Raw genomic sequence first — 72,089 nt, 5'->3', positions numbered from 1 at the left:
TTCTGGTATCCATTTTACACACTATATTCTCCATTATAAGCCTGCCTTTAGCTGCAGAGCACTTGGCTTTCTAAAGAAATACCAGGATTTAGTAGACCTACAAATTACAGATCAACCTGCAAAAGAACTGCACTACGCCTGGCACAAATCACCAGAGGCCAAGCTCATCTTGCTTTGCTTCTGAGCCTTCGTCCATTCCCTAGGTTATCTTTTAAAGCAAACAGCAGGATTGAGGTTGGTCCTTTTCACAGGATGCACCCTGCCTGCCAGTGCGATGCCAGGCACGTGGCAACCAGTACCAACAGACTCAAAGAGCTTTAGTCCCAGACAATGAAAACCCTCTGGCGTCTTGTCTGAATGATTTCCATTCCGTCGAATCATCAGTATGCTCAAATAAGACGATAAAATGTTTTAAATGTATAGTGGTCCCAGTGGGTATCCCAAGGGACATACCCCCTCACCTCTGCAATGCAATCTTTCCAGTGATTACTTACAGGTCTGATGTACGCACATCGAGGGTTATACCCCAAAATGAAATAAGATCACTGAAGGGTGAACTGTAAATGCCAAAGTATAATGTAATGAAATGTAAATGCTGAAAATCAGGAATAAGAAGTCAGAGTGAACTGGCTGGAAAAAGAAAAAATAAATTCCACTACTACAAACAATTCTTCTGTACTCAATTTAAATTAGTTGTTAATTCTGCAAATTCAATCAAAAATATCAAAATTTAGTTGTTGCTTGACATCTGTTGGTTTGTACTATGAATCTTCTGCTAATAAACAATTTAATTCATATTCAATTTTATAACTTCAATCTTTGAGGGAAATTAATTTTATATTTATATTAGAAGTGCAGTGGGAACAGCCTGAGGCTGTACATCCTGGTACTGACCAGCAGATACGAGTCTCTGCACACTGTCCCAATCTTGAAGCAAATTCTCTTTAACAGATCATTTTGAAGGAAGCATAAATGCATCCAAAGGGCAAACTCTTTTTTATTTTTTTCCTTATATTTCTGAACTTAATTCCAAAGCTTAAATGTATGTTCATGTAACAGAAATACATGCATTGTTATAGGGTTCATGGTTCAAATCTGACATACAGCTACAATTATTTCTGAGAAAACAGTTTACACGATTATGTCATGGTATGTAAATTGTTTTCAGCATATTTTCTACAATTGTTATATATTCCTGACAGTATGTTTCCAAGAAACAAGTGGGAAAACAACCCAAACACTGATAAAACTTAGCTATCCCCAGGCTGAGTCCCAGGAACAGAGGAATTGATGCTATTTGTAGAGTCCTGACATTATAGAAAATAATGGGAGTGAGACTGCAGTAAAGACTGCACTGACAGATACAGAGTTAAATCAGTCAATATTATTGTACATAGGTTGAAAAGTCACATTTATAATCCAGCAGAGCCTTCCTTACAAGGACATACTATTGGAGAGTATTCTACCTTGAGCAGGCATGCTGAGTAACAGGAAGATTAAAATATAAATGAAATAAAGAACAGACCTGTCTAGAAATAATATTCACAGCATGGTGACTGAGCCTGATATTTTCCTCTAATAATTTTCTTCTAATCCCAGTAGGGCAATATCCTTATAAAGGCTGCAGACTGAAAACGCAGATTGCATTCTGACTTGACATCTAGCACAACATCAGCTGACCAGCAGAACAAGGATGCACTGAACCAAAATTATGTTAATGGCAGAGAATGGTGGTTGTGACATACTCTTGGCATTTCACTGTCTGATATAACGCATCATTATCATTAGGTGATTTGTGTAGAAGCTGTCTGTGTTTCAGTGCTCCATCAATGAGCCTATGGAGCCTAGCAATGATTAAACTGTGGGTGGTTGTCTGAGCCTTGGAGGCAATGAGGTTACAGCTCATATTGATTACCAAAACTGGAGCTGTTGGCACCTGACGTCAACCATAAGCAGCTTTGAGTAAAATCAATTAGTACAGTGCTGATCAGAAAGATCAAGAAAGAATCCTGAAGTCATAAACGTGGTGAGCAGCCGAGCTGAGATCCAGCAGCTAAAAGCTTCCCTTACCTGCACTGCTCTGTCTGTGCCATAACGCATCACAGTTTAGCACTGGACTGCACAGGAGTGGTCACCCCTCTGACACATCAACTATTGCAGGCTTCTCAAGCTGTGTGAAAGTTATTCCTAGTCTGAATAATCACACCAAATTGTTTTAATAGACATATTTGTGCTTATAACTCTATGCAACTCTATGGCTAATGTAGTGCTGCATACAGAGACAAAATAGTGCCCATTAGAATTGCAATGCTTTCATTAACTGAAATGATAGAACATAGAATAGTGCACTTTTTCATAGTTATTCAGGAGTAAGCATTCCTACAGGAGTTAACATTTATTCATTAAAAATTAGACGAGTTGATGCTTAGACGTATCACAGACACAGTATTTTTTACAAAACTGATAGCAGTCATAAGCAATGCCAGCTGCTGGCTTCTGCCAAACATCATGGTCACATGCAGAGCCTTAAGCTGACCATGTCAGTTTACTGTAAACCAAACGCACCCCACAGGCCTCACCTCATGAAAGCATTTGGGCTGCAAAGCTGCTGTATCTTATCAGGACAGGATCTCTGGATTCTTTGGCACTGTGGCTGAAGGGGACCATTTTAAATATATATAAAAAATATAAAAATATATATAATGTTAGCTCAGATACTTGGAATGAAAATTGTCAGAAAAATTTCATCTGTCTGCATATTTCTGTACTAATTAGAATTGCTTTGAACGATTTAGATTTTTCTCATACAGCTTGCAAAACATTGTTTGACAAAACTACTTTACATTTATAGAGAAAGGCAATGACCTATAAATATAATGCCCTAGAAGTCTAGCAGTCTTGAATTTTCCATCCCACTGCTGGTAGCATTCCAGACGAGGCACATGTCATGCTTTTCATACAAACATATAAATCAGTTACAAACTTTAAAACATTCATTGCCTGACAGAACAGGCATCTTGAATTTATTTTATTTCCATACTTTGCCTGTGGAGTCGATACTCCCTGAAATTACAGACACATGCATTCACACGCACTCATACAGAACACAGCAGCGCAGTCCCTGACCACCCTGCAGCTGCAGGCTGTGCACTGCCAGAGCTCAGCTGCAGACCTACAGAGCTCACACAGCCTCAACTGGGACAGCTCAGCATTCCATCGCACCTCTTGCTCTAAGCACACCAGCTAACTATCTCACCTATCTTAACTATCCTCCTACCTTATATTTTAACTATCCTCTTATCTTAGAGAATATCTTAGAGGATATTTGAAAAGACATGATAGAGTCAGCTATTCCAGCTGAATTAGTAGCTTTCATACTTGCAGATGAGCAGCAAGGTGCCATCAGCACTCCATTCGTTTCCCAGATAACTCTTTTCTTCCCCTGGGACCAGAAGCTTGAGCAATGCCTGGTGTAAAAAAATATTAGCTTGCTCTTCCTCTGTATCTGTAATGAAGTAAAGACAATGTTCTCAGTTCTGTTCTTCCTTGTACACACTTAGTTCACAGAAGAAACAACATTTTCTAAACTGTAAAGCCGAAACATTTCTTTGGGCATGCTGTCAAGTCATCTATTTGAACTACTGTTAGCCATTGTTGGAAGCTGCACAATACGCCAGTTGTTTCCATTCGATAGTTTACTGTGTTCAATAAGAATGAACAAAGGAAGTAAAGATCCAATTGTGTTTCAACTCACACAGTTAAATGGAATAAATTATTTCTGTTTTCAGTTTTCTCTTTGCACTTTTTATACTACAGAATTATTCACCTCAAAGTTTTCTATCAAAGTACACACCACCAAAATCACAGTTGGAATAAATCTGTGCTGCTGTATTTATACCGGTGGAATTTAGTTTATTTGTACAGTTGGTAATTTGCTCACAGTTACTGTGCCTAGACAATGGTATCCATCATAACTCGATGTCATTAAAACATTCTAGAACAGTGCCCAGGCACATTAAAAAAAATATAAGACACCTTGACATTAGGTTGCTTTTTTTGTTTTGTTTTGTTTTTCCCCCAGTAGAAACACACATATTTCAACTGAGAAGTAACTTTTTGCTTCTGGGGTGTACTGTGGTATTTTGTAACAAAGCTGCATCAAGCTACAAATTCACTACTTCCACTGGTTTACTTTTTGAATTCTACACAGACCTATATTTCAGCTTCATTTTTTCAACCACTTTCCCTTTCATTTGGGTTAAATGGGACTCATCTCACCTAGCTCTTATCACCTGCAAGTGGAACAAGCTGGGATAGCCATGCCTGGTTTCCTTTGTAATCAGTGCAAACAGACTGATAAATGTTAAGGGTGACTCATCTAATCTTAAAATGGTTGAACACAGCAGGAGATAAATTGCCTTTTGGAAGTGCTTATCTTTTCCATTGCTTGTTAAGGAGGTAACAGGATCCAGTAATTTCCTTAGATTGGATACCTAATGTCTAGGTAGTTAAGAGCAGAAGAAATTCTTCATTAGCAACGAGAGCACAGTTTGAAAGCAATCGATCTCTGAGACAGCAGAGATGCCAGTCTGAACTGGAAACTCGTCCTTGGTGGGGAGACTTGCCATGCGGTGCTCTGCAGACTCCAGCAGACCCAGGAACAGCTCACATAACTCAGCACCAGCAATGTGCTGCTGCAACTTCTAGTGGGCCACAAAGGGATAGGGGCAGAGGGAAGGAAAGTGTGAAAGTTTGTGCTAGGATAGGTTTCACTGAACTGTGTAAATCTAGCTTATAGGGTCCTGGGGGAATTTGATTATTTTTTCTGTAAGAACAGAATTCTACAATGCAAGCTCACATCAGCTGCATGTCAATATGAGAAACTTCAAGTCATGTATCTCCTTTTGGTACTTCCAGTGTTAAAATGCAGACGTGAGCAGTTATATTATTTCCTATTTCTTACTTTATAACCTATCACATCCACTTCTGTGTCTTCCACCAAATTTCTCGGGTTAACAGTATCTGTTGGATCCAGGCGTTTCAGTGTATTACTGCCCACAACAGTCACTACTGTTTATTTGCAGTAAGTTACTGCATCTGCAGTAGGAGAAATTAATGTACTTCAGCTTCTCTGCTGCCATAGCCAACCTCCTTTGATCAGAAGGACACTAGGGAACAACAGGGAGAAAAATGGACTGGAGGCAAATTTTTCACCACAGCTCTGCCAGTTGTGTTTGCAATTAATTGAATTAATGGCACTATTTTACAGAGGAGGAATTCAAATATACTATGAGAAACTCAGGCTATAAACTAATGGAAAGGACAATCCAACTTCTTGCAAATAACAGCAGAAATTGACAAAGATGTCATGTTGATTAGCTACAGTTTGGGTGAGTGAGAAGGACAGAAGAGATGGGAGGAATCTGGGGCTCACTCAACACTCGTAAACCCTTCAACATTCTCATCTATCTCCTCCTCCCACCCTGCCAAGAAGACCCTCTTATCCTGGGACATGAGACATGGCCAGTGACTGAATCAGAGCCAGGTTACAAATCCTAAGGAAGTTGGCATAAAACTGCTCAAGTTCATAAATTAAAGCGATCTGATCAAAAAGGGAAAAGTCACTAAAGGAAAATCTCATGTCTATGTAGTGAAAGATGTGAAGCTGCCAAAATACAACTGGAAAGTACCTTACCCATCTTCACATAGTTTCTGCTGTTCCATATCAAATGATCCACTGTGGGAAGGAGCTGTATAAATATATAGGAACATTGAAAAAAAGCAGATTATACTTTTGTTACACTCTGTTCTAATTGACAGCAGAACAACAATAGCCATTTCTCCAGGATTTTGTAACTTTTTGAGAAACAGAACTAATGAGACTCTCCAGAATCAATATTGGCACTTACCAGTAGCCCATTTGTGGCATGTATCCCTTATCATGGTAACTGCATCAAGTGCTTCTGTTAATAAACCCCATGTCACTTGCCCTGTTATGTATTATTGAATGATCTTTCTCCAACATATAATTGCTTTCCAAAATCAGCAGGTGATTTGTAATATTGTTTGATTGTATCCCTAGGAGCTGGCTTGTCACACCAGCCTAGATTTTGCTGTTTTCAATAGCATAGGAGGAAACAAACTGGGTAAACGGAGAGGTTAAGTGTTCCTACAATGCGCAGGCAGTAAACCTAGAGGGATTTCGTGGTGAACTGATGCCCAGAGAATGCAATAACATAAATGACCAATTCAAACCCATAAAAGCAGCTGTAGGTTAGTAAAAGGTCTCATGATTGTCTGTCTGTCTCATTTTGAGCAGTAAATGTTGTCCTGATATTTTCTTTCTGATTAATTCAGTAACTTTATCAGTTTTTAGCAACATTTGATTTCTACGTCCTTTTTAAAGTTTCAATATAAATCAGAAGCTTTTTGTCAGATTTGGTTGTCGCTCCTCATTCCTGCTTTTCATCTGTCTGTTTATTTATTGAATTTATTCCACCTACCCTCCAGCTATTTGCTATATATTGTCTCCATAGCGATCCCTCTTTTCTCTCCAGTACAGAAGCAAAAGAAGATGCTTGATAATTACGATTTTAGATGCAAGGTGCCATTTGAATGCTTTCAGGAGTGCAAACAGCAGGGGATATGGCATTTCTGACACTTTAGGATAACATCACTGCGTGATTTCTTTTTTCCATATTCATATTTCATCAACCATTTGCAAATTCTCATTTTACTTGGTTCAATTTAACATTGGTTATGCTCACTTTTAATAAACATGAACTTTAAAAACTCAATAATACTGTATTTCTCTCTTCAGGCTGCTTTCCTTGTGCAGTTTTGCATTTACACTGTAAGTCTTTAGAAGACTTTATGAATTACCCTTCCTAAACGTGAGAGGGAAAATCACTTGCTTAAACTCCCAAGATAACAGATGAAAAGGACTTTTCCTACTCAAAACATATGCCATGTCTTTTCTATCATTTTAGTTTTTTTACAAACCCAGTCTTGTGAAGATAAGAGTCTCACTTAGAAATTTTCTTTCAAGAACCAACAACAGTATGTATCTTTTTTCCTCCAATGATTCACAACTAACCTCACATTTAGGAAAAAAAAAAAACAACTTCTTTTTCATGTTTGTGTGGTAAGAACATCAACCAATAGGTTCTGCTTCCATGTTCAAACAGGCTTTGTATAGTGACAAAAATGGCACACTACATTTAGAGCTTATTATAACAGAGAAGACTGAGTATTGTACACATGTACAACTGCTGCTAGAGAGCAGATGAAATACAGTGATGACATTATGCCACTGTGAAGTCTTTTTTGTAGAGTGAATTAAGTGTGGATAACTCTTTAAAACACAGTGAGTTTTAGGCTGTGCCTTCAATAGCTTGTAGTCTGGAATGAGCCTTAACAAAACACTACGTGTAGAAACATGGCAGCAGGAGCAGACAGGTTTATACATAATAGCCCTGAGGAGTGACTAAGTATGGGAGAAGTTTGATAGAAAACATAATTACTTAAATAAGGAAAAAGCAAGCTATGCCCCAATTCCCACCCAAAAACCAAAAAAAAAAAAAACCAAACCAAACCCAAACAAAAACCAACCAGTAGTATAACATTTTACAACAAAAAAAAAAAAACACAGGTGAAAATTGATTAGAGACCATGACTCAGAATTAAATTCAGTCTGCATCGTATGATCTACTTTTGAAATGCACAACAAAGTGTTCTATTACTATACACTATAGTTATTTCTCAGGTTCTATAAAGTTTCATACACTCAAACTATAGGAAAAGTATATTTGTAAGCCCACACTTTTTTTCATGCTCTGAGGTAGTCAGTTATCAGATACATCTGTTCAGGTTGCAGAAAGCTAAGATAAGAACTGGGAGAACTAAGACCTGCCTGCTATAAGTGGAGGTCAGGTTTGACACCATCTAAAGAACCTGAAGGTGCAAAAGTCCATGGGACCCAATGAGATCCATCCATTCTGAGGGATGGTGGACGAAGCTGCCAAGCCGCTATCCATCGTATTTGGAAGGTCATGGCAGTCTGATGAAGTTCTCACTGACTGGAAAAGGGGAAACATAACTGCCATTTTCAAGAAAGAAAAAAAATAAGATCCAGGGAACTACAGGGTAGTCAGTCTCACCTCTGTGCCTGGCAAGATCATGGAGCAGATCCTCCTGAAGGCCCTACTGGGGCACAGAGAAAATAAGGATGAGGCGATGAAGGGGGACTACAAGAAAGCTGGGGCAGGACTTTTTATAATGACAGGTAGCAAAAGGACAAGTGGAAGTGGCTTTAAACTGGAAGAGGGCAGATTTCAACTAGATATTAGGAGTAAATTCTTTTCTACGAGGGTGATGAGACTCTGGAACAGGTTGCCCGTAGGTTGTGGATGCAATTTTCCTGAAGGCATTCAAGGCCAGGCTGGATGGGGCTTTGAGAAACCTGGTGTAGATCAAGGTGTCCCTGCCTACATCAACTAGACGATCAAATGACCTTACAGGTCTCTTCCTACCCAAACCATTCCATGATTCTACAAACTTCACTGAAATTCTTTAAGTACTCATTATAAACTGTGAGATCAAGATAAAGGTTTAAATAAGAACTTTCCATCCTGTCAGAAAGTACTGATGTTTGGAGGAAATCTTACTTTCTCTACATACATTTTTCAGTTTATTTTCCTGCAAGTTCTTCCAAAATTTAAGGGATTAGTATCTTATGATTCAAAAGGTCTTTATTAACCAGTGAGTGTATTAAGCAAATTTAAAGAAGGAACAGTTCATTTGTCAGGCTCTTGCGTGTTCATCGTTCTGTCAAAGAGCCACGGTTGCTTTATGCTTTCTTTGCATCTTTTTGGCAATGAACCAAGTCAATAATACTTTCAGAATTTACACATTTCCTATTATAGAGGACCAGAATTCTTCAATGATACAAAGAGATAGCAAGCTTCTTCAGTTAAGGATCAGATATCAGAGTTCTGCAAAAAGATGGAGCTCGTTTACTTCTGTTCTCTCCCAAGCAGCGTGTCCACACAAGCACCATAAGGGGGGTAATAAACTTGGTAGAGGAGAATGTTTGGAAAGAAACTACTTCTGATAAAAAGACTCAACTACAGTTCATCTTTTCTGTTATTTAACAGTAAGAAAGGCTCCATGGTAGGGTTAAAGCTTAAATCTCTTACGAATTAACTGTGTTAAGAGATGGAAATATTTTTGGGAACACTCAGATTGAGGATATAAATCTTGGCAAAAAAAAAGTAGTAACCAAAACTAGCTATCCTCAAAGCAGAACAGACTGTGTGACTGCCTTTTTTCTTTTTATTATTCAAGCATTAAAAAAAACCCTTTTATGATAAAATTCTCCACTGTAATTCATAGAATCATAGAATCACAAGGTTGGAAACGACCTATAAGATCATCTAGTCCAACTGTCTCCCCATCACCATTGCCACCACAAGCACTAAACCATATCACGCAGCACGTCGTCCAGACGCCTCTTGAACACTGCCAGGGACGGTGACTCCACCACCTCCCTGGGCAGCCATTCCAGTGCCTGACCACTCTCTGAGAGAAAAAGTTCTTCCTTATGTCCAACCTAAAACTCCTCTGATACAACTTGCGGCCATTACCCCGTGTCCTGCTTGCTGCCTGGGAGAAGAGGCCAAATCCCTCTTCACCACAACCTCCCTTCAAGGAAGTTATAGAGTGCAGTGAGGTCTCCCCTGAGCCTCCTCTTCTCCAGACTGAACAATCCCAGCTCCCTCAGCCGCTCCTCATAAGACTTGTGCTCCAGACCCTTCACCAGTTTCGTTGCCCTTCTCTGGACACGCTCCAGGACCTCTACATCTTTCCTGTAGTGAGGAGCCCAAAACTGAACACAGCACTCAAGGTGCGGCCTCACCAGTGCTGAGTAGAGGGGGATGATCACCTCCCTGCTCCTGCTGGCCACACCATTTCTAATGCAGGCCAGGATGCCGTTGGCCCTCTTGGCCACCTGGGCACACTGTCGGCTCATGTTCAGCCGAGCATCAGCCAACACCCCCAGGTCCTTCTCTTCTTCACACTCATCCAGCCACTCATCCCCAGGCCTGTAGTGCTGCATGGGGTTGTTGTGCCCAAAGTGAGGCACAAAGAAAGGCCGCCCTACCCTCAGGCAGATCAACACCACCTCCCAGATTGGTGTCATCTGCAAACTTACTTTCAGTCTATACATATTAAATACAGGAACCTGAGGGCAAATATGGAAATCCTATTTTAACATAAATTATAATCCACTTCTTAATATCACTACTATGAAGTATTTGTATCGATAAAAATATTGAGGAAAAAAAATCAGAATGAGTAACAAAATACTGTCTTCGATCACACAAAATTAGGATACTAATATTTGCAATGGTGATTTGTATAAAAGTTTACTTATTGATGTATATGAACACAATTGTCTACAACATTTTGTAATATCTATTGGGAAACAGAAAGGGTCAATTATTCTCAAAAAAAGGACACCAGAAAAGGATCATTAATTTCATTAACATTGTTGCATACAGGTTGGAAATGAAAGAAAGAATATAAAGCAGTTGCTGACAACATCGACCATAAATTATTCTTCAATGGAACATGTTTCTCTTTGGGTTACAGTGAAAAAATGATAGTAGAGATAGCAAGCCTGTGATATAGCTCCCCTGCAGCATATTAAAAATATGTTTGTAAAGCCTTTGGCTTTGGCAGTATAAATTCAGTTCAGTGAAATGCCACAATTCCATGTAGTTTAAGACTTTATTACCATTTGGAGTAAAGAAAATGCACTCTGCAGCAATGTTACTGATGCATGTGTATTTTATTTTTTCAGATATATTCTTCATTTTTTTTTCCAGTGAAATTATTGTTTTGGCCTAAGGAATTGCAAATAAGCATTAACATAAAACACTATGCAATGATTTTTGCAGTGGAAAGAACAAGAAAAACATAGGTGGCAGAATGCCAGTAAAAAAGCTGAATTACTTGGATTAGTGAATTCGGTACCCAAAATATTCCAGTTATTTTAAAGGCATAGTAAAATAAATATTTTTATAAATAATAAAAAATACACATATTATATACAGAAAAATGCCACATACATGTATATGCTAGATGTATATCCCAGTATTTCTGCTATTTCATAAAACATCTACAATGCACAGCAGATGTATTCAAACAGGCATCAAAGTTCAAAGAACTCCCACATTCATACTTACGCTTTTCCCAATCTCCTGATTAGCATTTAGTGTTCAAATTGAAATAAAGATTTCTAAATTTGAATTTAATTACATGGAGAAATAATTGGCATTCTGAAGATGAAAACTTTGTCTGTTTTTTGTTTGCTTGTTTGTTTCAGTTTTTAGATAAATGTGATTCTCATTTTGTGCAGTGATGAACATTTTCGTGTTGGCTGATCATGACCCATCTGCATTATATAACTGTCAAAAGCCTGCCTTGGCCTTGGATCATGTTGAAAGCAACTATTGTATAGAGGGTCACTTGTCATTTTTATGTAACTGTCCAGAAAATGCCTTACTGCACATTTAAATGACTCTACGATACAAAATTTCTCCCAGCATTCAATGAGGCTTTTGTATTGCTCTGAAAAGACCCTATTAAAAAGCAGAAATGTATGAATAGAGAGAATACCCCACTGCCTGCTTCAACCCACTATAAGCTGTTACATTCTTGTGAATAAACAACACATATATATATACATATATATATGCACACACACATATAAAGAGGAAGTTAAAATGAAAAGGTTCAGTATGAAAAATATTTATATTCAAGCAGTCTATGCTGGTGTGATCATAGCACAATTCTTATTCCAGAGACTTGTACAATATCTTTATTGTTCTTCATCCCTGAAATCTAGGTTTTTGGGTGTCTTACAGCGGCCTTAAATGGAGCATAATAAGCTATGTATGTTGTAACTATTTTGTAGGGTGAACATTAGTAGAAGCAGATACACAGATGCAGAGCTTTCAAGCTGTGCCGACGTGCCATAGGAGCTGGAGACTCAGCTCTGCAATCCAAGCATGGCACTGCCCATAAGCCCTCATTGAAGCAAGGCAGCACGAAGTTCTCCTTTCATGGCTCTTTGACGAGATCACATCAAGAGCATTTACAGTCTAATTACAAGAGATTTGTTACAGTTCATTTCCAAATTTCTTTATGATGGATATGCTGACATGAAGGGATTATAAAAAATGGAGTATCTAGTTTGATTTTCCATACAAAACTTGTCATCCGAGACAAATAAGATCCAAGTCTTCTCAGGGCGTGGTATGCGAGGATTGCTCTTAATCCCACTGTGCAATGCCTTCTGAAGAGGCTGTCCAAGGTGAAGTGAGTCAACTCCAGCCAGCCCCTTCTGTTGGCTCTCACATTCCTTACCATTTTTATTAGAGAATTCTCCCCAGTCATTTTTATGACTCTTTTTACATTTGACTAGTTTTACACTGATGGTAGATTTCCAATTTCCTTTTATGGTAGTTCCACACTAGCTCTAAATAGTATTTCAATTTTAGCCTAATCAAAACTTGAAGAAAGAAATAAATATCTGTTAATGAACTTATTATTTGCTTACCTACATAAATATCACATACATGTAATTATATATAATAAGTACATAATCTTTTTCCTCAGCGTTACATTACATATTTTCATTCATTTCTGAATACAGCCATTTCTGGAGTCATTACATACTACAACACAATAAATAACACTCTATTCTTAAGCATAGAGTTTTGTGTATGGCTGAAATAAAACACATCTTCTCAGCAGTGGTGCAGCATTATAATTGTTCTAGGTTATTCTGTACAAATGCGCTAGACCCGTAATTAGTGAATAATTTGCCAGCCCATGTGTCATGCTGATGATGACTGGAACATTTCCCTGATGAGGAAAAGTTGAGATACCTGGGACTGCTCAGCTCAGCTCAGAGGACAGTGAGCAAGGATCTTATCAAGGCTTACAAATATCTAATAGGCAGCAGTCAAGTAGATGAGGCCAGGCTCTTTTCTACGCTGCCCAGCAACAGAACAAGGGGTAACGGGCACAAACTGGAACACAGGAATTTCTGTCAAAACACGAAGATAAACTTCTTTGAGGGTTGCTGAGCACTGGAAAAGGCTGCCCAGGAAGGCTGTGGAGTCTTCACTGGAAATATTCAAAACCCACTTGAATGCTTTCCTGTGTAACTTATTGTAGGGAACATGCATTAGCGGGGTGGGGTTGGACTAGATGTCTTCAGAGGTCACCTACAACCCCTACAATTCTATGCCCAAGCATTATCAGCTATGGTATGATATTTACTTCAAAGATATAGAACAGCACGTGAACAGAACAGAAATTAGTCCTGTATTCTGTAGAACATTTCCACAACAGTTAGTTAGAATCTGTACATCATATTTACATAAATATCATGAATGACAAAATTACACACCCATATAAAGAAAAAAAACCGTACATCTAAAAAAATCTGTCATCTCACTCATCTTTAATATCTTAATCTTATCTTAAATATCACAGATAAAGCATATTGCTGCAATTTCAATTTTAATGTCATGAAATACTCAGTCAAAAACTATACAGATTTTCCCTATTTTTTTTTTTCCAGAAAATAAAATTCAGAAAAATGTTGCTTTGAATTAATTTTACTCCTAATTGTTAGTTCATGAGAAAGTGATTGTGCACCTGTTTTGTTATTTTGCCCAGGATGTTTTCAGGCTAATTGGCCCACTGCGGTACAGGCTATCTTGGCAGCTCTCATTCATTGTAAACATCAGGTTTATTTCTTGCAGTATTTCCATGCGTATGAACACAATGCCACTTTCTAAATACAGTAATATCAGATCCAGTTCCGTAGGAAAAGAAACCTGTAGAAATGAACTACATATGCATTAATTCAACATGGCTCGGAATCTCACATGAAGTATAAAAACAAAATACAGATGAAATGTACACCTATTCAATCAAAAACAAGTGCTGTGATGGGACTTAGTCTTTTTGTTTCAATATTAAAGATAGGCACGTAAAACTGAAAGAGAAGGTCTCCTTATACTGAATGAAACCTACCAAATAGGTTAGTTCAGAATCTAAAACTGTAAGAATATATTAAGTTAGTTTGGTTGTTTTTATTTTGGTGTATGCATGTCTAAAAACTACAGTTTGTGGGTTCCAAACCACTTCGCACACCATGTATGGTTTTAGTCCAAGACAACTCTGGTGGAAAGCTGCCCATTGCTGGTAGGTCTATTTTGGAAGCACAGATAGAAGGCTACAGCTCAGATCAGCATTGGGAGGCAAGGCACCAGTGTGTTTAAAAGGTGGAAACTTGAATGGAGTGGTGGAGAACCTTTCACAGCTATTTTTCGGGACAGTCATTCATATCTATTTGCAAACGAGCTGTTAGCAAGCGTAAATGTTTCTCAACTGAAGCCATGGGCTGTGAGCCCTGCAAACCTCAGTTTTCCCATGATAACAAGCACTGTAAATCAAAGCAAGTGCCTGTAGTACTGCTCTACCCCACCCATGGGAAGCGCAGCTGCTTAGTCACAGCAAACAGCACATTAGCAGGAAGGCAAGTAAGCCTTAGCCCCGATTGACACAACCTTTTCAGTGCCTTCTGTCTTGCAGATGACGACCCATTTAGCACGATGGGACATGCCTGCTTGTGCCTCAGTTCCCCATCGCTGGTGAGGATTCGCCCTCTTCCAGCTGCAACTCATTATTCGCCTTGGCTTGGTAGCTTGTCTCCTCTGGCTCTCACATTTTGCTCTCTTTACAGTGACCTACATCTTCTGAACATAATTCTGGTTTGCAATCTGACTCCCTTGTCTCTAGTTCCATTTTCTGCTTCTTTAACCAGCTAGGTGCCTTGTGGACTAGTCTGCACTGCTGACCTGGTTTATCTGACCTCAAACTGACTCTGTGTCAAAAGCGCAGATCTTAAGGGCAACAGTCATTCTGCTATACAGCGTTAGCTTCTGCAGCAACAGTCTTTCCTGCTTAAATTCCTGATAGCTCTTTCTCATCTAAAAACATTTCCTGTTTTTTTTTTTTTTTTTTTTTTTTTCCCCTTGGACACTTTTATCATTATACAGTTTTCTTAAACTGGGTTCCTCACATTCTTTCAGCAATGGCTCACAACTCAGTTTTATAGTTCTTCAATTAGGAAAATAGCTGGATATTCCAAATGCCTCTCAGGAGAGACGCTGAAAACAGCATCTACTTTCTTGGGAATAAAGCCTAGATCCTGGCCAAAACTCAGCATGGTGAGATAAATTGCATGGAATAGCTTGCCAGATTATTCTGACAGGTGATCTCATGACACAGAGAATACTAGGAAAGAGAAGAGATATTTTTGTTAAGTAAGGTTTTTACTTATACATTTTTTTTACCACTTTTCAGTTAACCAAAAAGTTAACTACAGCATTTTACACGTACAACAGCATTCTTCTGAGTACAGTTGATTCTGAATTATTAGTAATGCTGGCAGAGCTTAGCTAATATATATTAAGTTCACAGCTAGACACAGTATTTTTAAAACAAAATATTACTGAAAATATTTTCTATTTTACAAATAGAATTTATGCCTGTTTCATCATTGTACTTTTATATTTGTGTTACTTGATTTTATCATGTTAACACAATTGATTCCACAAATTTTATTCTTGAAAATAAGGAAAAAAATCTGTCAGAATTATTTACTTATTTTGTGGAATTTAAATGATGGAAAAAAACAATGGATGAACAGAGGCAAAATTTAGCTTTCAAATGGAAGATTACATTCAAAATATAATTCATAATACCAGACACCATTAGATATAATGCATTATTCAGCTAAACATAATGGTATTCAATTCACAATGATAGTTAAAAATTAATAACTTTGTAACCATTCATTTTTTGCGTTCTGCGGAAATTAAAAAAAATGAACTAGTTATTTTTAAAGAAGTAGCAGTCCATTATTTCTAAAAGCTTTAAGGACATTAAACATGTAAACAAAGAAGAGAATTAATAGTGCAACTCAGACAACTTGGACTAAAATGATATTTATATAAAAGTGGAGTAACTGCCAAGGCAAACAAAGGAACACTGAAATGTAACCCACTGCCAGGTGAGTCTGCTTGCTCCTGTTCAGAAGGTGAAGGAAGAAGAATTAGAAACCATTAGTTCCACTAACACAGCAAATACCTCATTTGCTCTGAGCAATAATGAATTTCCTTTGAATCAACAAAATGCCACCTATTTTACCAGTGCATCAGAGAATATCCTGCATATTCATTTGCATCTCTGTGATGATAACCTGCTTTTTATTTCTTTAGGCCATTAAAGAAAAACAGAAATGAGAAAATTACTGAGATCAAAATTTTAAAGAGATGGAAATTAACTCATGTTCTGATTTTGAGTCCTAAATCAGAGAATATCTTTTCTCCAAAGACATGCAGAAGAAGATTTTAAACAAAAAGTTATAAGGGCTTTCTTCATTTATGCAACAAAACCAGTGTTTTCACACTAAAAAAAAATATAATGAGTGTCAGTATAATCTGTTTAGATAAGCAAGTCTTAATTTTGCAAAATGTCAGGCACTTTGGCTGTAGATCAAGCATAAACTTAGATACATGCATAAGTTCAAGCATTTGAGTTCCAACTGAGAAATTCTGGCTGTACTGATGAACAGTACGATAAGCTAAAGATAACATTTCCATTGACTCCATGGAGCCAACATCTGAACCATGAACTTTGTTGTTAGCAAAAAAAAACCAAAACTGTTTAATCCTAAAGTTTGTTGGTAGAGGCAATAATTTTTACTTAGATCAACTGGTGCAGCTGAAAAAAAACCCAAAGCTTTATGGCACACAGTTTTTCAGAAGGAGCAGAGTTCAAAGCTAAGCACAAGCTAAGAGTAAAAGTAAACAGAGATAGAAATACAATTCTGGATTGAATCTGGGATCTTGTACAAGACAATTAGGAATATTCTGAAGATTAAGCATACACGTAAGCATGAAATCATGGCAAACATCTTCCTTCTGACATGTCTGATATTGCTGCACATTGAAAAATAACCAAAGGAGATGGACGGCTCTAAGACTTTGCTCCTTTTCCATCGTTAGCAATCAAGAGAATCTTATAGAGTCACAGCAATAAAACGTCAGGCTGTGGCCTGTCATAGAATGTCATTGTGCCTGCAGAGAAGGACAAACCCACTTTGATACATGTTCCGAAGTTAAAATTTTACATTTTGATCAATACTCACAAGCAATATTCTTACGTGGAAAGACTACCGCCATAACCACCAGTACAAAGTTTGAAAAATAAAAAGGAACACTTAGTAAAAAATTATGTTTTATTTACATGCTAATGTCATGTACATTTAATGTGAAAGAAGTAAAATCATATTTATTTGATAAGCTGGTCATAAGCCACTCCGTTCAATCAGTAAGTTTTACAAGGTATTTATTTAAAATCACCAGTTAATGTCAAAGGCACTGAATCGCCACAAGTCATGAGTCCTGTTTTTCATTTTGGTGTTTATATGCTTCGTCAACAAAATAGCTGCTGAATTTATTGTATATTTCTAACTAGAAACCAAAATCTTGCAATAATATTTTATAGAATCTATTTATCAGAATAAGTGATGTAATAGGTAATTTTCAAATGCAGGGAAAGGAAATGGATTATTGAAGCTACCTACCTGCTCACAAGAGCTGCCTCTTGTAGCACCTATAAAGACATTACACACTGCAGTCAAAAAGCTGTTCTATTTTCTTGAACTCAGCACTTGTACAAGAAAGAAATGGAATATCTACATAGTTGTTTCACTCACTGTATTCCCACAAATCTTGAATAAATATATTTATCTTAAAGTTCTTAAAAACACAACAACCCTTTATAACTTAAGAATAATCTTTATAGGGATCAGTATTTTTGCATTAACACTAAAGTTTACTTCCTACAATTCAAAGTCAAAGTCATCACTCCAAAATAAAAGATTTACAAAACCTTCACACAAATAGAGCGTAATATAATCTATAATTGTTGCTGACATGGCAACTACATGTGAACGTACACATTTCTATTTAAGGCATGGATCTAATTCTTACTCATGGACAACACTGTTAATAAACAAAACGATGGTTCAAAGTGCTGTTTCACAATTAACGTGAAAGAATTTAAAGTTTTTTCTATCTACATGGAACAAAGAATAAACACAAATCCCAAAGGGACACGCATTTTGTACTGTTAGCTGATTTTTTTCCTGTTGTAATTTGTGTATAATTTGTTTCTGCTATGTGTATACTAAAGGAACAGAATTCTAAAGCACTAGAGTTCTTGTGCAGGCATCAGAACTATGGAAATAAATGTGTATCTTTGTATGTGCGTGTCGTTCTTTTACAAGCTATTATAGTATTTATTAATAACACTCAATTGTTCAGCGAGTTATTTTATTTATTTATAGCACGAATTCCTTATCACGATTAGTTAATTTGCAGCTCAGAGTTTGAATGGACCGTGGTTTATGCAGTTTTTTTTTTTGCCAGAAATACTGAGAATTAATTCAAACAAGATAATCTTCCTAGACTATGCAGATCAAAACAACAAGAACAAAAAGAAATCCATCTTACTAAACATTTTCTCCTGGCTCTAACACATTTAAAAACATATTAAAGGACCTATCTGAAGTACCTCGAATGTTCAAATCGCCAGCTTTTGGGTAACTCACACAAGTTATTGGAAGCCTGAGGTTTTGGATAGGTTAACTAAACTTGAATTAAGTGCCAAATACTCCTCTGCCCATTGATGAGTCTTCTTGTAAAACACATGTAGACCACTTTCAAACACCTCTGGATTACACTGCATGCCTACACAAAGCTGATTCTCCTCTCGGGTTAGTGTAATTAGCATTGACTTTATTAAAATTAACAGAAGACTTACTCTGTATTTCAGGGCAGCAGTGAGTTTGAGGTCACATGTAGTATCTGCTAACCTACATGGCATACATTTCCTCTCCCTTCTAGCAGCACCGCCCTCGCACAATATACATATTTGAATTTCCTTGCAATCTCCCAGGGCATTGACTATAATTATTTGCATCCATTGCCTCCATATTAACAGCAGCTTCTGTATTAGTATGCTGGCAAATTGCAGATTAATCAGTTGAGTTAATAATCACTTAATCATTATTCAGCCCTGGCTTTACAAAATTTAAAAAAATTTCTTCATTGTTCCAAAAAAAATTTCATTTTGAATTAAAGTGTCCAAAATCTTAGTAAGGTCATTCACAGAGGTATTGCACATTGCAACGGAAGGCTGTCCTTTCACTAGTAACATTGAGCAGGGACGTTATCATTGCTAATTAATATCTAAAGTCTCCACAACCTACTATAGATTTGTATTTGCAGCTTACCTTTCATGTCTACTTGACAGTTTACTCATCTTTCTAAATTTCAAATAGTGCAATGTAATTTCCTACCATTGATAATGATTTGCAGCCACATGGGATCACAGCACCACAGAGGATGCCCCTTTAGTAACCTAGAAAAAAAGGAGGGTAGTAGAACTGTTAAAAAAAAAAAAAAAAAAAAAAAGTCAAGAAACTGTCTAAAAACAAAACTTTAATATACATACTTTAAAAGTGGAATAGTACTTTGGAAGAAGGTATCTTGCACTGGAATTCAGTAACATTTTGTTTTCTTAGCACAAAAATTAATTAAATGAATTTTATTTGTGGGATTTTTTTTTTCCTCTCCATTAATCCACCTTGAATTGGTCTTTTCCCTTTTACAAAGATGATAACAATTCAAACTTGTCCATTTTCCTCTGCTTTCATAACAACTGTGTATTTGGTTTCTCAGATGTCATTTTCCATACATTATCTGATTAAAAACAAAAGAGCGCAGTGAACGAATAAGAAATTCTATCAAGTTCACGCAGTAGCAGCTGAAGATAATCTTACTAAAATTGAACCTAAGAGCAGGTGATGGGGACTCAGATGGAGGCCATAACAATCCACTGCTATTTGTCACTAAAGCAAGCAAAACAACAAAATTTCTCCTCTCTCAGAAATGCAGCTGCAAAACACACACATTCTGTCAGATGAAGGGACAAAGCTGCGTAGTTCTAACTTCAGGGATGAAATACGTATTTCATGTAACTGCACTGCTGAACAGCAATTCCAACCAACATACCAGAGTAAATAGTTTCCTGACATTTTGGAATAAAACTGATAGATGGTGTATTGCTCAAATACAGACAATATTTAAATATTTATTTATTTATTACACTATAGTAGAGTATTTCAGATTAAAAGAAAATACTTCAGTACACCAGAAGTGAACCTCTGCCATCACATAAAGATCTCTGCTAGCTCCAAGTGTAGATTCAGACCTCCACTGCTCTACAATTTAACATTATGTAAGGCGTTATTTGTGGAAAGCACTGCATGGACAAACTTTTTTCTCAGTATTGGCAAGAATAATTAGCACAATAATTATTCAACCTTTCTAGGCTCTGTAAAAGAGTATATATCATTCTAGGGCCCTGAAAGCTTCTACTGATGCAAAGCAACTCTGCAATACAATCGAGTATCAATTGAGGAATTACTTAGTATGTAGAAGTAAACAAATGAGATTGATTAACACAGCTGAAAAGATCTTTTTTTCAAAGAATACTGTATGAAGAAATACAATCAAAGAATCATAGAACATCCTGGGTTGCAAACGACCTCATCTAGTTTCAACGTCCCTGCAGTGGGTAGAGTCACCAACCACCAGAGCAGGCTGCCCAGAACCACATCCAGCCTGGCCCTGAATCCAGGCATGCGGCATCCACAACCTCCTTGGGCAAACCTATTCCAGTGTGTCACCACCTCTGTGTGAAAAAATTCCTCCTAGTATCTAAACTAAATCTGCCTTGTATTAGTTTAAAACCATGCCAAACAGTTTTAAACAAATAGTACTGTTAAATCATATGTAAACTGTAATGAGTATTTCTTTTGCTCCTCTGAAATTAAAAATCCACAAAAATGGCTGCAAAGAAAAAAAGTTATGTTCTTCTTCAAAAGGGTGATAAAAATGTGGGGCCTACTTCATCCTGTATGAGTACGGATATGGATGCAGTGACAACATTAAATAAGAAGAACAGATTCATGACAGACACTCGTAGTCAAAAGTACAAAAATATGTGCACTGAGTACATATAAAGTTGGATGTCCCACTTGTAGTATCTCACTCCATATAACACCTAACTCTTCCACTGTTACATATTTCCATATACCAAAGTCTCTGTTTACTGCTTTCTTATTCCTTAATCTGTACATTTTCACTTGCCGGTACCTAAACCACACACTGTTTACTTTAGAAATCATTCTTTATCCCTTATTCCTAAATCAGGAAACTATCCCGAAACTTATTAATTTTCCTGCCCCAGCTTCATTTTTTTTTCTGACTGTGCCTGACTGTTCAGTAGCATGCAGGAACTTTTCAGGAGGACACAGAACTTTGGCAGAGAAGTAACTAATATCTCTCAGCTGCTCAGATGCTTCTTCTGGGGGTAGCACAATGAAGAACAGCCAGACAAGATGTTTCAGAGGTCTTACAAAGTCGTGCGAGCTAATGTTTCTCAGTTTCTTTAAGAGATGTTGCATAAATGCTTTTAATAAGGAGTCATAATATTTAATTCACAGTTTAACTGTATTTGATTTTACGTCATTACTTATGGTTTATTCTGTGCTAGCTTTCAAAGACCTATATAAAGAAGAAAATAATAAAATCATAGAACGGCTTAACTCAGAGGGGACCTTAACGACGACCTTGTTCCAATCCCCTGCTTGGACAGGTTTGCCACCCATCAGATCAGGCTGCCCTGGGCCCCATCCACCCTGGACTTGAAAGCTTCCAGGCAAGTGGCATCCACAACTTCACTGGGCAGCTGAGCCAGCACCTTACCACACTGAGTAAATCATTTCTTCCTAACATCTACCCTGAATTTCTCCCTTTTAAAACCTTTCCCTTTTGTTATATCACTATCAGAGTTAAAAAAAAAAAAAAAAAAAAAAGTAATAATTTCGCCCATTTGTAGGCTCCCCTTCCCAATGGAATGCCACAACTAGGTCACCCCAGTGCTAAAGTTTCCCGACTGAACAAGCCCAGCTCCCTCAAACTTTCTTCACAGAAGAGGTTCATGCAGCCACTTTTCAAGCCTGTCCTGGTCTCTCTGTATGGTCCCCTTCTTTCACAAACCCTAAAGGCTCATTGGAGAAGACAAACCTGAATTTAATACGCTTGCCTTGTAGGCTCTTGCACGTGACATTCTGACTGAAAAAATATCCTAAAAGTCAGAAAGTTTTGTCTCATACAGATTCTACGGCGCTGAACTGGGTTTACGCAGTGACGTTTTGCGGCGGGGCAGCACAGAGCAGCTGCAGGGATCGCTCCTGTGCCCTACCCCCGGGCAGCCTCCCCACATCGCATCAGAGCCAGCCGCCTCCAAGGGCCCCGCCGCTGCACACAGCCGCCCATCCACCAGCACGCAGCTCCGGGAACGGGACTCGAACGGCTCTCAGCAGTAAGGCAGGAGGAGGCAACGCAAGGCGGATGGAGATGTTCACGGCCACGAGCTACCGAGGCCATGCCTAAGGAAGTCGAACACCCCACCACAGGCGACTCTCAGTCTCCGGAGTAACCCTATAGGCATTAGAACAGCCTCTCCGAGGCGCTCCCTCCTCAAAACAGCGAAACCTCTCGCGCAAAGCCATTTAAATTCGAGCCCTTATCGCCCCTCGCCCGCAGCAAGGTGTGCGGGGCTGGGCGCTGACGTCACGCACACGCAGGACGGACCGAGGTTCGCGCCCGCGTTCCGTTCTCTACCTCCAGCCGCTCGATGCTGCACGCAGGCGCGCTCGCGCCCGCCCCGCCCTCCCCCGCGTGCACGCGCCCGCCCCCTTCCTCTCCCTCCCACGGCGCTGTGGGCTGTGCGCGCCGCCGAGAGCTCCGGAGGGGCGGGGGCGGCGATAGCAGGCTCGAGGAAGGGGAGCGCGGAGCGATCGCTTCCGCCGGCAGCGTGTCCCCGGGGACGGATCGAGGGAAGCCTCTCTCTCCCTTCGCTGTGGTGTTTTTTACGATTTTGGTGTTTTTTTTTTTTTTTTTTTTTTGCTCCGCTCTCCCTTTACTTGCGCGTGAGGTAAACGTGGTGCGCGCTGCCTGCGCTTCAGGTGGGGAAGGAGGGAGAAAGAAAGCGGGCAGGCTCTGCTTCCCCCCGCTCCTCAGCGTCTCTCCGGAGCCCTCCGCGCCCCGCTTCTCCCCGCGGCGAGGTACGCGGCCCCTGCCGAGATGGGCTGCACGCTGAGCGCCGAGGACAAGGCGGCGGTGGAGAGGAGCAAGATGATCGACAGGAACCTGCGGGAGGACGGCGAGAAGGCGGCCAGGGAGGTGAAGCTGCTCCTGCTCGGTAAGGGCGGCCCCTGGCCGGGCCGAGCTCCGGAGCTGTGAGAGCCGAACGGAGGGCGGGGGACCGCGGTCCTCCCCAGGGAGCGGCGGCGGCGGGGCGCGGAAAGGGCGCGCGTGGCTCCTCGGAAGCGTTGGGGGCGAAGGGGGGAGCGCAGGTGGGCGCGGCGGGGCTGCAGGCCGGGCCGGGGAGCGGTTCCGAGAGGCTGGGGCTTTGTTTAGAAAAGGCGCCTGCTCCGCGTGAAGGGGGTGAGATCTTGAACTTCTGATGTGGGTTCTGGGTACTTCGGTTCCGAGGAAGAGCTTAAGGGAATTTCAGGTTGGGAGATGTTTGTTTCGTGTGGAACGTCCCCTTCTGAAGCGTCGGTGTAAGAGTGAAGTGGAAGAAGCGTCAAAGGAACACGAGGCACCGTCTGACTTCTTGCATTGTTTTGTTTTGGAAGTTGGTTACGTTGCTGAACTTGTACAACGTAAGGTCAAACCTTGACGGGTTACAAAGTGTGTAATAGGGCGGATCACTGGAATAGGGCGATGAGGAGCTGCACAGAGAAGCTGTGGATACCCAACCTCAGGAGGTGGTCAGGGCGGGTTTGGATGGGGCCCGGGTATCGATCTGGTGAGCATCAGCCCTGTGCACGGCAGGGGGTTGGCACTGGATGGCCTTTGAGGTCCCTTCCAGCCCAAGCAATTTCACAGTTCTGTGCCATCAGGTCTTCCAGATTTTGCTCACAAGTTCCTGGAGCTAGCAGCTTTGCGTATTTTAAGTGATATGTTTGTGTATAAAGATAAATGAAGTAAAATTACTGCTAAAAATCACTATGAAAGGAGAAGCAATATTTAAATAGAAATGCCTTTGTGCAGATCTAAAACTGTTGTGTGTGTTGTGGGCAGCTGAATCCTGCAAGACGTATTGTATTGATGTTATGGGGAGTTTTGTGTTATGCTTTATAGCTTAACTGCACTGGATCCTTTTAACCCATATTTTTAAAAAATAAATACATACAAAAAAAATTTGGAGTTTCAATTTTCCTTGTGCAGCTACAGAGTTCCAAGCATGGTTTCTGGTTTTTGAAATACTACCCAATTTTCTCTCCTCCATAAATTTGTTTTCCTTGAGTGGAGCATTCTGTTTAGTACAAATCTTGCTGTAGTAGAACTCAGTAACTTCTGTCTGTTGCAAACTTGTAAAATAGCTCCAAACAGGTACAGGGAACTGAAGCACTTCCCTCTGTGTTTATATGAAGAAACAAAGCAAGCTAGTATGGTAAAGCAAACTTCTAAAAAATGTATGTACAGATTTAAAATTCTGCATATGAGGGGAAGAAAGCTTTTCTCTTCTCTTTGCTTTCCAGAAAGTGTTAGGCTGTTGGTTGGTACTGTGCTTAGTCCTGTGCAACTTTGTAAGCCTGGAGTCTGTTGCGTGGGAAGGTTAGCCTCTGATCAGCACTGCAGAAAATGTCCTTTTTCAAGAGATGCAGAGTACTGGTTTGTGTATGCTCTGACAAGGCACTAGAAATAATTTTTCAGAGTTTTGCTGTTCTGTACTGAACTTTAAATAGACATAGGTAGTCGTTACGCTATTCTGTAAATGTGGATAATGTCTTCTATAAAATTTGCATTAAACTTGAGAATGAGCTGTTTTCGGTGGCTTAATATTCTTGTGTACAAATTTATATGCTGGTAGCTTTATACTTGAATTCTTTCTGATACAGATAAGCTTTTGAGGAATTTGTTTTCTGCTGTAGTCTACTGAAATCTCAGGAAATGAAGTTAATGCTCAAATACATGCATTTCCTCACCTTACGACTCAGTGTAGTATTTCCCTTCAACTATTAAAAAGTGAAAATGAGCAGATGAAGAATTTCTAGGGCCAGAGCTCAGAGTAAGGCTTTATGTATACATCTATGGATACATTTATGTATTTCAGATCCTAACGGAAGCTTTTCTGTTCAATTTCCTGTGTTAGCTGTCCTAAATGTTATATGAATGCTTTATCTGATGGAAAAACTATTTTAAGTTACTTCCACTAGTCATTTTCTTCTTGCCACTCATTTTCCCAATTGCTTTTTCTGCCCATATGTTGTAGTTTGTCATCAACTCACTTGTATTCCTGCATCTATTTATGGGCTTGTTCTACTAAAAAGATGCTGAAATAAAAGGAAAAGAACAAGTTGTGGTCTGCTGACAGGAAGATATGCCATGTGAGAGGCATCTGAAATACCTTGCTTATGTAGAAACAGTGTGTAGCTCTGTGCTGAGTACTCAGTAAGGCAGTTGTACTTCAGGATCTGTAAAAACTATTTCTGTATGGTGATTAGAGAATCCTAGCGAAACTTGAATTACTTAGTGTGTTAACTGGAGGATAGGTTTATAAAATTAGTCTGTTTCTGGCTTACAATGGAATTAAAATAAAAAGCTTTTCTGAAGGTTTTTCTAAGCCAGGAAGTATCATTGATTAGAGGGAGCTGTGATACTGCTGTGCGTAAACCATGACTTTGTGAATAGTATCACTGATCTGTGGCAGATTCGTGTTTTGTTCTGTATCTAGGAAGAAGCAGTCATATTCAAGCTGTTCTAAATGCTGTTGGTTTGAGTTGTCTAACTTTTTGAAAGCATACTATCTGTAAATTGGTGCTGCATTTTGTACAGGTTTGACTGTAGATCATGCTTCTGTTCTTGGAATGAAAGTATTGGATTTGGACCAATATCTGTGAAAAATATTTTAACCTTGTAATTCACTTCAATGTTATATGCTAACAGCAGTAGAACCTTCTCTGGAAAACTTGAAAACCATCTTTGTTATTAGAAATAAGCTGAACTTCAGCACATAGCTTAATGAGCCAGCTGGAAAATGTTTGTGTATGGAGCTTGGTGATTTTTTTTTTTTTTTTTTTTTAGTTGTAAATTATTAAATAAGCTGCTTTCATTTAAATGGCTTTTATCCATATGTCTCCTGTTTGTGATGAAGGGTTTTTTTGAGTTTCCATGAAGTGTAAGTGCAGTCCAGTATGATGTCCAGTGCTGAAAAATTTAACATTCCAAGTACTTTTCCTTAAGCCCTTAAAGTTTGTGTCACTGGTATTTCTTAAACCTGTTTCATGATTACTTGAGGTAATGCTTGTTTCTTTCTCAAAGATAGGCTCATGTATCTATAGGGTAAACTATATTTCTGAAAAACTGCGTATCTTCTATCTTGACTGCCTTCCAAGAGAGGGAAGCAAAGGAACCAAGTTTTTCTCTTCTGTGGTGATTTTTTTTTTTTTTAATTTCTGTGTTTGGAGTAGGGGGAGGATGTGAAAGAAATACTGTGATGCTTGCAGAATGAGTGTAATTCTACTCATTTTGGGAGGTGGTGGCTCTTTGTAACTGGTCTGTGTGCTGCATTAATATACATGTGATCCAGATCAGGTGTGGATTTGCAAGTACGTTTCAGTTGAGTTAGCCAAAGCGCATAAGACTGAATTCAATGCCAACAGCAGGAGAACAGACAGTACCTCATTTAGTAGAAAGCCTTCTGGTATGAGGTTAACTCATTGAGTTTTATGAATACATTCAAACTGGCAGCATGAGTTTACAGGATTAACACATTTGTCTTGTGGATCATCACATTTTTTATCTAATACAATAAATTAAGTGCTGATGTTCTCAGTATCACTGGAGAAGGCAATATTCCTATTCTTTAGGAGAGGGTTCTGGGATCCACGAGGCCACTGATTATGTGTGACAACTGAAGTTGTCTTCTTTCTGGATAGTCAGGCTTCCAGGGCCTTTGTAGTCAGGACCAGCAGAGCTTCTACATCCCTTATCAGATTTTTATGGTTCACACTCAAACACTGTTGCCATGTTCGTAAAAAACCTATTTTTCAGTTTAAGGCAGAGAATTCCTTTTTTTTTTTTTTTTTTTTTTTAATTGTAGTTCTCCCTGCTGCTGAAGGCACTAACTAAAATTATATTCAGTTCTAAATTTTCCTTTCTCAAACATTTTTTTCAAACTGCTGTTCTTTTGTTCCAGACCTTCGTATTTCTGCTCAATTGACTCCCACTGCATACTCATCTTTCCCGCAGTGTCATCTTCACAGTCCTTGGCAATACACGCTTTCCTCCAGACCTGACTGCATAATGGACTGAAAAAAAAAATATATATATGTATGTGTGCATTATGTACCATTAATTTTCTTGCCTTTCCTCCAGTGTTTTCTTTCTCCGTACTCAGATAGATGTCTCAGTTACTGGAGCTCTCAAAGCCTTTTTCTCACGAACATATATTGCACCTTTCAGGAATTCTTACATTTTCTTTCTAAGTTATGCCAACCTCTGTTGTAGTGGTCCAAAATATCCCTGGAAACATTTCCTGCCTGACCTTCAGTCACAACTATCTGTAGAATTTAAGTTCAAATTTAGTTTAAGAATTTGTTACAATATAACTTAGAAGTGTTTAATTTTACTTTTGGTTTATTATAGAATATTCCATTTGCAAGTGACCTACAAGGATCAACTCCAATTGCCCAACTATTTCAATGGCATCCACAAGATAAAATATATTAAGGGCATTATCCAAATGCTTCTTGAACACTGTTGGGTCTGAGGCAACAATCACCTTGCTAGGAAGCCTGTTCTGGTATTTGACCACTGTCACAGTAAATTTTTTTTTCCTCATGTCCAGTCTGAATCTCCCTGTGTGCAATTTTGTGCAGTTTACTGGGGAGAAAAGAATTGCTGAGGACGAGAAAAAGAGGAGCCAGTTGCACAGAACAATGTCATTGTTGCTTCTCCTTTTCTCCAAGCTGGGCAACCCAAGCATCCTCAGCCTCTCATCATGGGGCTTGCCTTCCACCCCATTTAACCGGCTTTGTTGCCCTCTGCTCCAGAGACATTTGATGACCTTAACATACTTTTTATATTATGGAACCCATATAGGCACACAGTATTTGAAGTGAACCCACAGCAGTGCTAAATGTAGTGGGAGAGTTACCTCTTTGGACTGGCTGAGTAGGGTGTTTAATGCACCCCAAAATGTGGGTTACCATTTTAACTATTGAGCTGGTGGCTCACAGTGAGCTGCTGTCACCAGCGCCCACAGATCCTGTTCTGCTGAGCTACTCTCAGCCATTCCTCTGCCGGTCTGTGTGTGATATTACTCTGTCCCAGGTGCAGCACCCAGCACCCATTGCTGATTGCTCAATACTCCAGCCTGTGTAGATTGCTGTGTAGGCTGCCCAGGGAGGTGGTGGAGTCTCCTTCTCTGGAGATGTTCAAGACCTGCCTGGATGCCTACTTGTGTGACCTGGTGTAGGGAACCTGCTTTGGCAGGGGGGTTGGATTCGATGATCTCTGGAGGTCCCTTCCAACCCCTACAATTCTGTGATTCTGTGATTCTTCCAAGTATCATCAGTGGATTTGCCAAGGATAAATTCAACTTCTGCATCCAGTTTTCTGATTAAAAATGAATAGGACTGATCCTAGGATTGAGCCCTGGGAAGCACCACTAGTGGCTCGCTTCCAGCCAGGTGTAACCCCATACACTACAACCCTTTGATCTCTGCCATTCAGTCAGTTCATCACCCAGCATAGTGTGAACCAGTTCATCTCACAGCTGGACACTTTGTCCAGAAGGGTACTGTGAGGGATGGTATCAAAAGTCTTGCTGGAATCCAGAAAAATTACGTCCACTGCTTTCTCTTCATCCTCTAAGCAGATGACTTTACTGTGGGTAATCATCAGGTTAGTCAGACTGGATGGACTTTCCCATCGTGAAACTATGTTGATGATGCCTGATAGTAGCTTTGTTGTTTGAATGCTCCTCTAGGACAATCTTCTCTATAACTTTTCCAGGTACTGAAGTTGAACTAACAGGGTGTGCCCACTACTCATCTTTTTCTTCTTTGTTATTTTTTTTCCCCCAGATGTTCTGCTGCATGATCTGTTTAAATTTAGATACTTCTTAGTAGTTCTGAAACAGAAACTGTCTTGTATTTTAACATGGTACAGCTGAATGCTGGCATCAGGATGTTACTTGTGTGAACTTCTGTGCATGACTTGTAATTATGTTCATGCAGTCCTCAAACCTTAGTATTAAATACAGCAATAATTTGTAAGGACAAAGTCAAAATTGCTAGATTTCCCGTTGCATACCGTTTCTCCTTGCTTTTTTATAAGGAGACTCATGCATATACAGAAGACTGAGCCACTTAGATGTGTGTTTGTATAATTGCAGTTCGGGTTTTTGTGCTTGTTTCTCTCTTTGAATTTTGGTGTACTGATTTATAACTTTGGTCATTAGTGTGTATAGACTTCTTAAGTACAATACAGATTATCTTAGCGAAAGTTTATAAAACCAGTAGGATGGTATTGTGGCTTTCTTTTTTCAGCATTCTTATGAACAGTTTGCTTTAGTATGTGTGCTTTAAGATGGGGCTAGAGAAAAACCGTGCATTTTGTACTGTGCTGTAAGACCAACAATGCTTGCTTCCTTTTTTTCTCTCTAGTTTAAAAGGTGTAGTTATGGATTTATATCTTGTTGCTTTTATATCAGGCACTAAAGAAGTTTCTGGATTTTGAGAGTTGTGCAGTAGATTTCACATGTTTATCTTTAAAGAGAGATTTCCTTCAAGTTGTGTTCTAATGCTGTGCAATTTTTTTTTCCCCCTCTTGAATCAGAGACAAAAAAAAAAAACTCCAGTAAATAATTTTTAGTAAGCAGCTCATTTCCAGCATTAACGCTGCCTCAGGGCAGTACATACATTTTGTAATACACCAACTTATTCGGTTTCTTGTTATTTTTTTCTGGGAGCACAGTTTATTGTATCATCATTGTGCTAATATGATAGCTTCCTACAGTTCTATGAATTATGTTACTGAAATGATCTTGCAGTGAAGCTAACCCCACTTTTCTAAAGAGTTATTCTTCATTAACTTCAGACTGCAGCTTACAGTACAGTTCCTTGCCTAGTTGTGTTGGCACAACTTGAGCTCAAGCTTCATGCTATAAGGTTAGGCTGTTCTGATTTATATATATAAATATATAAATATAAGTAAATATATATATAATCATTTCTGAGGTAGCTCATACTATTGTTGCCATATTTTACCCTCTAATTGTCTTGGTATTCTATAAATACCAGGTATTTTGAAACCAAGCCATCAGTCTGCTTCAGAGGTCGTGAAATTCTAAAGTGAGTTTTGCTGCTGTGAGTTTGATAGATATCTGCAGTGTTTCCTGTAATGTGCTGTCTGGCAAATGTCAAGGTAGAAAATGAAAGTAGAGAAGAGAGATTAGAAATGTTAAGTGTGAAGATTTTTCTGCCATGGAAACGCTGCAATAAAGATCTGAGCTGACTTGATAATCAGCTATTAGAAGGCTTTTTCCAAAATGTGTATAGGAAAGCCTGTATTGATGGAAAACTTGCTATTCTGAGCTTGACTCTTAGTCACTGACCAGCTTTACTGAGCTCAGCTGTTCTATTTATTGTCCTTGTTTGTTCAGTGTCCTAGTGTTGTCTCAGGCTTTGTGTAAATTACTGTTTTGTTATTCTGGAAATGGAAATTGGTTGGCTTCACCTGAGAGATTGTGTATCCGGAAAGAAATACCTTAAACTGGTAAGGGATTTTATGAGCTCTTGGAAAATTTGGGACTTTTAAACATGTGAGAGCAAGAAGCTTTGAGTTTGCTGCTTGGAAAAATGTATTTTTTGAAGTGGCTTAACTTGGTGACATTTCTGAGCTGAAGGATGTTAAGATGCTGAAATCATTTAGAAAAATAAGACACAGTAGCATACACTTTTTACTGAGACAGCTTTGTGTACTAGGAATAGATGCTTTTGCAGTAAAAGACTCATGATATCACACAGTGGCTGAGGTTGGCAGGGGCTCTGGCTCTGTTTGGTCCAAACCCTGCTCAGGCAGGGGCAGCCAGATCAGAGTGTCCAGAACTACATCCAGGTGGCTTTTGAAGATCTCCTAGGAGGAAACTCCTCATTCTGTCTGGGTGAACTGTGCCATTACTCAGCCACTCACACAGTAAAAAGTGCTTTTGTGATATTCAAGTTGAATCTCTTGTGTTCCAGTTTATGCCATTGCTTCTTGTCCAACCACAGGGCTCCAGTGAAAAAAATGCCCGGCTCCGTCCTTTTTGTCCTTTGCCTTCAGGTATTTAGACACATAGATGTGATCCCTTGAGCCTCCTGCAGACTGAACACTGCCAGCTTTCTCAGCCTCTTCGGTACTGAAGCGAGTTGCTCGGAGAGGCTGTGGAGTCTCTTCCCTGGAGATTTTCAGAAGCTGCCTGCATGTGGTCCTGGGCACCCTTCTGTGGGTATCCCTGCTTGAGCGGATCGCCTCTACAGGTCCCTGCCAACCTCTCCAGTCTGTGATCTGAAAGTGTTGTAAGTTGAGGTCAATTTTTGACATCAGTTCATTTTAGTTTTTGAATGCCAGCCCTTTACTCTTCGGGGAAAAAAATGCCACAAAGGATAGGTTTAGTTATGGCTGGGCCTTTCCTTTAAAGTAACATTTCTGTGGAGTCTTTAAACAATTTGTCTCAGTGTCATTCTTTCAGGATCTCAATTGTTGGGGTACTCTGCCTTACAGTGTATGAAAACTTTTTCTTTAAAGAGACTTGTTAAGGGGTTTAATGTAAACATTTATTAGTATACAGGAATTGCTTTCCTTTCCTGGCTTTAGTAATTGAAGGGTTAGTAAACCTTCAAGTAACACAATTTCTTGTTCATTTAAGCATTAACCTGATAAATAAGTAGAGATGTTGATATATGCATCTATCCTTTTATGTAAGCTGTACATTTATATTGAGAGATGTGTGTAAACTGCAATATTTTGTATACCTATATAAATTGATATTGAAATTAGTGCTTTTCATGCATCTATTTTATTTAAAGGAATCAGTGTTTGAGTATACAGTGCTGCAGTTTATGAAATAAACTGTATGTCGTTACTTTTTCATACATGCTTTTTAGAAATGCATTATTGCATTTGAAATGTGTAATAGACTTAGCAAAGGTACCTGACTACATCTTTAGTGAAATGTAACTGTATCTAGGCAACCAAATTGGACAGGAAGTTTCTACAATCATTGCTCTGAACTGATTGCTTTTAAAGAAGTCGTCAATATACTGTAATGTAAATTCCAGTTCTAACATGGGGAAGGAAGCACCAGCATGAAAATCTCAGCCCACCTTGCAGCAGAGGACTCATGGACCTCTTCCGTGAAGGCAGGTTGAGAATTGGGCGTGTTCAGTCTGGAAAAGAGGAGGTATAATCTCATTGTGGCCTTCCAATACTGGAAGGGAACTTATAAACAAAAGTGGGACTGTCTTTTTATGTGTGCAAATAGTGGTAGGATAAGGGGGAATGGTTTTAAACTAAAAGGAAAGATTTGAATTAGATGCGAGGTGGAAACTTTTTTACTCAGTGGGTGATGAGGTTTATCCGATGAAGTTGTGTATGCCTCATTCCTGGAGATGTTCAAGGCCAGGCTGGATGGGGCCCTGGGCTGCCTGATCTAGAGAGTGGCAACCCTGTCCCACAACAGGAGGGTTGGAACTAAGTGATCTTTAAGGTCCCTTCCAATCCAAACAATTCTGTCATTCTATGAACTTCACATGGCCTGTTTTTTGAAAGGATTGAATGTGCAGCTTGGAATCAAGTGGCAATCTGTATCACTTCTTTCATGAAGTTTTTAAAGTAATTTCTCTCATACATCTGTCTGCCTATCTTTTTCTCTTACGTAGTTGAAGCTGATGTAATACATAACAACTCATGTTATGAGCTAAACAGATTACAATGGTAAGGAAATACTTTCCAAGAATAAGAATCTTGCCTGCTTTGTAAATACATGTTGGAATGCCAGGAATAAGTAGTATCCATTGTTTAATAGTGTAGTGACATAAATAGTTACTTGGCTATGGGAACTGTTGTGTTCTTAAAAGGAGAGAGCTGTTGCCACATCTGGCTGAATGATTTTGCACTCTCCCTGGTACTTTAATGTGTTTAAGTCAGTTTTGTGCTGGTTTAATAGTCAAATTAGCTCTCCTGTTTTGACTTTGTTTTGCTGCTAGAGTGGTCAGTCTTAACTGATATTTTTTAATGGTCTGGTCAGCACCTGAGTAACTGCATAGTGAGCAGCAGAGATATGTGCCTGATGCACATGGATTGCTAGAAGTGAGCAGCAGCAGATGGAAGGTAAATGGATGCTGAATGAGATGTTTCAGTTTCTGCATTTCTCTGTTAGGATTTACTATAGGATTGGAGTAGCAATAATGTTGTTTGCCTGCAAAATCCAATTGGTAGAGTTGTTAAACTTATTCAAAACTCATTATTTTAAAATACTGCTATTGTAGGAAAGACTTTTCAGATAAGAGCACTTAATTGGAGAAAGGAGGTGTGAGCTTTGGTTTCATTCCAAGTACAAGGAGAGTCAAACGTGTTTCCGTATTCTTCTGAATGCACTTTTAACTTATAGGTTACACTCTCAAGTGGGAAAAATTCTTTTTTATCTGGTGCTTTGTGAAGAATGCCATATGGTAGTGAGAAAAAAATAATGACCAGCTCAGTGTCCAAACAATGGAGTGCTCAGAAGAGTAGAGATGTTAGTTTCAGTTACCAGTACTGTAATACGGGAACAAAATGAGTAGAGTATTAGAATGAAGTTTCAAAATTTGCTGTGATTGAAGGTGAAAGGCTTGCAGTAACAGAATTGAGAACAAACGAGACAATTGTCTCAATTAGTTGTAGGTTCTGTTCAGTTAAATATCATTTTGAATTCTCATTGATTTCTCAATCTACCATGATGTGTGGTACAAGAGGACCGAAAGTAAGCTGCCTAGTCTCATTTAAGTGCTGCCTGTATTCTTGGTGTTTTAAATATTTCTTGAAGCATTTTGAAAATGGATTTATCAGCTCTGTGCTGCTTCAGTTACTAAGCCTTAACAAATCCAGTAAACGATTATATACCTTCTGAAGCTCTTAATGACATTGACAGGGATTCCTTCTAATATGCTTTAGTGCCTCAGTGTTTGCTAGCAAAGGTTGTTGTTTAATTCCTAGATGAGAGGCTATCTAGATTATTTCCTACCTGCTGTTCTGGAACATAGTGCCTTTTGGTGTTAGATCAAACCATGACAACATACTTGTTTGTTTTTTCTGGTCTTGTTGGGTGTGACTGCCTGTTTGAATGGACTGAAATCTAATAAACCTTAAAACTTTAACACTTTAATTTGAAACCAACTATTTATCTCAAAGTCTATTTAAAAAGAAATTGATTCAATGCTATTAAACACAGATAATTGTGTCTACCTGTAGGAAGCTTTGTGGGAAAAATACATGTGTGTACAACAGAGTGTGATTGAATATGCACTCAAGTTTTCTTCTTTCAATTAAAATAAAAAATATGAGTTCTAAAAATAATTCTTTTTCAGAAAGATCAGTTTGGGTAGCAAGACCCTTTTTGTTCAGCATTTCAGGCTGTATCAGTTTGTAAATCTGCACACTTCTGATGGAGGTAGAGCCCTTCTTAAAGTATATGTATTTTGACTGCCCACATGCTTATTCTTGTTTTTCTGGAGCTCACAGTCCTCATGCTATACAAGGTGAGAAACACTAGACGTGCTAGATGTGAAGTCTAAATTTGTGTGAACCAAGGTTTATTGCACTACTTTTACAATATGGACTAACTTCAGTATAACTGCATTTGTCCTTGTATAAACTTTGATGATACCCATTTATCTTATTTGCAAGTGATACCTTGGTATCACATGACAAGTAGAGCTTTAGAAAACTAAACAAAAAACCAGTTAAGATTTACATGAGATCTTATGTTTTGAGAGGAATGCATCCACCTTGCTTTCTGATTTTTCCCAATTTTTTGTATAGTTACAGAGTAAGTGCAGTAGAGGATAGAACAGTACTGTTGTTCGGAATTGCGAGGAGCATGAAGTGAAAATATGCTGTGAATTTTAAGTTACTTTGTTGTATGTTTTTACCAGAATGGTGTGCATAGTGTCTGCCTCTACTGCAGCTATGAATTTTTTGTGAAGTTTCTTTGGTTGTGATTACTGATGGTCTCCTTATCTCTCTGCTGTCTCAGTCACTGAACTTGCCATCTTCTCACAACATATCTATTATTCAAAGAACAGTAAAAGGCTATGAAGGCCACCATGCTGTCAAGAGAAAAAAGACAATTTGAAGTTCTAGGTATTTAATTATACATGTTAGGTATGTTGTGTACTGTTGGCAGAGATTGATGGTAGCTGTTGTAAACGTTGTAAGACCAAAGGGGGTGATTATTTCTGGTGGACTGTATAGCATTTATCTGTATGGTTACATATAATGTCCTCTCAGACTTGTTCTCTAGGAGGTCTTTACTCGTATCCTTTCATAGTGTGACTTTGAATTATGCAGTGATTATTGTTTCTGAGCATTCTACATGAATACTTATCTTAGAAGAGGATAACTACTTTTACTTGTGCTTTTTAGCTAACAAATTGAAGTTTTAGTTTTGAGGAGTAGGTCAATTATTTACTGTTCTGTTAGAAACACCAACAGATTTCTGGACTTGGAATTTTTGCAAGAGTCCCAAAATTTTCAGAGGCTCACCTATGATTCATTTAAGTAATCAGCTGCTAAAGTTATTGAGACACACTGTTGGGTGCTTTGACATTCAGTAATCATGCATGATGTTTTTTAATAGCCCTGATTGTCATTTCTAAGCGTGCATCTATTCCCCTAATTTTTGACATAATTAAAGTTTATTTCAAAAATTTTAGCCTCAAGTTTGTCGTGGTCCTTGTGTGCTGGTCACCTCATACTTTTTGTGTGAAGTCTTGCATATGTATTAATTGAAGAAAATCTTCAGAATTAAAAGTATGGTAACACTGTCCCTTGTCTTGTAGTGCAGTGGTTCTACTTTCTTTCAAGAGATGTCTTGTACGCTCTTAACAGAAATCTTCCTTAAAAGTAGTTTCAATTCTAAGGTACTGCATTTCCTTTAGAATATTTCACAGTGTTTCTGAAACGTGCCTGGGATTGTGCCAGAGCTCTCTTTGGGATGATTGGTTCACACTGTGATTACAGTAAAGATGATACAGATGATGTTAGAAGTAGCTGTACAGCCATTGATTTGAAGCAATTGAGGAATGTGGATGTAAAAGTAGTTTCGAAGAGTTAGCTGTACTTTGTCTTCAAAAGCTACACACATAACTGAAGTTGTCTGCTAGATTACCTTTCTTACCACATCCATCAAATTGTAAGAATAAAGATTGTTTCATAACATCTTTGTCATAGTAAGATTTTAAACACTATTAGAGAATTTGAAATAACTGGAAACTCAATTTGTACTTCTAAAGATAAATGGAAACATGAACATGAATGGAAAGTTACCTTAAAATCTGCACAGTAGAATGTCTTGTGCACATTTACTGCAAACAGCATTCTTTAAAGAGTTCCAGAGGTTATAGTGAATATAAAAATTCACATTCTTTGCTACTTCAGTACTAAATTAATAAATATGGTTTTAATAACAACTTTATATTTTTACATTAGTAATAACTTTAAGTCTTTTATGTAGGCTAAGTTTATAGTCTTTGGTTGTATAGACCTGGCTAAGCACACAGGATGCTAATTTGAGTTACTCTGCAGTTGCTTATTTAAAAACATTTTATTAAAAATAGTGTTTAGCTGTCTACCATTGATTTCAAAAATCTGGTAAGGGTGATACTGAAGGCTTGGGAAAAAAGTAGTGGCTTAAAATTAGTTCTTAACAGAGATGGTGAATTATAGGTTTGCTTAGTGCAGTTGCTCTAGAAATAAACCAGCATGTGGCTGCTGTAACTTTGAGAATTATCTCAGTTCTTTCATCTGAGTCAGTGTCACAATTTTAGAATCTGTCATTCTTGTGGTTTCAGCGAATGATGTAATCTGGGATTTACACTCCATTACTGCATGTTGAAGTTACCGAAATGTTTCCTTCCAGACGACAGTAACCGCAGCTTCTTTTCTAAGTCATTCAGAATTTTCTGACAAATTCTGCGAGTTGTAGAAATTCCAAAACTAATATCACTAAATGTATAATGAGTATTCTTGTAGGAGAAAACTTCTGCTGGACTATATGAAAACATTTGGGATGGGGGAGAAAGGAACATAAAAAGTCAGCAGTAGTAGCTGCCATAGAATTAAGAGGAAAGCAAGATGGTAGTAGATAGGAAGTATAACTGCCATGAGGTTTTGAAAAGACAGCACAAGACAAAAAAGAAAACTTTGTAGGGAAAATATTCTTTCGTAGAGGCTGGTGCTGAAGAATATTCCATTTGGTGGTCATCCTGGGTGGGTGGCAAAAGGTTTTCACTGTGGATTTTTTGTACTACTGTGGATGTGTTTGTGAGTATGGTAACAATGATTAATAACTTGAATAATAGCTAAAATAAGTCTCATTTCTGGTAATGTGTCATGAGGTAATAAATGTAAGGAGGTTATATTTGCAAGCTGTTTTATGAGCCCTGCCGCATTTGTAAGAGTTGACTGGTCCCATCGCAGAGACAGCACTTTGCTTGTGCTGTCTGTCCTCAGTGATAGCTGACGGCCAGGCACCGTTCGTATGGTCCTCCAACCAGAAAATGCCAACATCTGACAGGAGACTGAGTTGGAGAGTTGTGGGGAGAGGGTTTTCAAGAGATGAATCCAGTAATTTATTATTAAAATGTAAATGTTGCCTGCTTTATCTATCTATCTATCTATCTATGCATCTATCTATCTGTTTATTAAGTTGATCTGGTACAAATCTGCTTTGCAGTCTGAAAAGCAGCCAGTTTTGTATTAATTACTCTTGTCTATACTTGACCTCTTCTCTGGCACCATACAAGACTATTTCATTTGTCTGTAGGTTCTGTTCCTTTTGAGAATGATCTGATGGTTCAAAGCCATTCCTGTTCTACTCTTCAGCTTTTATGTAACTCTTCAACTAGTTCTTTGCCCCAGATTTAGACTACAATTATTTCTGTGTTAGTATTGCCAAAAATATCTTTGCACAATTAGAAATTGTACATAACAGTTGGTTTCCTCCAAAGAGGGATGCTATGTATGTGAAATTGTGAAGTTGTTTGGACTGCTTCTTATTTGATGTGTGAGTAGTTTATTCAGTAAGCAATTATTGAGTCTTTCACAAATTAGAAATGTTATACCTATTAAGGTATAAGAATGTACAAGCAGCAGTTTTTGTGCTTGGTTTCATAGAACACTTGCTGGTGAAATCTGTTGTTCTGTACTTGCTATGTAGGCAGCATGTGGGATAGTAAATTGTGAGACTAATTTAAAGTAAGATTTTTGATGACATTTTTTCAAATTATGGAAATACTTATTTTAATTGGTTTTGGTCATGGACCTGCTTCATTTGAAAAGTAAATGAAAGCAGCTTGCAGAACCAAGCATTGTTTTAGCTCTTGCTTGTATGTATTTGAACTTTGATACCCCTACTCAGTTTCTTCGAAGTCCCATACATGCAATTGATCTGTTAAGCACTTGGAGTTTTTTGAAGACATTTGGACATGAAGAAGCAACAAGTTGTCTCTCTGTTTCCAAATTTGAAAGTTGTCTTCAAAGAAAAACATCAGTATAGTTCAGTGTTTCTTACTAAGTTACAGTTTGTGCCATGAAGGATGTAACAGGGTTAGTTTTGTGCCTGAACTGAGTTAACTGAATTCCCAGAGTGCTGTCATACATGCATACAATCCATGCTGGATTAAACTAAGTAACTTCTTTGGATTCCACTAATAGCTGTCAAAGTGTTGAGATGTGAAGATAAAGCCTAATTACTGTGAGAGAGAGGACTTCTCAGATTTTTGTACAGTCAGTAGGGGAAACCTAGTTCTTCTGTCTCCTTGTTAAGTTGTGCTGAATAAATTGGACATCTTTTGCTTTCAAACTTGGTTGGTTTACAGAATGAAGCATAAGGATCTACCTTTCTGGCAAGCAGGTATAATAAGAGTATTAGACTTAGGTGATGTTACACTGAATTATGTCAATGAAAGTTTTTAAGAAGATGCAGTGCTTTAAATGACGTTTTCATCAGATATGTTGTCCTCTGATTTTTCTCAATAGGGAGCTCCTGTGGTATCACAGAGGGCACCAAGTGCCAAGAGAGATGAAAATACTCATCAGTTATTCAAGCCTTATTCTACTGAAGTGGAGATGACTTAATAGTTAACTAAGTTTCATTTAAAACTAAGCAGTCAAAAAATCTCTACCATTCTTTCAAATCTGGAACTGGTACTCTGCTACTTTTCTGGTTAGAGCAACTCTGCCATCTCTTTTTTTATATCATTTGTCATTATTCCATTTTTTAATTGCTCATATTTATTTTTATATTACTGTCTGAGCCAGTAAGGCTCTCAGCATTTATTGGCAGTAGTGAAATTGCAATCAAATATCACACTGATGTAGTACCAGAAATAATAATTAGTATTCTTTACTAAATGATAGAGGAATATACATATAAGACTGTCTAAATTTGGACAGTATTTGGTTGTGGCAGTATGACTATCTTTGACATGTTTTATGTATCTCCCACATGAAATATTTAATGCTGCTTGCTCCTGAGTAATATTTTCTAATACAGTTCTCATTTTGCTGTTAAAGAACTTATTCACACTGGTGCAAAGGAAAGGACACTTTTTTTTAATCAGTGCAGCTTTGCATCTATAAGAAAACCTGGCTGAGCTCTGCGTTCTGGAATGCAAAAATTGTCAATTTCTTTTCAGTGTGGGACAGTGAGTAAGGTGTCATTTTCAGACTTATTTTGAAGTACTATTATCAAGCTGCAGACATTTTAGTATGAAGTAAAAGCAGATATATAAAAACAAACAAACAAACAAACAAAAAAAAAACATCAAAACACTCTTCCCAATAAAAAGAACAGAAAAATAAAGGAAACAGCAGCAGCAAAGAAAAAACTGTTTCTATTTTGCAGTTGACAAGGTAGGTAAAATAGGAGACTGCATCTTCCAGAAGCTCATAGTTAATGCTATGTACACTGCAATGAATTGCTTGGTTTTTTTTGTACGTGTTTTGAATGTTTATGGTTGTGTTACTAAAAGAACTTTTATGAGAATTCTAGGTGTTTGATGTGATTTAGTACTAACACGTAGTGGAAGATGGACACGCAACTCAGGAAAAACTGAGTCAGTTATATATTACATAATAAATAATTATGATCTAATAACCAGACCTGACACTGACCCACTCTGTTAATCAAACATGTTAAATGTTTAAACAGAAAGTGCTTCACAAGGTGATGTAATTACCTCTGTCTCTAGAAAGGTGATGGAACAGCTTGTTCTGGATATCTTCTCCAAGCAATTGGAACGGAAGTTTGTCAGGAGTAATCAACGTGGATTCACCAAGGGGAGATCATGCTGGACCAACCTGGTAGCCTTCTATGGCTGGTGGGGGGAGAGCAATGGATATTCTGTACCTTGCTTTAGCAAGGCATTTGACACAGTGTCTCCACAACATCCTTGTTAGGAAACTTAGAAAGTGTGGGACAGATGGATGGATGGTGGGTGGATTGAGAACTGGCTGACTGGCAGAGCTCAGGGTTGCCATCAGCGGCGCTGTCTGGTTGGTGACCTGTAACTAGCAGTGTTCCCAGGGGTCAGTGCTGGATCTGGTCTTGTTCAACATCTTCATCACTTCTGTGGCAGCTCAGAATCTGAGGGCTATTGCTGCTCGGTATACTGTATGTTTGTCAAAACCATGCCTTTTACTTGGACATCAGGAGAGAGCGTAAACCAGTCTTAGGCCGAAGTTGGCAGTTGCTTTGTTCCATAGCAGTGTAACTGTACAGTGCAGGAGCTTCTGTTGGTGATAAGTCGTGCTGTGTATTGGAGGAAAGGAATTCTATCACATCAATTGTGGTGCTGGGGAGGCTGTGGGACAACTCTTATCTGACGAATAGTTCAGAGCTGGATTCAGCCTACTATGATGTTACATATTTCATTTAACCTACTAGGCAGAAATGGCCTCCAGTTGCGTCAAGGTAGTTTTAGGAAACACTTCTTTACAGAAAGAGTGGTTAAACATTGGAATGGGCTCCCCAGGGAGGTGGTTGAGTCAGCGTCCCTGGATGTGTTTAAGAGCCGTTTGGATGTGGTACTCGGAGATATGATTTAGCAGAGGGTTATTAGAGCTAGGGTACTATGGTTAGGATGCGGTTGGACTTGATGATCCTTGAGGTCCCTTCCAACCTGAGTAATTCTATGATTCTGTGATTCCAAATGGATTCATTACACAGTAGTGAAAGTACAAAATATTTTATTAGTCTTCTATTTAAGTTGGAACACACCTCTAGAAGTCATCAGTTTCAGTCCTTGGCTCAAAATCGAGTGAGCATCAGAATTATGTAAGATTGCTCAGAGCCTTATCCCATTGCATCTTGAAGATCTGCAAGACTAAGTTTCTACTTCCTGTACAGACACTATGTTCCAGTGCTTAACAACTTCCCCTGGGATAGTCCCATTTTCACAACACCCTATCCACATCTCTAGAGTAACATATGCTCCTTCTATTTGCTACATGTCTTTTTGTTGTTGAGAAGTTTGGTTCTATATTCAACTGTCTTAAGTGGCTTTATGGAGAAGAAAGCAATTACATCCCTCCAGCAGTCTTTTCAAGATTAAATAGTCCTCTTCTTGTAGCTTACCCTTTAGTGCCATACAAACCAGTTCCTTATTCGTGTAAGTGGCATGCTACTGTTTTTGTCTTGCTAATTTCATTTTTGGAATGCTGAGGGGAAGAACACAAGGTGCTGAGATACAGCCTCATGGATACATACAGCTCAGTTGTCTAACTTCTTGAGGATCCTTTAAACAAGCAAACACCTTTGCTCTTTCAACACTTAGACTGCTTCCTGGCCTCTAGAACTGATATTGCCTTAATTTAATGACTTAATGCAGATGTATTCCATCCTGATGTTCAGGTCAACAATGAAGATGTTAAATAGTGTTAAACAAATACTGGCTTCCGAAGATTACCTCTTGTAACTAGCTTGCATCTACCCTTACATTTAGATGGGCCATCTAGACGATGTTTTAGACATCTTGAAATCATTCTTTATTCAATGTGGTACAAAGAATACTACAGCGATATTGAAGACCTTGCTAGAGGCACAGTAAATTACATAATTGTTGTTCTACATCCATGGAGCCAGCTGTTTCCACATTAAAGCATTACCAAGTAACTTAGAGTTGGTAAATCCTTCCTTGTTTTTGCCAGTCACATTCTTGTCCTTTAAGGACCTGGAAATGGCTCCCAGGAATATTTGCTCTATCAATTAGTCTGAGGAACAAGGTGAAGCTGGCAGCCCCCCCCCCCCCCGTTTTTTTTTTTTTTTTTTAGTATGCTTTTAGGCAATCTTTATGCTTTTAGAAACGCCATCAGGTTGTCTGAAGTTTATTGCTCTCATGCACAAAAAGAACAGCTTTGCAGGGTTGAGTGATTTCTTGTCAAAATACCTCAATTTTGAAACTTAGCTAGAAGCATTTAGGTCTTTATGTTAAAATAATTTGTAATGTGTTTGGAACAATTGAAGTTCTTTGTATTGGTTAGGTATTTGAAGTGTAGAAACAAAAATTGCATGTGTTCTCAAAGATGAGCAAAAATGTAATGAATTTCCATTTATTTTTCAGGAGCTGGTGAATCAGGGAAAAGCACAATTGTCAAACAAATGAAGTAAGTATAGTAAAATACAATCATAGAGAGAGATTTTTTTAATTTGAATAGAGAATTTATTTTCTTTTCCTTCCGTAGAATTATCCATGAAGCCGGTTATTCAGAAGAAGAATGTAAACAGTACAAAGCTGTTGTCTACAGTAACACCATTCAGTCAATTATTGCTATCATTAGAGCAATGGGAAGGTTGAAGATAGACTTCGGTGATCCAACCAGGGCTGTGAGTATTGAAGTAAACATGCACATGTACAGCTGAAATATCCATTCTTTTTCAATTTCTGTCCATTGTTACTTCCTGGAAAATCTCTTCATATCCAACAGGCCTTGTAAGCTAGGTTTGATAAAGAAGAAATTTCGTTTAGTTTCCTACATGAAGTAGAAGTGCTCTATTGAGCAATTAACTCTGGGTTGTATTTTGTTTAGATACAATCCTCCAAATTCTATGTAAATCTGAATCTTAGGGATTTTTTGAAAAATAGTAGGCTTTGTAGTCGTACTTCTTAATTTTTACTTGTGGGCTGCTATAAGTCCTTCAAGATGGACATCTTTGCTTTCCTTAACAAAACACAGATTAAACAGGTACGCATGTAGCTGTTCTCTGCACTTCAGGATTGCGTCACAGACACAGTAGTGCCTAAAACGTTCTCACCTGTGGTTTCATACTGACTACTAGTGCGGATGACTTTACTGTACTCTAAGGCACGGGCATTGTGCTGCTGCTGGGGCTCAGTTTTTTTCATTATAGCACATGAATTAAGGATTTTTCCCAAAAAAATAGTTACCCATTTCCAGGCTTTCTTGTACAGTTTTCATCTCTTTTCATCCATTTATTGGAGGCGGTCTGCAGAACTTTTTGCTTATCACTTCACAGTTCCAAACCCTGTATTCTTATTGGTGGTGAACCTGATCACCCTATCAGATCAGGAGGATAGATGCTGTTTGTAAAATGTAGATATGTTTATGTACATATGTTAATTCTGTCTGAAATCTGCTTAATTGTAAATCAACTATGTAGATCACTCTGAAAGTAATGCCTCCCACTTATTTCCATGGAAACTACAACAGATACAAAGAGCACAATAACACTGTTTGATAGAGCAAATTCTCATTTACTAAACACTACTTTTCAACAGTCACCACCATGAGTTGTGCTTTTTTGTCAGCAGTGAACAAGAGGCTACATTCCACACTTGTAAAAATCTGCATGGTTGTTTGTAACATGGATTGCCTTTCACGTCTGTCATCACTGCTGAAATGCACCACCTACTGCCTGCCTTACTGTACTCATATTCACTGTTTGGTCTCCATAGATGTTCAGCAAGCATCAATGAATGTCTGTGAGAAATTTAGTCACACACCTTTTCTTCATACACACTTCCATGTCAGACTTCCTCTCTGCTACCATCTGTCTCATGGCAACAAAATGTAACGGGATGTGGGTGTGGAAAGTTCAGCCTCTACTGCCATACCATCACCATCCACCTCTCACATAGTGGGCCAATATACTAAAATAGGAGGCGTTAGTTTTGGAGTAGTCTTCTCGCTTTGTTTTCATGCTTTCTGTTGTCTTACCTTCAGACTAAAGATTTTCAGGGCAGGAGCAGGATGTGAATACGTTTTAGTTCATCTGTATAGTGAATTCCTCTTGGATGTCTGACAGTTAATGTTGGAAAAAGGTGGATGGTGTATTTCTGTTACTAAATACTAAATAAAATAAAATGAAGGAGAGAGTAAGTGTAGATTCTCTCAGATAGAAGGACTGACAAGAAGATTGTGAAAATGTTCTATGTGTGATATGAATTCAAACTGATTGGAATATTTCAACTTCAGAGAACTGTATAACTGAAGGCGAACTTCAGTCAGGGATAATAATGAAATAACTGGCTATTCCCTAGCATTTAAGCAGATCTTGGTGATCTGAATTCTTTTTGCAGAGCATCATTGCTATTGAAAGTAATTATTAGACTTGAAATAATTTCAAAATGAGAAATCAAAAAAGGAATCAAAAGCTTGTGAGTTACAAGTTTGCCTTTCTAGAAGATATATGAATGTTCTTCATTGTATTAAATGTAGGCTTTTAAATTTTATTTGATTCCATTATCATTTCTACAGAAGAAAAAATGCAAAATTGCAGTGTCGTGAGGAAAGCTGTTATACAGACTCTTCCTTAGTTTTTTGAATTGAAATTTTGGAGATTTTACTCTGAATAAGATAAATATGTTTGGACAAATGACTGCTCTTCTGTTGTCAGAATAGTTGAATGTTTTCTTTTGTGAAACTACTGAATCAGGAAAGCACAAGTTCTACCAGGAGCTTCGGTAATGCTCCATCCTAGGATTAGCATACTTTTCTTTATCCTACAGAATATTTCCATACTGTTCCAGAATCCATATTTTGAGAGACATTTAGTGAATATGGTTTACATGAGAATGGACTACCTTCAGTCCATTGACATTTGCTGCATTTATCTTCAGAAAAGGCTAAATGAGTTTCTGTAAGGTAGCTCATTTGTGGAATCTTATATAAAAACAGTGAGTCCTTGAGAGGAAGCAACCCTATTGCAGTATAATTAAAGGAAAGCATCTGGCATTCGTTAATAATGAAAATAGGACTCAATTATTATGTACTCCCTCATTTGTGGCATCTGTGTACTTGCCTTCTGTAGAAAAGGGATATGGGGGTTAACAGATGCCACCTAGCAGAACTTAATTCACTTCCTGCCCCTTCTTGTTACTACCTCTTACACCCTCCCAATAAAAACAAATGCAGTCTTAGAGCAGGTAGAGGTTAGAGCTATTTCAAAAAGAATGAGTTTTGTATATTTGAAAGTCAGACTATAGCAGATGTGAAATGACATTTTGAGAGTTCGTGACAAGACAGACTCACAGTTTCTAGTATGTATCTGCTGCTTCTGTTAATTGTATATTGGCGTTTTCATCCAGAAACATTCAGTTGCCATTCAGGCTTCTTCTATGCAAGCATATTGCTTAAGCTACAGTCAGTGAGATCTAATTATCCTGCTTTTTGATCTTCACTGCTCTGTTTTTTATCTGATTATTAGTGCAATCTACTGAACTTTTACTAGCTCCCATGGTTTGCCCAATGTATATATTGTAATCAGCATACTATTCTTAAGTTTGATAAATCTACATTTTTAGATTTGTAGCTTTCAATAGATGATATATCACTTAGCTGTTTGTTCATATGTATGGCTACATGTGTATTGTTATGGTTTAACCCAGGAGCTAATCACCAAACAGCCATTCACTCAGTCCTCTACCTCCTGTGAGATGAGGTATAGAATTAAAAAAAAACACAAACACAAAATGGAACTCTTGGGTTGAGATGAAACCTGAGACAGAAAAAGATGAGAAATTATTTCTACATGTATATGCACACACACACGTATTTACAAAACAAGTCATGTGCAGTGCAGTTGCTGATTACCTGCAGATCAGTCAGTGTCCAGCTGGTCCACAAGTAGAGGCTGTCTCTTTTGGCCAGGCTAGATTCTCACAGTTATGTAGGACTTTTTGCCTGATGGTATGGAATATCCATTTGGCCATTTTAGTTCCCTCCCAGCTCTTTTGCTGGGCTTTATGAGAAGCCTAAAGGTCCTTGGCTCTGTGCAGCACTGCTCAGCAGCAACTAAAACATTGGTGTGTTATCAATGTTTTTTTCCTAACGTCAAAATGTAACACCAGACTCTATGAGGAAAGCCAACTCTTTCTGCAGAAACCATGATGTGTACACACAGATAGATAAATATCTTCAAATCTGCCTTGAGTTGACTATAGAGCAAACTTTCTAAGTTGAGAATATTTAAGCCTAAAGTGTTCAGTCTCTTCAGAAGAATCATTACTTTCCATGCTTATCCTAAAATGTTATCTTCACGTAACAGGAAAAGTGATTGAACCTTTTTTCCTACAGATTTGCGTTGTATCTTCACTTACTGTTCTGTGAGAATAACTTTACAACTTGCAGTTTGAATCCTCTTCATTCTTGAAATATTTTCAGTTCCTAGTTGATGTACCTAAGCCCCTCTGTTTCCCCTGTCCTCCATTCTAGTATCGTCTCCCCTTTCTTTCATTTAGTGAACAAACAGGACATGTGGTTAGTAGTTACAAACCACAAGTATGCTTATTTTGCTGACTGACATACCTTGTCAGTGTATCACATACAGCTGGTAGCTAATGTCAGTCAGCTGCCTTCTGGGGAGTACTGGCATGCAAATCTGTTTCTTCTGTCCAGCTGCTATGTTCTTTTTCCAATACCTTACAGATTTAATATTTTTAGTCTCTTACCTGAGTTAAAATTGGACAAGTTAGACTGACACAAGTTAGACAGAACTGTTCAAGTTCTGTTAAAGCTGAAACTTGGCTGATGGATTGACATCCTACAGGATGTCTTGCTTTCACAGGCAGTCATTATAAAAATGCACCATTTGCTGTTGTTCTTAAGAACAAAACAAAATAAAACAACACCTTTATTATTCTTAGACATGTAGTTGTCAAGAAAACTTGGTCTCAGTAATTAAGGTAATGAATATTTTAACTGTTTTATCTAGAAAAGTTTAAGAGTATTTTTCTTTTCTAATGAATGATCGTTTATCACAGTCAAATTGTTTTTTGAAGTTTTAGTGATTAATATGTATTCTGCAGTCAGTCTATACATCTGCGTATCTGAAGGTTCTAGTATGTATTGTAACTGTTCTATTCAGTTTGAGGGGTATGACAGTAAAATAAGGTTAATGTTAGACTTCAGCACAAAATATGTAAAATGTTTGCATTTATAGAAACTCAGTTCAAGTGACAAACTGATCAGAGTTTTTATCAGCTGATGCAAAATTCACTGAACTTGTCTTTTTCTGTTGTTGGAAAGAGTGTGAAGTAATATGCTATACTAATACTTACTAATTGCTTTCCTTCACATTTTTTGTTTGGTTATAATCATGTATACCAGCTTATGTAACTCATTCCTTTGCTGAATGTAGTTTTTATTCTTAGGTGATAGGGGAATTTAATATACATTTTGTTGTTTTTCTCAATGTTTATCTCTCCACTTTCTATTTACATCGTAAAGGATGATGCTCGTCAACTCTTTGTGTTAGCTGGAGCAGCAGAGGAAGGATTTATGACTGCAGAGCTTGCTGGTGTTATCAAAAGGCTATGGAAAGACAGTGGAGTACAAGCTTGTTTCAACAGATCTAGAGAATACCAGCTTAATGACTCTGCTGCCTAGTAAGTACTATGTGACATACAAGGCTCTCTTTTGTTTTCTAAGTAGCAGCTAAAAGAACTTAAGAGAAATGTAACCTTTTAAATAATTGTAATTTAATAAATATAATTTAAATAATTCTGCTCCCACATAGATGGAAAACCTAGAAACATCTAGCCAAAGATATTGTATACTTGGATCAGAATGCTAGATGCAACTAAAATTCTGAGTTGTTCTCTTTACAACTGTTTTCAAAGTAACTTGGGTTTTAGTTGTAGTACAACGTACATTAATTTCCTACAGAGCTATTCAAGGGTGAAAGTGTTAATGCGAAGAACACTGGTAAATGTAGAACCATGTTGAAGTATAGAGCCATGTTTGCTTTCTGGGATTTCAAAATACTAATTCTTTGTAGTAGAATCAATCATATGAGTTTTCTTCTAGAATGAAAGTGTCTCTAAAACTTCATTTTAAGAAAGAAGAGGAAAATTAGATCATTTTCCTCTTAATCTTTTATCTCAGAGAAAATTGTTCATATAAAAGTAATGCATGGTGTAGTGAATAGACCTAGAACTTGTGTAATTTTTTGCAATTATCTAATTACTATTTTATGAATAACTGAATGCAGTATTTATTTTTACCTCCAGTTACTTGAATGATTTGGACAGGATAGCACAAACAAGCTACATTCCAACTCAACAGGATGTTCTCAGGACTAGAGTGAAAACTACAGGAATAGTGGAAACTCACTTTACTTTCAAAGATCTTCATTTTAAGTATGTAAATTGTTCTGTGTGTTCATCTGTCTATTAACAGCTTTTGTAAAGTTCTCATGGATGGACTTACAGTGATTCAATTTAACAAGTTTGTGTAATCATAGCTAATTATTTTATTATTTTTCTTTTTACTGGAAAATTCTTTGCTGCTTGGATTAGTTTTCTGAAAGCATATGGGAATTGTTTGAATTTCTGTAACAACTCAGAATAAATACGGCAATATTAAGTAATAAATGTTTTTGTTTTTATTTCAAGCTTTTTGGAAAGTTTATTTTCTGTGTAAATCACATTTTGAAATATTCAGTTTTGTACTATGTTAACATGTAGCTGTTCTATCAGATTTTTTCCCTTTAAATTCAGTTGGAGAGCTGGAGATTTAAAAATATTTGTTGCTCTGGTTATGAAACAGCAAATCCTTTTTTCTTGGAGAGCTGAGTAATACTTTATTTACTGATGTAAATTACTGTGAATAAAGTTTTTTCTGACACAGTTTTTTACCAAATAATGCTAGTCTTCTAACCATTTTGTGTCCAAAGACATCCATTGTGAAACTGTAGGGTAGTATAAATGTAACACTCTTGTATCTATTCTTTACTAGGAAAATGGAATGGAAGCTCAGTAAAATTCTCATCGCATATATACTTTAGATTGTGTGGAGATAGTTGTCAGCACATCTATACACATTCTGATTTCTAAAAATAACTAATTGAATCTCATCAAATGCAATTTAATTTACTTATCTGATACACCAAATCAGTAGGTTTTCTGTCTACCCATGTACATCATGGGTTCCTCCTCTTCCTCCTCTTACAACCTGAGGAAAGCAGAAAATCAAAGAGAAAAGTCAGTTTTTTAATAAATATGAGACTTTCCAGAGCCTCTTATCTTTTGAGATAGGGCGAAAGAGGTTACAAAAAAATTTGTCAAATAAGCCTTCCTCAAGTTTAGGGCCTGGGGAGTAGGGAAGCAATCAACTTGTATAACCTTAAAAGAAAAAAAATAACAAGAAAACAATAACAACAAGAGAACAAAAACCAAAAACAAGCAGTGAAAGAAATATCAAAAAGTACCTACAGTACCTACTGTCCTTTTGGCCTATATCACATTTTTTTTATGTGTGCTGGAGCTATGTTCTCAGCTTAAATAATAGAAGCAGAACATGTCAAATCTTGCAACGCTAGCTTCAAAAAGCATTGTGCTAACTTGTGCTTGCACAAGTCCTTAAATTTGCACATTTGCTGGTAAACCATTCAGAAACCAGCCCATACAACTAAGTAACAAAGATAAGTGTGGTGACGTCTTGAACAACCATCTGCAGTGCTTTAAGCTTAGTTCAGTGAAGTAATTTGTCTTAATATATTGACTGTCACTATGCGATCTTACCGGAAAATTCTGTATTATTTAAGTAAATGAAATGGAAGTTCTTTAAAGCATTTATTTAATGACATCATCCTTTAGATAGGGCATGTGGATTCAGCTCTTACAAACTTTAATTTTTTCAGTACTGCCTTGTATTTTTTTTGTAGTTCACTGTAGACAGTAACTTACTGTGCATAAGCAAAATACCTTTTTTTAGAGTAGCCAAATTGCACTGAGATGTTCAGTATTAAGGCAGAGGACAACCTTGCACACCGTACTCCCATATTGCGAGGAGGAATCTGTAAAGCATCCAAGATTCTCATTCTTTCAAAACTCTTTGAAATTTATCTGTATATCAGGCAGCTTCTGTCAGTGTCTTGGTGTGCTGAGACTGTGACTTACCAGTTCTCTGTGTTCACAAATAAGGCTTTCATGGTAGTTGCTGGCCAAAGTGGATGGAAAAGCTCTGTCCTCAGTTCTTCTCGTCTGTCTTCTCCTTCCCATGTTTTTATACTTACTGAAATTTAAGCTTTTTCGTGGTAATGCCTAAAAAAGTTAAGGTTACTTGGAAAAATTGCTGAAGACAAAAGTCAGGCCTCTATTAAAAGGAATAATTGCATTTCCTTGTAACAACAAGGAAAAATCCAATATTTGCATGGTAAAATGCTGGCTACCATAGCTAAGGAAGGCATATGGTGACCTTTTCACACTGTTTTTAAGCTGAAAGTAATCACAAGAATTTGAGACAAGGCTCTTCTTTGTGTGGTAGAAAGGAGACAGATGGAAAAGGGCTGCGTTCTGTTTTGTTGAGAAAATTCAGCTATTTGCATCCATTTTAGGGTAGCACTACTGTCCCCTTATTTGATTGCATTTTGCTGCTGCTGTTTTTGTTGCTTGGTTGTTTTGTTCTGTTTTTCATGACTTAGTTCTTTAAATCCAGAATACTATTTTTCTGGCTTGCGAAATACTTGAAGTTCAGTTAATTAAGATGTCTAATAAAACATTCAGTCTTTCAGATTCACTGTAGCTCAGATGTTAGGAAATAGTCCTTAAAGCATTTAGATAAGAGATAAAAGCAAATTCATGTGAACTATGCTGACTTGCTGATCCTCTGCTGTTAAGTTCTTGTGTGTGGTCTTTTCCTATCATGTTGTTTCTGATCAGCTGGGAATTGAAAACAAACATCTTTATAGTTTAGTTGTCCCATTTAACTGCATTTCCAAAGAGTTGCTTTATTAGAGGGGAAATTACTAGTCTTGTATGATACCTGTTTTGTCTTTTTAAGAAGAGAATGTTGAAAATAATACTTAGTGTCACTTAAAAATTCTTTTTAAAGGTAGTCAGCTGAAAAGCTGATCAAACTGTGATTTTGTTTAACAGAGATGAGCTGAAGCTCACAACAATTTAGAGACAGCTAAATTTGAAAAACTGAGAATTATATTTTATGTATTTGGATTTGGATTCAGAACACAGAGACAACAAAAAATATTATTTGAACAAGTTTCATAGAGTAGCATTTTTTTCAAGTACTAAACATAGTGAATTCTGCTCTTGCATTTAAAGAATTTTGTATTGTTGACTTTTTATTACTTAGGACTGTTCATTTGGGAAAAATATTGAAGAACTTCATGAAAGCTTGCATTTGGTTAAGTTAACTGTACTTTTATAGGTTGTACTTAACTTTGTTAATGGAATTATTTGTAATAATAGATCTTTTTAAAAAATAAGTAGATTTATATTGCTTTCATATCACTTGGTCAGGTTTTGTGAAATGTAAAGGAAGATTTCTAAGTCCTAAAAAACTTGAAGTTGTTTCTTACACTAAGAAATGAAATTGTAATAAATGTTGCAGATTTTATGCTGTTTTTCAAAGTTCAGGCTTGCACAGCTGATGTGTTCAGATTTTATCACTTAATATTCAGAAAGCTGGAAAATCCAAAGTTCATTTCCTGCCTCGTGTTTCTGTTTTGCAGGATGTTTGATGTTGGAGGCCAAAGATCAGAACGGAAGAAGTGGATTCATTGTTTTGAGGGTGTTACAGCAATTATTTTCTGTGTGGCATTAAGTGATTATGACTTGGTCTTGGCTGAAGATGAGGAAATGGCAAGTACCTTAATGTTAAAGAAAGGAATAGTTGTTAGGAACTAAGCGTTTTGCAAGGGAAGCTAAATGCCTCTTTCACAGTAAGAAGCTAAATACTTGTTTGATAGGGTACATGGGCTTTTTGTAAAAGTTTTCAGAGAACTGGTGATAGATTTTGTGCTTTCAAGTTTCAAAAATAATTTCTTTATTCTTGGGAGTTCTTTGAGATGAGTACTCTTCTGATGTATTCTTTCATATATTTCAAATTATACCTAAGCTAATGAGGATGTCAGTAATACATGTCCTTGTCTCTATGGATACTCAAAGTATCAAAGAAGTTGGTTTGCTTATCTGTCTCTGTGTTTTGTTACCCTTCCTCAGTCTTCAGTTTTTTGTGTCTTTGTAAGTATTTTACTCCAACCTCTTTCCTTAGTTATAGAAATCTTTCTTTTCTCTCTCTTCAAATTCCTTTCTGTCCTTTCTCTTCTTTCAAGATGTGACTCCTCCCACGTCAGTACATACAGTGTGTGTGCTTTTCATTTTCTGGGTAGTCTAAAGCGATGCTGATCTGTTGTATAAATCGTTAACAAGTTTCTGTTATTCCTAATGTTCTGCAGCTTCGTGTAAAATAGTTGGAAGGAAAGAAAAACAAAAACAGGGAAGAAAAACACTTTCAAGTTAAATCTAGTCAAAATAGATCATACCTGCCATCTACTTAAGTGTCTGGAAGTAGTGGCAGAGCACTTACATATTTGATAATTTTTCTACAGCTTCAAAATTAGGGTAACTTTTTTTTTTCTAATGAAACCCAACAGCTTTTTCATTTAATTCTCTAGCTCTATAGAACTACTAATTTTTCATTATATTGGAATCTTGACTGTGTACTGAAGTTCATTGTCAGTTTTCAGAATATCTGATAAATATCAGGCAATTTCTGATCACTCAGAGAGTTTTCTAGAATATCATTATTGCAAAATGTGAAAATGCACTAAAATTTCCTAACAAACTAAAAAAGACTTAAGCCTGGAAATGGAGAAATGGCCTTCAAGATCATCCAGTCCATTAAATTTTATTTGGCCTCTGTATATATCTCTGTGGTAATATGTGATTCTGCATACTGGAAACTTAAGTTTTTAAACTTTTCTAGTTGTAACTAATCAAATAGATTTATCCTGGTTTTACTTCTAAACTCTGATAAAATACAATAAAGTCTGTTTGTTTGTTTGTTTGTTTGTTTGTTTTTCACCCAAATTACAGAATCGGATGCATGAAAGCATGAAATTGTTTGACAGCATCTGCAACAACAAATGGTTTACAGACACTTCTATAATTCTTTTCCTGAACAAGAAAGATCTTTTTGAAGAAAAAATCAAGAGGAGTCCTCTCACTATTTGCTACCCTGAATATGCAGGTATTGGAAATGGACAAGTGTCAAGTAATTTGGGGTTAAATTTATCTTATTTTTGATTAACAAATTCAGAGGAATTTGATAACTGTAGGTGTACAAAATATAAAAATAAAGTTTAATTTCCTAGGAAGATCTTAGGAATCACGAATAAAGGAGTACTGAAGTCACATTAATCTTCTTAATGAGATTAAATGATGGTGATCCACTGATAGTGCTAAGATGTTACTGTCATCGTGCTTGTCAACCTACTCTGGTTAGCATGTTCTTTATTCTGTATTCTATTCTTTTCTGCTCAGATGTTTGTTTTTTTTTTTTCCCCTAGCAGGAATCCCTGAGGATACATGAGAGTTTGTTTGAAGGGAGCATATATACATAGATATTAGAAGAGGTGGCTCGTTGTGGAAATAAATAACAAAGAAGAATTTTGTTTAAGAGGGCTAAGGCCTTTTGTGTATCATTTTCGTTGTAATTTCAGACTGTTCTTTGTCTGAGGAAAAGAAAAACTGTCAAAAACATGAGAAGTGAAAGGGAGTAACTTGAATGAAGGAATCAATGTAATAGTGATAAGTTGTTAATGAGACTTGGTCCATCTACTACTCTTACAAGTACTCTTCGTAGAGCGCTCTTTATTATTAAAAATTTGTCCAGGTTTCCTTCAACAAGATATACATGGTGTATTGTAAAGTAGTGTCTGTGAAATTATTTAAATCAACAAACTCCTTTTTAGGTTTTAGTGATTGTTGCAGAGTAAGTATTTCCTTCTAAGATACAATATACATTTAGTTTTTAGTTTAGTTTTTGAAATCTGCTTACTGAGCAATTTTCTCCTTCTAGGTTCAAACACTTATGAAGAAGCAGCTGCTTACATTCAGTGTCAGTTTGAAGATCTTAACAAGAGAAAAGACACAAAAGAAATCTACACTCACTTCACATGTGCCACAGATACGAAAAATGTGCAGTTTGTTTTTGATGCTGTAACTGATGTCATTATTAAAAATAACCTTAAAGACTGTGGCCTCTTCTGAGAACAGACAAGACATTATTAAATGGTAAATTATGTGCCTGAAAAAAGGACTTAGGCATTTGGAATAAGCCCATGTTGTGTGAAACTTGCATAGATATACTTAATTCTCTTTATTTTATTTTTAGGTTTGAAGAATGGCTTCACACAATTCTAATCTGATTGATTTCAAGATGAAAGATATACAAAATATGTTGTGCTGAATGATAGATCAGTACTGTACTTGCCTGTTTTAACAGCTTTATTTATGTTTGTCTTGTAAATTTAAGTAATTAGGTAACACTGAGATGTCTTTTGACTGTATGTAAACTTGTAGTAATGTATTTGTATAAACGTTGAATGGAATACTTTGGTAACTTGTCCTCTAAAATTTCTGTGGTTTATGAAGATACTCTTAGAGGAGACTTTCTGCCTTTTGGTTATTTAAACATCTTGTAAAATTAAATTTTCTTTTCATCTAGAGGGTGCATGCTACTTTATTCTTTACTTTTTGTTGGTAATACTGTATATGGCACTAGCTTTTTTGATATTTAAACAGCTTCATACACCTGCTCAGATTTAAAGAAACATAACTAATAAAACTTGGGGGGTTTTTTTGCCTTAAGTTTTGGGAAAAAAAATTTTTAAATTTAGGTTGAATACAGAAATTATTTTTAAAACTTAAGTGAAATCCACAGCTTATGAAATCTGGATTTTCAGTCTTTGAAGTGCAAATGTGACTATATTGAAAAACTGAATTTGAAGGTTGAAATATCATTGAAGCTCATGGAAATGCAAAAAGGAAGTTGTTAAAAACACGCTTGTAGAAATAAAGAGAAAGTTTGAAACTAATCTTTACTCACTGGAGTGAATGGCAATTTTTTTTAGACCTTTAACAAAGGCTGGACTTCCGATTAATCTGATTTCTTTCTGCTTAATAATTGAAATGATATTATCCTTTAACTCTTTGCTATCTTGTGGTAATAAAGCTAAAACTAATTTGCTAATTTAATAACCATAGAGGTATTAGGTTCTCCCACAAGACACGGCTCAGTGTTTTCATAGTTTAAAGCAGTTTACTGTTGTTTTTTAAAAAGAATCTTCAGTATATTGGGTAGGGTGACTCAGTGACTTGGAAGATGCTGATTCTTTAATTTAGTTATGTTTAAAGTCTCATACTTTCATTTAAAAATAAGTTAAAGAATATGATTTTTTTCTGGTTATGCTTTCATTATGTGATTTGGGATTTTAGGTATATATCATCCATTGCCTTATGGTTAGTGCCAAAACTGATTTTTATACCTATTTTAAAACGAATAAGCTTCTATTTGTAAATAAGTTCTTGGATGGTTGTCTTAAATGTATGTCTTCTACATAATACAGACGTACCAAACTTGGAAATATGATTTTCTATAATTGTTAGTATATTCCAGGCAGCTACAGTACACTGTAAGTTTTTTGAGAATGATTCTTTGAATCTGTTGCTATTTTTCTATATTATCTTAGCTCACTGTTCTTAGAAGCTTTCAACCAAGGTATTCAAATCATTGTTCTGTTATTTAATTTTTTATCGCATGAATGTTTCATTAGGCCTTAGCTTGATTAATAGCGTCAATGCTTCCTTTGTTAGGTACAGAATTACTTAAACGTATTTCAAATGAAAGTTTAGAAAGGAATTTCTAATTTATTACTGGAGGTTGTTAAATATATTCATACATTATGAGCTCTTTCAGCAGTTGTAGTAAACAATCTGTATATCCTGGGCTGCTTTTAATTGTGCTTTACAGTTCTGGATACATAACTGATTTTAAATTTCATTGAATAACTTTGTGAAAATTGTATTTATGCCTACGTTAAACTTGGTTTTTGTACTTGATGTAAAACAGAAATTGGGATTAATCAAATTACAAAAATAAATCTAAATTTTGTGCCTTGCTTGAAAGAAATTTTCTTCCTTAGACGTGGTGCATCCATCCTGTAGACACAACTACATAGTAAAACAGAGAAGATAAAAAGTCAAGAGCCAATTCAAATCTTTTATGCCAGAAACAAAAATGAGCATAAACTTAAAACTGTTAGCTAATTCCTAAATGTTTTTTCTCAACCACCAATCCTAGCATCTTGGATTTCAGATTTTTAGAATTTCCTAACTGTTGATTTCTTTAATATTAACGTCTTAGCACAGAACAAAATTGTGAAATAGTTTTGTTTTAAGTCCAGGAATATGAGCTTGTCTTTTATAACTTGATGAGTTGACACCTGCTATGTTTCCTTATAGGTGCCCTGTAGTGGTCCTTTGTTTAGGTTTACAAATACATATAAAAACTTTTTGTATTAAAAGCCCAGTAAATCACTGATCGCATCTGTCCAAACTTTCCAAAACTGGGTTGCTGATAAAAATTGATTTGTTATGAAGGGGTTTTCAGCTTAAGTGTATTAAAAATACTATGCTAAAAAAGTGTTTTTAATTTTTTTTTTAAATATTCTAAAAATTATCTATACTGATAGCAAGCACTTTGATTTTCTTCTCAATTTGAATACCTTCATCTTTGAGCCAAATGAGTTCTGCTAATTTTGTTACCTAATAAGACTGCTAATATAAACCCCTTCTTCTTTTCAGGTTGTAATTAGATGATAATTAGATAATTCTAATATGAATTTTTCCAGACTTTCGACTGATATATGACTTTGCCTGAATTTATGAATTTTAGTTATATACTTCTTTAGTATAAGTGCATGGTGCAGTGGACTGATCTACCGTGATCAAAAGTTTCTGAGGATCTTGTGTAACAGAGTTGATCTTTCTTTTTTGTCCTGGGACAAAAGTTTGTCATCTTAACCTATTTGTCTAGGCAAAGCTACAAGAAGGCTAAAATGCAGTGGTGGGAGCTACATGCTTAGCTTCCAATCTAATTGTTATATTGTTATAGGGCTCCACTCCATCTCTGCTTGATCAAGAGGCTCCTTCTCAGTTATAAATAGCCAAAGATGAGGAAATCCTGCTAGTCTGGGGACAGTCTTGTGCTTCAGCAGTCTGAGCCTCTGTTCTCTTCCAGTTCTTCATTCCTTGCATTTTTTCCACTCAGAGTATCCTGACAAACGACTTTTTCTAGCAGTACCCAGGGAACCTCCTTCTACTATCTCAGAATATTTCTTAAAATTATCTTAAATTATTCTCAACACGTACAGGGAATTGCAGCCTGATGAGGGTTCTCTAACGCCAGGATCTTGTGATCACATTGTGAATTGTTGAAGTCTCAGTAAAACAGAGGCATTTCTTTTTAAGAAGGTCATTTGTGAGGGAGTGGGATTTTGAACATTTGGTACGTGGCTTTATGATGCTACCTACTGAATTTGGAATAAGTTTGTCAGCAAATATAATAACTTTGGTAACCAAAACAGGGTTCAGTGTCAGCATGGAAACAGAGTAGTTCGCTGAATTTCAGTTCCTGTTTCCACGTACACAATTAACATCTTCATTATTTAAATTCTACATAAAACCTGAGGGGGGAAAAAAGATCAATCTGCAGCCTGCTGAACAGCATGATTCAGCTGGTAAGCATTTAGAATTGGGAAGAGTGAAGAAAGTTTCTTTTTCAAATCAAGCAAAAAGGAAACCCTACCAAGACACTGACTATCCTACTGTGTGGAAGTCTCTTGAAGCTATCGTATCTCATATGAATAATTAATAGCCTCCGAGTCAAAGAGTAATAATAAAGTTGAAAATTTCAATTCCATACCTCTTTCATTTCAACAAAATGTTGCAACAAGAAGTTGTAAAAAGCTCATCCTTGGATAGCTCAGAGCTTGTGAGAGTGCACTCACAAGGAAGATGAGATTGGATGTTGAGCAACTTACTTACCAGACATTACCTATAGCAGAGTGTGTCTGCATTTTTCACAAAAAAACTCAGTTGATGTTATGGGCTGTGAAAAGCAGAAATCAAGTTGCAGAAGTGGAAAACAGTATTTCCAGCTCTGCATCTACAGGGTACTTGAAAAGCAGCTTCTTTGACAGGCAGAATAAAAGATGATTAAGACCAACTATGTTGTCAGCAGAAGTCACTGCAGCCCCACAAAACCAGCTGTTCCCAGCTCACTTCTTTATTCTCTTTCCTTTCTGTCCATTAATAGAGAATTTTGGGAAGGAGTTTTGCTTTCACGCTCATGCATTGGTCATGTGAAGACTGTGCATAATGACTGTGGAATGTGCAACAGTACTGAAGGAATACAATGAATGATTGGTGTGTTTAAAACTGCACATATGTGTATTTTCAAAAGCGTGAACAAAAGTCTAGGAAACAAACCTGAGCAAGACAAGGATTTCTGAGTGTAGTTTAGTTTCTGAAGTCAGACACAGCCAGATCAGATGATTGTGCAGTGTGACACAGCCCATACCTTTTACAAATAAGTGTCCTTATAACAATATAGTTTTAATCCTGCATTCTAGTAAACATGTTAATGGTAAAGAAAATACATAATTTGTTAGATACTACACATGGAAACGTGAGTGCATTTGGTTGAGTTCTAAAGTGGCTTTTAGACTCTGACAGTATCTTTCCTAGCCAAGTTATGTTGCTTTGGCTTAAATGTCTTCAGCTTAATTCTCTATGAAATTGTCAGACTTTGGATTTCTGACTCTAAAGGATGGAAGAAAGTCATAAACTATATCATCTGCTGAGACTAAGAGAACATTTTCAAGATGCAGTCATTGAGGCATAAAAGACTGGGGTTCTGAGAGCTGTAAGGAAAGTACTCTGTGATGAACTTCACAGCTGTATCCAATATTTGGAGAAAGCAGCTTTGGGAGAATGATGTGGCATAAAGTTGCATCTGCTTTTGTTGAGTGGAGCTCTGAGTGTGAGGGGATAGGCTGAAGTATGTAGAGTTACGTACCTGTTTCCCAGATGAGGTTGTCAGATGCATGTGCTTTAAAGCCAAGGAAGCTGATCTTATAAACCCTGAAGAAATGCCCCTTTCTGCATTGCGCTCTAACGTTCAGGGTATTTTTGAGCCTGAAAAGTTTTGAGCTGCCTGCTACCTGTGAGGGACGTGTCACTGCTGGCACTGATACTTGTTTAGGGCTTCTCTCCAGCTTGCCAGAACTGTGCAGTCAGGAACAAAGAGCAACTCAGCAAAAAGCAGTACACAGAGGGCATAAGAGGCCCTTTCATCTGCTGCAGGGGAAGCGAGAGGACACTCCCCAAATAAGTGAGCGGAGATTGTGGGGGGAGCTGCTCTTGTGATTCTTGATGAGTCTTTGAATGCTCCCAAGGCTTAATGCAATTTTACAGGAAGTGATGGCAGCAGGAGAAAGTTGGTGTTTAATACACTGTATCTTGGAACATTATGTCCTATCCGGATTCTTAGCCCTTGAAGATCAGTTTTCTTCTAGCTAACAGAAAGTAAATTGCTGATGCTGTATAGTGTGCTAGTCTTACACAAGTTTCTTTCACAACCAGAATTTTTAGTGGTATAGAATTACAAAGATGATCTGAATGATAAATCCAAAGGCTGTTAAATGAGTTGTGTAACATTCTAATATTTAAAGTGTGGAGATAAGTGAAATACAGTATCTTATCCTTCATTTTTCCCCCACTAATTCTGTGAAAGGAGGGTTAGTGGAGCACTCAGAGGCCTCAGTGTGAGCATTCACAGAATCACAGAATCACAGAATCACCCGGGTTGGAAGGGACCTCAAGGATCATGTAGTTCCAACCCCCCTGCCTAGCAGGGCCACCAAACACACACATTCAGATCAGGTTGCCCAGGACCCCGTCCAACCTGGCCTTAAACACATCCAAGGACGGGGCATCCACAACCTCCCTGGGCAGCCCGTTCCAGGGCCTAACCACTCTCCTTGTATAGAACTTCCCCCTAACATCCAACCTAAATCTTCCCTCCTTCAACTTCGATCCATTTCCCCTAGTCCTGCTGTTGTCAGCCCTTTTGAAGAGTTTACTCCCCTCGTGGGTGTAGGTTCCCTTCAGGTATTGATAGGCTGCAATGAGGTCACCCCGCAGCCTTCTCTTCTCCAGGCTGAACAAGCCCAACTCCCTCAGCCTGTCCTCATAGGGGAGGTGCTCCAGCCCCCTGATCATCTTAGTCGCCCTCCTCTGGACCCTTTCCAAAATCTCAATGTCTTTCTTGTACTGAGGGCTCCACACCTGGACACAGTACTCCAGATGGGGCCTCACAAGAGCCGAGTAGAGAGGGACGATCACCTCCCTGTCCCTGCTGACCACCCCTCTCCTGATGGAGCCCAGGATCCCATTTGCCTTTCGAGCTGCCAGAGCGCACTGCTGGCTCATGTTCATGGTCTCATTCCTGAGACCAGTGCTGAAATACAGTGCTACCAGGGGCTGTAATGGAAGCTGAGTGAAAAATTTATGTTTTCTGTGGAGTTGCAGTTCTTGAGGAAGTTCATGGCCCTTTGTTGCAGTCTGGTGACTCCTCTGCTGGCATATGGTTATGGGTTCTCTCAGCCTTTAACAAATGCAGGGTAGTTCGTTATGTTTTAAGCAGTGGAACTTGTAAGAACTAAGGAAGGCATGATCACTAAAGAAGTAATGTGCAAAATTTAGGTTATGAAGATTAGGTTACAAATTTCTGCATGCTTCCAGTATCACCTACGTGCATGATCACATTGTGCCTGCATTTTCAGGAACTATGAACTGTATCTTTGCTGGATTTTTGGTGGTAGCAATTCTCATTGTTCTTTACACAACTGAGGAGATGATGGTTCATCCATCTGTGTGTTTCTGTAATCCAGCTGCAAGGCTATTCAGCTGGCAACTGGGATACTGAGCTTTATGTAGTCCGATTTCTGAAGTGCATTTGAATAAGAAAAACGTCCTAATGACTGGGCCTGTAAATACTCCTGAAATAATGACCTCCACTTTTCCTTGTTATACTTATTTTAATTTGCTTTATAATGACTTCTCATCTCCACAAGGATTAGAATCTGTATGTATCAGTTACCAAACCTAATCTCCTTTTTTTGCAACAAGTTTTTGTACAAAGTCAAGCAACTTCCATAGAAGATCTCAGAATAAAACATTTGTTTAGATCCGAGCTCTGAATCAAAGCCGATGCTGAACTTACTTGCCTATGTCCTGATCATCCTAGCCAGCTGTATTAGGTTGCATAAGTTTACAGCTGTGTCCTCTCTCATCACCTTTAAATAGTAACAGAATCATCCTTTTAGACATTTTATTTTCCAAATATCACCTTATTTACAACAATCTATAACATTTTGAAATTAATTTATGAACTATTTTTGAAATTACTAGCAAACAGGGAAGTTACAGCTTGCTTGAAGACTAATCTCGTCCTTTAGCAGTTTCTCTGTTGAGCTGTGTGGATTCAGCGTATGAGACTTCCTTTACAATGCATGTTCTTAGTCCTTGCACAGTTCGTGCAATTCTTTCCTGCACCAGTTTCCAGTTCTCCTTGTGTATCTCAAATTGCTGTGCTATTTATTAGTGAAAAGAATTTAAAAGTGGAAAGCTGCTTTTTACATTTTTTCTAACTTTTTTTTTTTGTAGGATGGATGGGAGAAGAATACAAAATGAGTGTTCTACCAAAAAATACCAGTTAGAGTCATCTCAGCAAGCTTCAAAATTTTCCATTCCTCAAGCATAAATATTGCTTGAGTGGACTGTAGGTTTCTGAGCAATTTTTTATATGCTTTTTTAAAAATAACACAGATCGAAAAACAGGAAAACTCCATGCTATGAGATCAGAGAAAGACAAATGAAAATCAGAATACAGCACTCATTCTAGAATAATTCATTGATATGGAGGAAAGACCATCAATAAAACAGAAGAGCAAGATTTTACTTAGCATTTTACTCTGCATTTTTGCAGGAGAGCAATGCTGCTTATCCACAAGTCCTTTGCCTGATCTGATTTTAATTAAAGGTCCCCACTAACACTGTTATTTGTCTGATTGACAACCATTTGTACTGGGATTCAGCTCTGGTGCCAGGAGTTTTTACTACTGAGTTCAGAAGGGTGTTCCTAGGAAATCAGGGCTCTTCTTACCTTTAGCTTTCATAGCTCCCCAGGGCACTTCCACCTTCTTAGGTGGGCCCAGGAGAAGTAAACTGGATTTCTGATGCAGATTTTCTTAAGAATAGTTTTCTGGAGGTAAAATGCTGTAGATAATACAAAGCATAAAGCTTTTACGCTTTAAACAGAACAACTTGGTGGACATACTGCCATTTCATTATGCCTAAATAAGCTATATAGTTAGCCATTATATTGGCCTAGCTCCTTACTTGTGTTCTAAGTAGGTCTCCAATGGTGCAGCCGTTTTTTGGCCCTGTATGCTGAATTCTTTGAAAGAGGGAGGTGACAGAAGTGTGGTGAGAAGCTAACCATCTGCCATCGTTAACCTTCCTGTATCTGTTAGTCTTTTAAATCTGATTTTCTTCTTGTTGTCAGACAGCATGGAGGGCAACATACTCATGCAACAGCATAATCAACATGCAATTTAAATCACAAAGATGAATTTGGTTCTTACACCAAAAGGTACAGATAATGGAGCAGTAAAAGCCAGAAAATTGTACTCAATGCTTCTGTGGAGCATTTGATTGGTTTTGCTTAATGGATTTTTGCTTCAGATCTCAGCTGGCCATGAATGGCTGCTGCCCGGTGGAGATTTTTCAGCTGAAAGGGCAGGTAGTTTTGTGGCCATGGTATTCTGTAATATTTTGACAAAAAATCATACTGTCTTTGTTACAAACTCCGTCATAACTCTGCCTCTTTTCCAGAGCTGTGATCTCTGATAGATGGAAAATGCTGCAAATATCCTTCCTTCCATTGGTATGTTCTCATGTCCCTATTCTAGATAGAAGCATTTCATCAGTCACAGATTTGTTTGTTTGTTTCTCGTTTGTTACTCTTCCTGTTATTATTTTTTGTTGCTCTCTTTTCTGTGTTCTGTGGCACTACAATTATGTTCAATACATCAGGAATAAAAAAAGCACAGGTACTTAACAGGCTTGGTGATACAGTGATTATTTTGGACCACAGTAATTAAATGTTTCCTCCAAAATTTAGGAAGTTCGTTCATATTTTCTTTTTCTGTTTTGGGACTCCTTGAGGGTGTGGGGGCTTTTTTAGATTATTTTTAAACATAGGCTGTCTGAAATTTCTCATCTTGGGCCATTAGCTCATGAAACACAGATTTTGGTAAAAGCTGAGTAGATTAATGAAACTGTGAGCCAGTGTACGTTTTCCATTTGCTTATTTTTTCCCCTCTAGTTATTTATGCACTGCCACAATAAATGTAGTTGCCAAGTAATGTATTTGATTTAGTGTTTTTTTGTTTTGTTTGTTTTTTTTTAATAATATTTTTTATTAGCAGAGGTAAGTAACAGGAAAGGCAGTAAGTAGATCTTGGGGAAGAGGAAGCAGCTGGGGATGCCAGTGGCTATGGGATTTGTTGTAGCTGAAAAATAAGACTTTAACGTCTCTGTTGTGAATGCTATTTTTAATATTCTGGAGAGGAAGCAGATGGAAGGAGACTGTCAGTTCTGTGTAACAAGAAAAGATAAAGAATAAACCCTTCAAAAGCAATATATAATCCTTACTAGTATGTCTCTCTTCCGTAACAGTCACAACATGATGATCACATGGGCATACAGGTGGCCTCTGGCCGGCTGTGCAGCTCCTGAGCTCCTTGCTGCATGTCTGATCAAATAACGTTTTGACACACTTTTAACCACTTGCTAGGTTGGGTTTAAAGTGTTTTGTGCTCAACTATCATCTGTATCATGGGTTTACAGTTCTGGCACTTTTAGAAGTGCAGTTCTCAGTTACTATTGCCTTGCTGATGCTTTAATGGTCGCACCCCTAGGCAGTGGGGTACAAAGAATGAAACCATGCAACACTGACTTTATGAGAGTATTTAGAGAAGTGCCAGTATTGAACTGTTCATATTACAGTCTTTTACGTTTATCCTAAAGCAGGCAAACTCATCCTGAGTTGGAGTTGCCTCATTTCCTAGACAACTTACTCGCTCTAACCAAGAATATAAAATCCTCTTGGCTTTGTTTCCATAGATAATCATTTGAGGTGAACAGCTTGGAAGAGCATTGTGTGGAGACAATACATGAGTAAAATCCAGTTCCATGGTTACTCACAACGTGTAAGAAGTCATTCCACAAAAAGGATGACAGCTGAGAGAGTCGGCAGTGTGTGTAGTTCTTTCAATGACATCATGATTTACCACTCAGACAAGATTTTCCTATAGCAAATAAGTTAATAAGTTTGAGGAATTAGGCTGATCTTGAGAAGAATGTGAATGCTCTTTAGAAAAGCAGGCATTCATCATGGTTTATCCTGCAGTATTGCAATTTAGTGTCTTATAGCCAGGTTATTTTCTAGAAGAAGAACTGGAAGTTCTTTTCTACTAGTGCAAATCACAGTGTTATTAATCTGCTACTGAAAACAGAGATTGAAACTGACTTCAGTGTTTGCCTGAACCCTATCTTAATCTTTTTTTTTCTTCTCTACCACAAAAAATGGCTGACTTCAGATTAATTTCTCAGAGGTATATTTCGTAACTTCTCTTTAACTTTTGTGCGCTCCTTCAATCCAGAGGTAAGACAGGAAATGTCATGTACTCACAGTTGCTTACAATACAGTCTGCCAGCAATCTTGTTGAATAACACTGAACTTCTTTTCATGGATTCATAAAACTAACAGTAGAAACACATTGTAGCTGAAACTGAAATTGCCAGATCCATTCCAGTCTGATGTGCTTTTTCTATCCATTAGAGAAAAACAGAAAACCGCATGCACATCTTTAATATAAGAAGTAGCTGAGGAAGGCTGTTCTGTTCTGTGCACCCCGGAGTGGTCAAAGTCTTTGTAGGCATTTCCTCCTGCCCCACACAAGCACAACCAAAGCAAGGCATGCGGTAGGTCTTTGTTTCTGTGTTTTGCACTACCATAAGGAGTTGAATTGTTTATGTTTGGGTCCTCATAACTACAGAATGTTGAAGATTTAGGATTTCCCAAATCCATGGGAACATACCATGGCGATGTCGATATAGTACTCCAGGATGCCAAATAGCTGCAAACATGAGAATCTGCAAGTTCTGCCATTGTTTTGATTCAAGAAATACTGGTTTGGGATTGACTAGGCTTAAAAAATGCCACAGAATCGCTGTCAGGAATTTTATGGCAGATAAAATGGCAGAACAGAGGCTGTAGACATGAGGACAATGGAAATGGCAGGTTTGCTGTTGGAGGTTTCTGAAGACAGACCTTGTGCAGCAGGTTTCTGCCACAGGAGTTTAGTGCAGGGCCTATATTTTGCAGTGCTTTCATAACTCTCAGTGTGAATCATTCTGTTTAGAAAAACCTTAAATTCTTCGCATTTATTTTTTAAAAACAAAAATTAAAGCACAAGATGATTATATTGCTCTTTCAGGTCTTTGGTACTTGATTGCATTACACAAATCCATCATTTTAGTCTATTAAACTTTGTTCTTCGGTTTCAAAAAACAGTTCAAGCAGTTCAAATCAGTGAGATTTAGCAGTTGTACTGTTTTCTTATAGATCTGTTCACTGGTAAAAACATTCAAGGATGTTGCTAAAAATAAACATCCTCTTCCTGCAAGGCTGGGAAGACGGACTGTATAAATCTCTAAGGGAAGCGTGTTACGTAACAGGAAAGCACTTCAGTCTTAGCTGCTAAATGATGTCACCTTTATAAACCATGGGATAGGTCCTGAGAGTGAAAATAGTCATTTTCTTCCTTCACAGTTCTATTTTTGAATGAAGTGACCTCAGTTAGCTGTCAGGCTGAGCAGTTAGGAAGGCAAGGCTGTCTGTGCTTTCTTCTTGGGCAGCTGCTGTCATCTTGGCAAAAAACATATATATTCATATGCTCTTTTCCCTGAAGTGATGAAGTAAGTGATAAAATACATGCATTCAGCATCGTGTTCCTTATGCCAATACAGCTAATAAAATGGTGGTTTTGCACATCCTTATTCCATTCATTTCTTGAGTTAATTTAATGAGGCTTAATGATAATGTAAGTTATGCACGTCTGTACTTGATTTGGGCTTTTGGAATTCTTATTTACTATGTAGGAACAGCAGAGAGAGAGCGTAGAAAAAAAAAAAGCACTATTTTCTTAATAGAGGAAGTGTGGCATCTGTTCAGTTCAAGTTGCTCAGGATCCTGTCTATTAGAAAACAACTATAATGGTTTTAGCAGTTGGGAACTTTTTGCTTCGGAGGGACTATTAAAGAGGTTGCATTAGCAGCCAGGGGCATTTTTATGTTAGGAGAAGGATTTCAGTTAGAACCTATATTCCAAATTTCAGTTGTTTTTTTCATTTTCTTGGCTAGATCTGTTTAACTGTGTTCATGATTGCACACTGGTGCAATGGCACACTGATTCCTAACAGAAGAGATTAAATTTCAGTACTAAAGAATCACATAGTTTTTCATGTTTACTTTTTCAACTGATATATATATATATATTTACTATCTAAAAAGTTATGTTCAAGTAATTTGACAATACGTACATTTAAGAGGAGGCAATAAGAGGAAGAATTGCCCTCATTTCATTAATAATCTTCACCCACATTTTTGCATTTTGCTTTTTAATACATCTATGAAGTGTTTTCACAGAATCTCAGAATTGTAGGGGCTGGAAGGGACCTCTAGAGTTCATGGAGTCCGACCCCCTGCAAAGCAGGCTCCCTACAGCAGGCTGCACAGGTAGGTGTGCAGATGGGTCTTGAATATCTCCAGAGAAGGAGAATCCACAGCGTCCTTGGGCAGCCTGCTCCAGTGCTCCGTCACCCTCACTGTGAAGAAGTTCCTTCACATATTGGTGCAGATCTTCCTATGGAGTTCCTATGTTTTACCTTAATGAAAGTATGCAATCAAGACTCAATGGAGTGGTGTCCTTAAATTCTTTATAAATAAATGCGTTACGAGTCTTTTGTTACAGAATGTACCCATGTATCTAAAGTGCTTCATTAAAAGACATCAGTAAAGTTATTGCTTTTTTACAAGCGGGAAACTGAAGAGTGAGAAGAGTCACTTGGGCAACACATCACTGTCTGTTCAAATCAGAAAGATCGTCTTGTTTCAATGTGTCTTACACCATCCACATAGGTGTCATGTGAACGTACCATCGAGAATAAATCCAACATCCATAGACAAAAATAATATGTTCAGATAGGAAGGACTTTCACTGTCCTACTCAAAATACAAAAATCCTATTGAATACTTCCTGTTTGCAGAGCAGAAAGCCCAAACCTGAAGTTTCCAATATCTGTGTGACTCCACCTTTAGGATAACTTATATCTGTATCTTTTATTTCAGATAAACAACCTCAGAATTCCATTAACTGCAACCTAACTCCATGAGGTGTTGCATTTTTAAAGCTGAGTATATTAAATCAGTTTCCAGCATCACCGGGCCAGAAAATGCTGCACATCTCAGAAAGACTGCTAGAGACTTCCCTTTCTGCCTCACAATATCAGGAAAAACTTCTTTACAGAAAGGGTTGTTCAGCTCTGAATAGGCTCCCCAGAGAGGTGGTTGAGTCACCATCCCTGGATGTGTTTAAAAATCGTTTGGTTGTGGTGGTCAGGGACACGATTTAGTGGTGGGTTGTTAGTTAGGGTAGTATGGTTAAGTTGTAGTTGGACTCGATGATCTTTAATGTCTTTTCCAACCTGAGCAATTCTATGAAATCGCAGTTTTGAGAACTTTTGTTTCCTAGCAGTGAAAGAAGGCATCAGGCAGCTCTTGTGCCTACCAATGCTTTTTGGTTTGTCTGAATAGGTGTAATATCAGGCGAAGTGCAAAGAGCCATAATGAAAACACCTGAGGAGCACCAAATTCTGTGTGTACTTCCTAGGTTTGTTGTGTATGTGCTTGGGGATGTGTATCAGTAAGAGAGGTGACAGGACAAAATGAGTAAATAGCTTTCCACAATCTCTGTGACATGTATCTGTAGTTGAAAGTAAAGTCAAAAGCAAAAAAATGTTTGCCTCATTAAATAATATTATTTGTAGTGAGAGAGTTCAATGGCTGCGTCAAAAAACAGACATGACATCACCTTTGCTCTCCAATAAACAATTTGTTTTTAAACATTAACATTATTCATAAGACTTGAATTGACTTTTGTATACTTTGAATGTAGCATCTGACAACAGAGTACTTATTTACTTTCTATTAGGAAAATAAGCACAGAAGTCATTTTTGAAACATTAATATATGTGGCTAGGGACTTCAGTTCTCCTTGGGATTTGATTTGCTTCAGGAAGTAGAGAGACACAGGCAGAACCATTTCAGGAATGATTCCCCCAGTGTTTAAGCTCAATCATAACAGATTAGGAAATGTGATATGTGACCTTTGGAAAGCATGAACGACTACTAAAATATGCAATCTTAAAGACATACCTCAATGTTATATGAAAAATGGAAATTTCATCATTAGCCAAAAGACACATTTTCCATTTAAAGCTTAACACTCTGAGGAAAACAACTGTCTATTACTGGCAGAGACACATTTTTATGGCTACATGGACTGGTATGTTCTTGCTGGTTTACATCATTCTGCTGTTATAGGGTATGCATTTTTTCAGAGCAAGTTTTTCATTTCAGCAGTTTATGGCTGCTTTTCATCTTGGGGATGGTACAAAGGAGTTAGGGTAAGTTGTTGGATCTGGCTCTATACTTTAACCAACTTAAAGCCAGTACTCTAGACAAATTTTTGCCATGCCTGGCAATGGACAATAAGAAATGTGGAACAGCTTTTAAAGTTAACATCTCTTTGCTTCGCTGATCTTTTGTTTCCTTAGAGTCTGATTTACAGCTGCTTATGCCTCTGGGTGAAGGGAGAAAAGAAGCAAAGATCAAGAGCTCTTTGGAGTATTCTATATCAGACATTTCCTGAAATGGGCATATCTACCAATTTGCACATTTGGGGCTTTTATGAATGATTCTCCTTTCTACTTTCTCCAATCAATATTTTATTTCACAGCAACCACAAATGTGTGGCAGAAGCAAGACAGCACAACTTCTGCACCGCTGAATGCAACAAAGGAAATTGAGGTGGCTTTTTTTTCTTATCTGTTCTAATTCTTCATGGCAGACTTCCTTTCTGCTTTGAGTTCTTTGCACACCTTTAGAACAAAGGATATTTAAAGCCATTATTCAAGGCTGCAGTGTGGAATAGAGCTGCTCTCCTTGCTGGAGGTTAGAGAACTGGCACTGAAAATGAGTTTAAGAGTTACAAGCAACAAATTTTGCCCTGTAGGTCTGATCATATTGCTGCTGTCTGTGTTCCTGGAAATTCACCAACCATTGCAAAGCAAAGGCTTCCATGACACGAGTGGCATTACAGAGGAAATATTTTCTGTCCTCATCCTCTGTTTTGTTGAGGGGAAAGTGGACCCATGGGTTTGATCCAGCCCATCAGACAGAGAATTCCCAATACATGTTGAGCTGTGTGACAACAGGTTGCTTTGGCCCTGCTGGGGCAGCCAGGTCCCACAGCATGGTGAAGTGCCAGCATCTGGGGCTGTGTCTGCAGCTCCTTCTGAGCTCCTCCACTCTGGGAGGACACAACAGGGGCTTTTTTGATGCCGTTGTCAGCAGTTCTTACAGATGATTATCCATAAACAAGCACTTCATTGTTATAATGTATTATGAATTGCAGAAGCCTAGTGTGGCTTCTCAAGCTGAATTTCAGCACGAAGTGCAGCAGCTACCAGAAACAAGCACTGAGACTCTTGGCTCTGTGCACCTGCCTGGAATTGTAAAACTGAGTACAGATCATGCGTGGGAAGTCTGGAAGGGAAATTTTGGGGCTTCCCACCTAGGAAGGCAAACCATGCTGAATGAAAAAAATTACTGCACAGTCCTTATGCAGGTAGCGAGGGCCAGTGGGCTGCTTTATTTCTCATTGGTTTTAACCCATTTGCTCTCAGTTTAGATGTGGTTGCCATGATGGCAACTCGCTTCCTGGGGTTGTGTACACAACTCTGTGGCATTGCTGGTGAATGTTGTAGCAAGGCGATGCATTGGAACAGGCTGCCCATGGAGGTGGTGGAGTCACTGTCCCTGGAGGTGTTTGAGAAGAAGGTAGATGTGGCACTGAGGGATGTGGGTTAGTTAGGTGGGGATGGGTTGATACTTGGGCTAAATGGTCTTAGTAATCTTTTCCAACCTTAATGGTTGTATGATTCTAAGGGTTTAAAATTACAAGTTTAAGCCTTATTCTCATCATTGTGGATCTCTGAAATACGTGATGAGCCAAGTTGCTCAGCTAGATAGTTTGGTCAGGTTGCATTACAGTAATTGCTTATTTATTGCATACTATGAGCTGAGAAACTGGCTGAAAATGCTTTATCGAGCTGATTCTTGCAGTGCAACATTGTCTATGAGTTGTCACTTAAAATAACATACAGTGAAAAGTAGGCAGTGGAGAGGCATTGTCACTGAATCATGAAATAATGGTCAAAAATCATAGAATCACAAAACAGCTTGAGTTAGAAAAGACCTCAAAGGTCAGCTAATTCCAACCCCCTGCCGTGGATAGGTTGTCAACCACTAAATCAGGCACAAGATCAGGTTGCCCACAGCCCCATTCTTCAGCTTCTGCCATTTACCATGCCTTTGTAAACCCTCACACTGTCCTGCTTCAGGAGAAGCAACACTATTCCTACTTTTGAGAAGTGATGCTGCAGCATGTGTGTGGCTGTTGGTAGCTACAGTCTGTTTCCAGATTTAGTATCAGGTGAAAATGGCATCCTTCTCTAAGGACGTGGAGAAATTACCATGTTAAAGCACATAGAGAAATTATGATTTAGTGCATTACTCACAAACTCAATCGCTGGGTTTTTACAAAGCAGCAGTGAGTCAGGCTGGCAGGGCAGTGCGGAAAGGGCCCTTTTGCATGTCCCTGTGGCACCTTGATGATGGTAATGGAAGGGAGCAGTGGTGTTGGCACAGCACAGACACGCGGTGACATAGCAGTGTGCCATTG

The 72,089-nt window shown here is 37.8% G+C and overlaps 1 protein-coding gene across 1 annotated transcript; it reads left to right on the top strand.

The window, feature by feature from the left end:
- Nucleotides 1–23,033: 23,033 nt before the first annotated feature.
- GNAI1 (G protein subunit alpha i1) lies at nucleotides 23,034–55,908 on the top strand. The gene is made up of 9 exons (XM_042815855.1): nucleotides 23,034–23,490; nucleotides 43,172–43,214; nucleotides 43,293–43,434; nucleotides 48,297–48,454; nucleotides 49,079–49,207; nucleotides 52,540–52,669; nucleotides 53,906–54,059; nucleotides 54,891–55,105; nucleotides 55,206–55,908. The coding sequence occupies exons 1-8, from the start codon at nucleotides 23,373–23,375 to the stop codon at nucleotides 55,079–55,081; spliced, it is 1,065 nt and encodes a 354-aa protein (XP_042671789.1). The 5' UTR covers nucleotides 23,034–23,372; the 3' UTR covers nucleotides 55,082–55,105; nucleotides 55,206–55,908.
- The last annotated feature ends 16,181 nt before the right edge of the window (nucleotides 55,909–72,089 follow it).

The sequence above is a fragment of the Centrocercus urophasianus genome, unplaced genomic scaffold (assembly GCF_019232065.1).
Source record: "Centrocercus urophasianus isolate 14NV4802_14NV808 unplaced genomic scaffold, USGS_Curo_1.0 seq_15, whole genome shotgun sequence".
Lineage (NCBI taxonomy): Eukaryota > Metazoa > Chordata > Aves > Galliformes > Phasianidae > Centrocercus > Centrocercus urophasianus.
Note: the sequence above shows the minus strand (reverse complement) of the source record. Positions and strands in the feature narration are given on the sequence as shown.

Coding starts and splice junctions, on each gene's coding strand:
- GNAI1 (XM_042815855.1), top strand. CDS start 23,373: ATGGGCTGCACGCTGAGCGCCGAGGACAAGGCGGCGGTGGAGAGGAGC. Junction 43,435..48,296: donor TCGGTGATCCAACCAGGGCT/GTGAGTATTGAA, acceptor TACATCGTAAAG/GATGATGCTCGTCAACTCTT. Junction 49,208..52,539: donor TTCAAAGATCTTCATTTTAA/GTATGTAAATTG, acceptor TCTGTTTTGCAG/GATGTTTGATGTTGGAGGCC.